Source organism: Melospiza georgiana, chromosome 3 (genome assembly GCF_028018845.1).
Source record: "Melospiza georgiana isolate bMelGeo1 chromosome 3, bMelGeo1.pri, whole genome shotgun sequence".
In the NCBI taxonomy this organism is placed as follows: Eukaryota; Metazoa; Chordata; class Aves; order Passeriformes; family Passerellidae; genus Melospiza; species Melospiza georgiana.
The window spans coordinates 55,351,013-55,421,630 of NC_080432.1; the positions used below are offsets into that span (position 1 = coordinate 55,351,013).

At 42.9% G+C, this 70,618-nt stretch overlaps 3 protein-coding genes across 5 annotated transcripts in view; 2 read left to right on the forward strand and 1 right to left on the reverse strand.

Moving 5' to 3' along the window:
- Window positions 1–6,472: 6,472 nt before the first annotated feature.
- On the reverse strand, window positions 6,473–22,953 carry URB2 (URB2 ribosome biogenesis homolog). The gene is made up of 10 exons (XM_058021497.1): window positions 22,873–22,953; window positions 22,512–22,677; window positions 21,113–21,289; window positions 16,463–19,838; window positions 14,893–15,053; window positions 13,695–13,805; window positions 12,550–12,792; window positions 12,092–12,182; window positions 10,350–10,489; window positions 6,473–6,775 (listed from the first exon to the last, which is right to left on the reverse strand). The coding sequence occupies exons 2-10, from the start codon at window positions 22,635–22,637 to the stop codon at window positions 6,578–6,580; spliced, it is 4,623 nt and encodes a 1,540-aa protein (XP_057877480.1). The 5' UTR covers window positions 22,638–22,677; window positions 22,873–22,953; the 3' UTR covers window positions 6,473–6,577.
- A 247-nt stretch (window positions 22,954–23,200) lies between these two features.
- TAF5L (TATA-box binding protein associated factor 5 like) lies at window positions 23,201–42,524 on the forward strand. 3 transcript variants are annotated; one of them, XM_058020685.1, is made up of 5 exons: window positions 23,201–23,277; window positions 27,297–27,441; window positions 32,007–32,111; window positions 34,855–35,579; window positions 40,584–42,524. In XM_058020685.1, exons 2-5 carry the CDS (start codon window positions 27,300–27,302, stop codon window positions 41,379–41,381), a joined length of 1,770 nt encoding a protein of 589 aa, XP_057876668.1. In that variant the 5' UTR covers window positions 23,201–23,277; window positions 27,297–27,299; the 3' UTR covers window positions 41,382–42,524. The 3 variants fall into 3 exon arrangements, with proteins under 3 accessions (XP_057876668.1, XP_057876667.1, XP_057876666.1); XM_058020684.1 differs by lacking the exon at window positions 23,201–23,277 and adding an exon at window positions 23,870–24,016; XM_058020683.1 differs by lacking the exon at window positions 23,201–23,277 and having other exon boundaries at window positions 23,870–27,441.
- Window positions 42,525–51,405: 8,881 nt separating this feature from the next.
- ABCB10 (ATP binding cassette subfamily B member 10) overlaps window positions 51,406–70,618 on the forward strand; it is a 23,029-nt gene continuing 3,816 nt past the window's right edge. Inside the window, exons 1-9 of the mRNA XM_058020277.1 lie at window positions 51,406–51,751; window positions 59,108–59,308; window positions 59,655–59,857; window positions 61,472–61,606; window positions 62,995–63,141; window positions 63,885–64,020; window positions 66,368–66,463; window positions 68,913–69,122; window positions 69,386–69,465. Coding sequence (XP_057876260.1) covers window positions 51,406–51,751; window positions 59,108–59,308; window positions 59,655–59,857; window positions 61,472–61,606; window positions 62,995–63,141; window positions 63,885–64,020; window positions 66,368–66,463; window positions 68,913–69,122; window positions 69,386–69,465 — 1,554 coding nt within the window. The remainder of the gene's footprint in view (window positions 51,752–59,107; window positions 59,309–59,654; window positions 59,858–61,471; window positions 61,607–62,994; window positions 63,142–63,884; window positions 64,021–66,367; window positions 66,464–68,912; window positions 69,123–69,385; window positions 69,466–70,618) is intronic.

The window sequence follows — 70,618 nt, forward strand, 5'->3', positions numbered from 1 at the left end:
AATACAGTACAGGCTGACATCTGAAGAACAGATTTGCCTCTTGCTGCCGTAAGAAATCTTCCTTTACAGCAAGGGAAAATAAGTTGCTTAGAAAGCCCCTTAGATGTCACTGCACAAACAAAATACAAGCTGCTAATAACAGGTTTCTTAGTCACACTTCCTTTGCATGCAGTACCAGGAGGCACATACTCCAGGCTCTCAGTATTATGGGCTTAGGTTATGGAAACTTTCATGAGCATATTTTAAATTTCAGTCCGAAGGAATCAGGTACTAGCAGCTGACATTTGCATAGCTGTCTCCTGAAAACAGTGAATAATCTCAACAAAGCCTAGAAAAGAGAGTAAAATGCACACTAAAACAAAAATTCACTTACATCTTGTGAGAAGACAAAAGGGGCAGAAATTATGCAGTCAGTCAACGTATTTTCTGGTCATCACTGTGGATCAGCTAAATAATGCTGTATCACTCATCTCTGTAGCAGTGTAAAAAAACATCTCAGCTCCCTTAGATACCCACAGAGCATTAAAAATTCTTCAAACTTCACAAATCTCTTATGGGGAAGACTCCTGTTTGTGTCAAAGGCCAAAGAAGGCAAGGCTCAGCAAGCAAAGCACACAGGTGACTGCAGCAGGTGCCACACCAAAGCCACCACAAAGCCCAGAGCTTTACTCCAGCCACAGGTGCCCAAAATCAGGTGCACTCCTGAGCCTCAGGAGCAGGAACAAGCAGCAGCCGTTTTCATTTGGGCAGACCAGCTGTGCTCAAGGGGCAGTGGTTTTTTGCCAGGCTAAAATCACATCTGTTTGTTCTGGTGTCTCTCCTCAAGTGATAAACACGGATGGCTGCTTTCCCTTCAGGGGATTATGGGCTGACAATTACTGGATGAAGAGTGATAAATCAGCCTTCCCTCCATGAGTTAATACACTCTCTGATAAAGCTGAGGCTTTGTTTGCAAAGACCACATAATTTACCGATGGCACTATTGGTCAAATTGTCGTTTATGGATTTATCTCTTATGCCCCAAGTTTTTTTTTTTTTTTGTTGTTTTTTTTGTTTTTTTTTTTGGGTAACACAGTCCTTTACTCTTCCTTTCTTTTCCTGGAATATTAACAATCCCCAAACCCAAGAATACTCTTCACTGGGGTTACTGGAGGGAACTCCCACGTGCTGCTCTAAAACTGGCATAAAAAACTAAACACAAATCAATCACTTCTTCCTACAATGTTGTTTCTTCTCCCACCCACTGTCTCTCACACCTGGCAGTGTGTTGGGACAGTGAGTGCCCGCTCACAGTTCACACTACTGCACACGTGGTGGCCTGCTGCCCAGAAATGTTTCTAGGTGCTTGGAGCAGACCAAATAAAGCAATAGATGTTTAAGATGTACTGAAAATCAGGAGCAGCCTGGTTTTCAAAGCTGCTCTGCTTTCAGCTACCAGAAACCTTTTTCTGCCTTGTAAGCTGCTGATTCCTAATCAAGTCATCTCAGCAGAGTCTTGATAATGGACTGGATGCATCCTAGACCTCCATTCTTGATCTTTTCCTTCTCTCCCTTCCTACAGCAGAAGCAGCCCATGGTTGTCATGCAATGTGTCAGCTTTGTGCGCATTCCTGAGCAGCCCCAGCACGGCTCTGTGAAAGCCTGGAGAACCAGTCCCTCAAGCAGGGGCTGTAAAGACAAAAGACAAAAGCAGGGACACCTGAACCTAACTGAAAACTTGAACGGATGAATTAACAGGGGACCTGTCCCCAGTTTTGTCTCCTTTTATTCTTTGCTTAATTTCCAAATCCTCTCTGCCAGCTACCAGCAAAAACACCCTGTCCTCTCGTTTTAGGGAAGAATTTGAAAAGGCATTAGAGGGACCTCCCAGCTGCAAAGAGGGCAGCCTCCACAAGAAGACATCTAATTCAGAGCAGAGCATCTATGGAACTTTTTCCAAGAAGCAATTCTGAATCCAACTTCTACAAAATTTAAATAATGACAACTGTTTTGGGGCAGAAACTGTTCTCCACCAGTCTTAAAAGAGAGGCCATAGAAGCACATGTCAGAATGAAGCTGCCCTGAAATAAACAAGTCTACGCCTAGAAAGGACCAAGCAGTCACCACTTGAAAGCTATGGCAGGCCTGTACCTCTTGCCACTCTACCCTTGCATCAGAAGATTCCTACAAAAGACAAAACTGCTTTGGTCATTTTTGTTTGCTACCATCTTCAGATATAGGTACAAAATGTGAGTATCCTTCTTTAGAAGTAAAGGGATGGCAACACAGCTGAGACACTTGGAGGGCATTTATTTATTCTTCCCAAATTCTGTTGAAGAACTGCCAACGGGTTTGCTGGAGGGCTCTCCTAGACTAAAATTTCTGAAAAGGTCACAGGGACACATTTTCTTTCCCAATTTTTCCACATTTTAAAGTCAATTTACAAAAAAATCTAAAAACTTTCATATTTTTAAAAAAAGATACGTGAATACAAATCAGTACTGCTCCATAGCAAGTCAGGTTTCACTTCCCCTTGTCTGTAACATAAATATTACTGGGTAGGTACAATAGGAGGAGCCTTCCTTTCTGGAAATTTTGACTACTTGCAGAATACATCACTGATCATTCAGCAGCAAATGTCAGTACTGCCTACAATGGCACTTTTGCATGTTTCTCATTGAAAAAAAATCAAGCATTCATTTAGCTGGAAAAAAAAATTGTTCTAAGTTGAGGAATCCACCATTTCCCCAGGGAGATTATTCCAATGGCCAATTGTTCTCTCTGAAAAATTTTCCTCTTGCATCGAATTGGAATGTCCCCAGTTTTACCATTACCCTTTGTGTTCTCCATGTGATTCCTTGCAAAAAGAGAGTTTTCATCTCCTTTGTAGACACCCTTTAAATACAGGAGCACAGAGATAAGGTCTCCCTCTAAACCTTATCTTCTCAAGGCTAAACAAACCCAGTTGTCTCAACCTTTCCTCCCATGGAAAGCTTCCCTGTCCTTTGATCGTTATTGTAGCCCTTCCCTGGACCTTCTCCAGCCTGTCTCCATCTCTTTTGCATAGTGGGGAATGAAATTGATCTCATTATTCCCGATGTGGCCTGACAAGCACTGAATAGAGTGGGATAACCACTTCTTTCCTCTGCTGGTGATGCCCTTGTTGATGGGATTGCTGACTTCTTCCCTCTGCTTCTCCCCACAAGGGCAGATCCCTTGTGGGGAGTCCAGCCTGGGCTGGACTCTTGGATTATGTTTTCCCAAGTGCAAGACCCTATGTGTGTCTTTGTTGAACTTCACAAGGTTTTGTTAGCCCAGCCTTCCAGCCAATCCAGGTCTTCTTGCAACTTGGCTCTCCTGTCCCAAGTGTTCACTTCCCCACTCAGTTCAGTATCATCAGCAAACTGTGTCACTGGAAACATTTAATGGTTCGGTAATAATGGTGTAGAAATCTCTCAAAGTACTCCTTTATTCATATTATTATGCTTTAACCCACAAAGGTGGCTTTGGAAGGAGCCTTCTGTTATCCAGAAGCTCTGGAACTGCATCAAGTAAACAAATAGGAAGCTACTGATTCATTTCAAGCTTAAAGGAAAGTACTCAGTACATAGTCTCTTCCAAAAAGATATGATCAGGAAAAACAATTTTTGAACAAGTAACACAACTTCTAACATCTTAAACCATCATCTTTTTTGACATTTCTATCCACAATTTCAAGGTAAATCAAGTATTAAGCCCCACCGCCAGGCAAGTAGAAAAATCAGCTGATTTTCACAGCAGCTACACAAAAATAAGGGGTAAATAAACCCAGCATGATTTTTGTTGGTTGTGACTGTTCTTGCCTTTCCTGTTTCTTGCTATTTGAGCCAGTTTTGGCACAGCAGACTTGGGCGCTGCCCATGCACCAGGAAAAACACAGAGTCACAGGCTGAGCCAGCGGCACAGCCAGCAGGACCCTGAGATCCCAGCCTCCGAGTTCTGCCTACAGGAGGAATTTCTGTCCATGCTGCAGCAAGAAAAGAAGAGATGTGCTACATCAACAATTGGAAACCTGGCCAAGAATATGTGTTGCAGAAGCCTGTAAGGCCTGGAGATTCACGTGCACAAAGCAAATTGTGATTCCTGGCTTTTACCCGAGACGGTGTTTCTTCCACACCCTTTACCTTCCCGATGCTCAGAGCCCGCAAACTAACCCAGCCTGGGAGGAAGGGCTCCAAAAGTGATTTCAGGCGGTGCTTTGTACCCTTGCAGGATGGCCCCATCGTGTGACAACAGAGGAAACTGCACCCACGTGGGAATGCGCTCGGGAGCACAAAGCCTGCTTTCTCAGCAGGTGGTCCTCTGCCAGTGATTTAATTTATTCTAGCTAAAAAAAAAATCCGGAGCAGTTCTTGGACAAAGACCTGGGCTTAGCAAGTGAAAGACAGCCTTCCTTTTAACCCCTTTGCCACTTCTACACAGAAACGCTGCTTTGTGCTTCAGAACTCCACTGCTTGGCATGGAGAAGGAGGGGGGCTGTGGGGTAAGTGGCAGTTGCACGGGGTGTGTGAAATAAAGGTTTAATTGTGGCAGGATTTCAGATTTTCATTCATCCAAGCACTGTGCCCTTTTGACAGTGGGGGTTTGTTAATTCCATCACCCCTGTACATCTAAGTCAGTTACATACTTTCGCTTCCAAACCAAGAGGTTAAAATTGGGAATAATTTAAAAGTTAGTATTAATGAAACATGACTGATCCCAACTCAACTAGTTTACCCCCTCTGGCTAGTGTTATTTACTGTGGTCTGCACTCAGAAGCGTTTGAGCTGTGTGTGTGGCTCGCACCATATGGCTGCACCAGGGGAGCCCTGACACTCAGATGTTACCTCACTTCCTTCCTCCCTCCCTTCCTTCCTCCCCCACTCCAAACCCAGCTCTCTTCTTTTCTGCTGTTCTTACCACATCCTCTCCCAGTGCTCAAAACCTTCCTTCGATTTCCAGTGTATTAAGGTCTCCACCCCAGAGACCTCCCCTCTTTGGTGCCTCTTTGGATGCCCCCAGCTCCTAGATGATTCCCTTCTGTCACCTATGCCCCACTTGCTGGTGGGGCAGAAGTAATTCCCATTCCCATTGCTGGCCCACACAAAATAAAATACAGAAGTGGCCCAGTGGTGCACAGGATCCAGCTTGGACAGAGTTAACTTGCTGCATGGCAGCTTATATGCCACTGTGGTTTGCATTGGGGACTGAAAAAGTGTTAATAACATAGCCCTATTACTTCTGAACATCGCTTCCACAGTACCAAAGCCCTCCAAGATGCTTTTCCAGGATGAGAGGAGGGTCATCCCCAATCCAAAGGATGAAGTTTAGCAAGCCCTGGTCACCTCCCTCATCTGAGCCACACGGAGTCTTTTGACCCAGACAAACTTCATCCTTTGGACCTTGCTATGAGGCAGATGGACCCAGAAAAGTGCTAAGCCACATTCCAGTCTCCCTCTGTCCACACCCTATTTATAGATTAAATAATCGTATGAGTATTGAGTTCTTTCTACTACCTACATGTACATGTGAAGACTGTTTTACTGTGCACATGAAAATTAGATCTTAGTATCATTAAAAATCATATCATTAAAAAAAAAAATTAACTTCTGTGATTTAGCCAATGAAAGAGAGTTATTTGATAAAACTTGATAAAGATTCCTGTCAGAAGCTGAGCTGACATGCAAGAAGTCGAGGGCTTACTCTCAACCTATAGTGAATAGAAAGCAACAAGGCTCAGCTTAGACCAAGAAGAGTCTCAGATAGTAACAGTGGTAATTAACATCTGTCACAAGCTAAGCAGAGAGTGACCACAGCTCAGATGACTAAGTGTAACTGCTTAATGACAGTAAATTGAACAGAGCTCCAGGTAGTCAGCCTTTTTGATTATCACGAGATCACAGGATAATACAGTTGGGAAGGAAATTCAATAGGTCAGACCAGGCTGCCCAGGGATGGCTGGACAACAAAACCAATCAAGCAAAGAGATATAATTTTCCAAATTTTTTACTTTTACTTCTGCAGATTTGCACAGTAACCTACTGTACAGCTGTGTGACACTGACAAAGTTCTTCAGTTACAAAATGTAAAATAACAGGGTACAAAATTAAGCACTTTAACTGCTTTAATTGTGCTTACCATGTAAGCAAAAGCAGGGGTTTTAGCCCTCACTGGCTTTTAGACCAGACTATTGCTTCCACAGGAAAGCACCATGACGTGCCAAAGCCTGACATCTGCTGCCAAATTGCAGTGAGCTCCCCAAGGCTCCCACAGCATTCACCAGGGGCCAGCAGAGGCACAGCAGTTCTGCCATTTGTGGCACAATGCAGGACCACAGTTCTGCCATTTGTGGCACAATGCAGGACCAGAACCAACAGCACAGCACATCCATCCTCCCTCCCTCCCCAGTTCCCTTTTTCCCCATTATGAAGGCTGGCTGTATAGGGATAAATGCAATCCATGTTTAGGACCCTCCTCAAGTTCAATCTTAGTCTTTATCCCAAGCCAAACAGCAATCCAGCATCGTCTGAGCACTGCAAGAACAATTCATAACTGATCACGCAGCGCCAGGCAGGATCCATCACGCAGTGTACTTTTCCTCCCCCTGCTTTTTTGCTTTGTGGTAGTGGTTGTAATCATTATACAGATCCTTGAAGACCTGCCTCACACCTGCTGGGAGAGATGCATTTAAGAACTTGATGTCCCGTTCAATGCAAAGGTCAAGGATGTGATATATTCCCTCTGTGAGATGTGTCTTCACAGCTGGATGCAAAGTCACCTGCAAGAAGAACAAAATTGCCTTAAACTTGAAGACAGAAAGGCAAGACAACACCAGTTCCACAGTCAGTATACATTAAATGCTGACAACATTATCCTTTGCATGAGACCATCTGGAACAGCCCATTAGATAAAATCCAAGATTTTGACTTGTGCAGTATTTTCCTGAATTTTGCAAACATGTTCTGCAAAACAAGCACTCTTGCAGTAAAATCCACAGGAGTACTATACACATTGCTGAGGTGGCAAAGACACTAATCATCCTGGAATCACATGGACACTCCTCAGCACAACAACTCTAATTAAAAAACCCTAAAATACTTGCCTTGGATTACACATTTCAGTAGATTCTGTATGTCTTGTATAGCTGTATGCTATTATGTCCGTTTCAAATGAGCACTTCATTTACATTGTGTAGAAACAATTTTGACTTATCACTTAACAATTTCATATTTATCTAACAATATTTTTCTAAGTACTTCAATGTGCACACCTTTATAGAAGAAGCCTTCAAAAATCTCAGAAATGTACATTTCCTTAATCTGTTTTAACACCAAGAATCAGGTACCTTGCCTGAAGTCATGCAGAAAGTTGGAGGAATACAAGAAATGAGTCAGAACTCAGCACCCTGCTCCTGACATTACCTCTGCTCAACCCCACAACCAGCAGAACTGCCACTAACAACCAGAAACATCAGCACTGACTCCGGAGCCCTCTGCTGCTCTAGGCTAATTGAAATTTGCCCTGTGCCCACAAATCACTTGCTAAATACTTCACTGCCCAAGACAGTAGTGGCCTCTGGCATCATTGCGTTATTTTTGCTGCAGCACCATGTCTTATCTTTGCTGAATCCCAAAATTAGCTTTATGCCTCCAGATGTGAGCCTCTGCACTCCAGGCATAATGAAAATCACATAAAAAGCTGTCATTAAAATTCAGGCCTCTTTCCTCCTTAGGCAACTAATAAACTTTCTGCTAATGAAGTGCACTCCTCATCACTGTGACAGGCTCCCGCTCTCTTTCTGCCCTAAATGTGGAACAGATAATATGTTTTGTTAGATCCACTAACATAGCAGGGAAAAACATATAGCAGGCATTAAGGCACATAAAATTTCTTTTAGATCTGTGACCCTAAAGAGTTGACATGTGCAAGAGGTTGTAATTTTTCCCTTCCCTGTCAGTTGATCAATTGGTTTGTTTACAACAGATGCTATTTCTCCCTACACTGCACAATACAGTTGGAGAACAGCTGAGCATCACAGCTCCCAGTGAATGCACTGGTCTGGGTTCTCCCTTCCTAGAGTAGAGGAATGACTGCAGAGAACAAGGACAGGAAAACCCACAGCTATTGACAATATGGACCAGATGGCCCACTTGGGATAAGCAGCTATCTCAGAGCTGCAGTTAATGGAACTGCATCCCTCACTTCACAAACTCATCTGGACCCAAGCCTTACTTGGGCCATTCTTGCTTTGCAGTTTCCTATAAACACCAGTAACACCATGGGAAGCAGAGCCAAAGATTTAAACAGCTGCCACTACTGGCTGGCAGTTAATTATACTTGTAAGTGGTTTACGGTCTATACAGTTAGCACAACCAATTTGTCAAGCATTACAGAGTTCTTGATGTGAGACATTAAATGTGTGAAGAGGTATTCCACTATTGCTGAATTAAGCAACAGCTCACAGGCAACAAGCAGAGAGGACTGCCAACAGTATGAAAGAGATGCCACCCACTCCAGTAAGGAATCTTTCTAGATTAATACAAAATAATTCATGGTATAAAGAGGGAGGACTGAGGGAGCTGTTACACAACCAGTTTAGGGGTAAGTGACTGCTTAGGCCAGTAGCTTTCATCAGCTCTAGTTCACAGACCCTTAAAAGGGTTCCAGTAAGTGTGCAGATGCTTACAGAAAGACTTATATCTACTAACATGTTTTTCTCAGTTATCTTTGATGGACCCACGGGGTCTTCATATCACAGGGAGAAAGCCACTGATCCTGACTCGGAAGAGATGAATGGTTAAAAGAGCTTTTCTCTCCCTCTGCAGAGCAACAGGAAAGATGTGTACATGCCCCATTTAAGACAGGCATCTGAGGGCCCTCTTTCCTCTGATATCCATCAATTCTCAGCAGTCTAATGAGCAAATAAATCATCACCTACATGTGATCTATCTATTCTGTCAGACAGAAAACACTCCTTTGCCACAGTGTCTAGAGGCTCACTACACCAATTTCCCCTTCCACACCCAAAGGTTCCATGCATACATTACTGATCTGTGGTTTCAGCTATCATCCATCACTTTCCATTTCCCAGTGAACATCTTGCACAAAACTTTCCTAGCTGTCTCATGAGACTGTGTACTCCTGCTAATACTGAGACAAGTGTCCTTTCAACTTAAAAAGGTCGTTTGACAATTCAAGTCAGGCTTTTATTCAGTGATGACCAGATTACAGATTCACAGATGGCTAAAGGGAACAGAAGCAGTCTTAACAGCAATTTTCTCTTTGCTGAACTACTACATTCACTATGTAAACAATGACCAACTAACCTCTGTAATAATCTTCACAGTTAGTTACACTGGTTACACCACAATCCTTCAGAAACACAGCACCAGTTAGGATTTCCTTTTTGTGAGAGAAAAGGCTACATTTCCTTTCTGTATTTCAGCCCATTCCCCGGGCCAGAACCACAAATAATCAGTTTGCAAGTACTTGTACCACAAGCAGCATTCAAACGCTGGTGAAATCTGCATCTATTAGGCTCAAGAAACTGACAAGCTAAAGTTACCTCTGTGTGAGAGAACATACTGATCTGGCTCTGGCATCCATAAGAGTAGAAGTGGTTGCTTTCACTAAGGATCACAATGATATCTTTGGTACAGAAGGAGAATTATTGAAAAGCCAGCAATTCTTGCCTGGGCAACATTTTTTTAATTCATTTAATCATTTACACCATATTAAAATATTCTTTCCAGGAGAATCTTCCACCATTACTTTGCCAGATTTAACTGCTATCAGTCCTGGAGACTATTTGGTAGATAAACTTAACTACCAGATGTATAAGGAAGACATTTTTAACAGTGATAGTGCCAAAACTCTGGAACATGTTGTCCAGAGAGGTGGTGGATATCTCACCCCAGGAAACATTCAAGGCCAAGTTGGATGCAGCTATGATCTATTTCAAGATGTCCCTGCTCATTGCAGAGAAGCTCGACTAGATGACCTTTCAAGGTTATCTTTCAACCTTTTAACCCAAACCATTCTATGATTCTATGAAGAAATTCCACACCCAACACGGCACTAAAGCAAAACAGCTTTGTACCTGGACACTGTATGGTTTTACCTTAAAAGAAAAAAACCACAGCCCATACCTTCAGAAAATTTTCCAGGAGTTTGGTAAGAAAGATTCTCAAGAACTCTTGCATAATACAAAAGCCTGGATCAAGCCTGCATCTCTGTGAGGTATAACAACTGTAACTTCACAAATTTTACAGAATTTAACAGAGTTGCCTTTGGAACGGAAACTCCAGAGCTAGCACAATACCATGGCACTTTCAAGATGGATGAGAACATACCTTCTGCAATTCAGTCACATAGTGAGCCACAATGAAGGCAGAAAACACAGTGAAGTCCTCCATTTCTGCAGCAATATAAGTATACATCCGTTCCACCAAGTGTGCACATTTCAGTATCATTTCAAACTCATCCATGTTGCCTAAAACACAAATTGAGATGCACCTTGGCATTTGAGGCTTAAAAATATTAGGGAAAAAAACCCAAAGAATCATTCCATTTTCCATGATCCTTGAACAATATGAGCTAAGGACAGCTTGCCTATTTTATCATCTTTTCTTATCAAACCACAGCTAGAGGCCCCCCACAACACACAAAATACATCTCCTAGAGTGGCTACTTTGTAAGAACATACTGATTCCAATTTCATGTGCACTGCAAGACAAAAATTACTTGTTATAGATGCTGAAGTGCTCACAACAGCAGTTGCAGTCCCTTCCACAATTCAGTCCCAACCAGCACTGTGGAGGAGAGAATGAGGAGACAAGAAAATTGTATTCCCTGCCTAGAGAAAATCAGAAGATGTTTCTTAGAAACAGCATAGTAAGAAAGCTCTTTGATGAGTTCTATTATGTGGAATACAGCAGCAAAAGCTGCATCACTGGAGGTATCTAAAGTGAGACTGCTGAGATCAGCTGAGAATTAACTCAGTAGGCAGAGAATGAAGAGAGCTAGTACAAACAAGGGAGAAGGGAAATCCAGAAATTACTTCCATGTTATCTGTTACAAAACCAGAACAATTCTGCAAAGATAAACAGCATCATTTTCAACATGAGGATGCCATGTACCTGTAAGCTTCATGGGATGATTGCCTTATGCAAATACATTGCAAAAGCAAGAAAATCCTCCAAATCTGGAACCAGTTTAACATACCTTTTCCTCTATCACTGAGCCTCAGCTAATATATTCCTCTACAATGAATACATACACTTATATTTGCCCACAGTTGTGGGCAACACATCAGCTGAGATAAATCTGAACATGGCACAGGTTGTAGGACATCAGCAAAAAGCTGGGATACAATCAGTTTCAGGCCATGAAGTCAACTTGTCTCAAAACTCCACTATTAATGACAGAGTATCTGTGTCCTGACCATCTTAATCATTGTGGACATTTCTGACTTGTCTACTTTGACTATGTAAACTCTTTAATAACTTCCAGTAATAAGTCTGTTTTTCCCCCTTCCTTTTAGGGTATTTAATTACCCTTATTTCAAATCCTTGGCCATACAGATATATAATCTAATCCAAATTAATGCTTCAGATACACATAGAGTTCTTATACTTAGCATACAATGGTGACAACTCAGCTCTGTAGTACACATAGTTCCGATCTCAAAAAATTTCATTTAGTAGCATCCATTTGGGATTATAACTGACACATATTAGCATGAATCACTGGAGCTCACAGCCACCATGCTTGCAGACACAGGGGTTGATAGGAAAAGCAGAAATTGAGCACAGTAAGCCTTACTGCTTCCTGTCTACTTGCCAGCCAGTCAGTGAAGAATAACTTATTCACCAAAAGCAATGCTGTCTGCATGCAGCACTCCAGGAGCCCCAGTTATCTTCCTAAACCCACAACCACAAAGATCATTTTTCCATAAAACCCCAGTTTTTCATAAAGGACAGGTAGAAATGACAGTTTCAATGCCACAGCTAGGTTTTGAGGACTTTGTCCTGCTCAGCATCTCCCCTTCTAAAGTGTATATATATATAAAGCAAAGGTGGAGAAGATATGGTACCTCTGTCTCCTTTCTGACGCCCCTCATGCATGACAGAAACAACCAGACGATGGAAACTGCTCAGAAAGGATGGTGCTGCTTTCAACAGCACCTGAAAAACACATGAAACAAAAACATGTGAGAATACATAGTAGAGGGAGTGGAGAGGGTAGAAACTACCTTTTCATTCTGCACCCTGAGCCATTTGTCCTTCTAGAATCAATCACAGAAAAAGGAAACGTTTTCTCCTAAATCATAAGCAATCCACTGCCAAAGAACAACAGTGCAGGCACAAGCAAAGCAGGAGAGCAACTGAAATTATGTGATTTTGAGATCCCCAGCCTTTTAAATGACAAGCAGTACAACGCACTTTCCTACTGTCAAGACAAAATATTTCAAAATAATATTAAAAGAAGTCTATCACTAATACGTTTTCTCTTTCAAATCTTTCCCCTTCTCCCACCCAATCACAGATATACCTTTGGATGACACTGCACAATAGAGAAGAGCACTTCATGGACCCCCAGGAAGACACCATGATAGTCTTCTGTCTTCAGATGATCCAGAGGAACTGTTAGAAGAATGCTGAATGCCAATGAAACGTGATGTGGATTCACAAGAATCCCTTCTCCCTGCCTTAGCAGAGCTGCTACAGTCTCTAGAATAGGTATAGCTATGATGGAAATCAGTGCCTGGTCCTGACAGGCCTCTTTGGTTTGCAGCTACAAGACAGGAAACAGACAATGAGAAATGCATTAGCCACTTATCATTAGTTGGAACACCAGAGAACCCTAACCCTGACTGGAGTCAGTGGAACTAGACCTGTGCTAGCTGGACTGGCAGGGAGACTCCTGCACCTGAGCCATTTTCATGCACTTGTGCCCTGGGTGAGGATGCATATGATGCATTTCAAACAAACACTGCTGTGAGCATAACTGGAATGACAACTATTCCCCAGCCTCCTGAAAGCCAGCACCTCTTTGCACCTTTCGCACGAATCCAATGATGCAGCTCACTCCTTCACACGCATGCAGACCTATCAGAAGGGGCAGAAACTGCAAGCTTATGATTCCCAGGCACTGCAGAACCAGCTACTGATAAATTCTTGCCTAGAGATATCATCCCAAGAGAAGAAAAACCTACATCACTAGCTTTATATGCTGTACAAACGAGGGGCAGGTTTGATTTGGCTTGATTAGTTTCATTTAAGTTTCCTTTTCATAATTCAGTGAATTTATATAATTACTTTTTTCTATAAGCATTTCTTTTGTTTTGCTGCTGTTGGCTTCAGCTGCAACACATGGCTGATGGTTATCTTTTCCTTTGGACAGCAGGAAGGACAGGAGACAGACTCTACTCTGCAGTCTGACAAGTTTCTCCCAAGCACCATATTACAGTGGAGTTCCATAAAATTACTGTGCATAAGAAATGGATGACCTGCACACTGCACTCACAGGAGATTTACTTGAGGAAGGAGGAGAAAAAGGGTCTACACAAAAACGTTCAGATGAATCTGGCATGGATGTGTTTAGTTTTTGTTCCTGTGTGCACTTTAGCTGTATCCACTAGAGAGTCTAAGAGATAGGAGGGGTAGGTAATGAAGTTACAATAAAGAGATACTTACAGCTAAAGCTGTGATTATCTGTGGGCTGGCAAACCAAAAAGCTTTCCCTTTGTCTCCACTTAATGGGCAGCTGAGCAACAATTTGGTTAGCGTAACAGCTGACAATACTTCCTGCAGAAAGCAGAGGGATCATCAGTCAGGGGTACAAGGCACACTGGCTCCTTTCAAGTACAGAAAAGCTCTTTCAAGGTCAGTGGCACTTCTGAGCATTACCAGAGCCCTGACACATGAAAGGCCTCCCACCAATACCTCTCTTTGGAAATTGTGAAGAAAGCAGCAGCTCAACAGAATTGAATGCACTCAGCAGCGCTGACCCAAATGTACTTTATGCCACATTTGCTTCACAATCAACTTACTGTACAAAAAAGCTTACATGACTTTTGAGAAAGGAAAGCCCCCTCATACAATTGCCACTAGGTAACAGAGGGAAGCAGAGGCAATACAAGGATATCGGTACACTATAAATTAAGAATGCTGCTTTTGGCAGCAGGGTTTTTTTAATTGCTAGTTGTTTATACAGACTGACACAAGAAGCATTCAGGTGGCAGGAATTCTCTGTGCAGTTCAGGCCATTCTCCAATCAGTGGGTTTTCTATGAAGCATACAGCAGACTTTTTTTGCCAAGTGTTCCACACATCAGCACTGGTGCTTAAGCTGCTCTGAAGAAGGGCACATAATTTAAAGATACCGAGTGCTACCTGGGTATTGCTGAGTAGTCTTTAGAGTAACAAGTACCAAAAGCACAGGTGCAGTTTTGGTTTTACTTAAAAATGCCAGCACTTCTAAAAGTGCCTTTAACCTTGTACAAAAGAGCCACAGACAAACACTGACTGCTGGTATCTGTTGTGCAGGAGCTCTGAGCAGCAAGTAGGAAAGAGCTTTCAGCATGGCCTGTAAGACCACAGCTGTGTGATTTCTATTGACAACACATGGACTCGAGACTGCTGAGTCCTTACGACAGACAAAAAGTTTTTTGAGTAGGTTTCCATGATCTTACCACCTCTCAATTTATATACAGAACATAACACAGTCAGAAAGCCCTTATCCATGTAAATTAATTTGACCTGATTACTGAACATAAAGCAGGAAGAACAAAAAACATATTTACAAATCTCATTCAGCCAACAACCTTTTTTTCAAGATACAGCAGATTGCAGAAGGAAGTTGACAACACATTAAACTGTTAAGAAGGCCTTACTTTAGCCTTCTGCTGCCAAATATTCCTCACTTCCAGTCCCTGCAGCACCAGCCTCATTATAGCGTAGAACTCCTCGTCAGAGCAGTTTCCCAGCACCTGGACCAGCACCTCTGTCAGCTCCATCTCCATACTTCGGATCACCTGGGTTGTAATTGCAGGACCTGCATATTCAAGAGACAAAAGCAATCAATTCCCAAGAGAAGGACTTCCACAGGTAAGAATAGGGCAAACTGAAAATAAAACAGTTCTGGGGGTACCTTTTTAACACTCAAATACATAGAGGGCTTGATACTTTACCTTTCTCCCCACTAGTGCAATAAGTTGATGATCTCAAGTATATCCTACCCTCAGGTTCAGAGCAGTCATCATACCAAGAGAAACTCTTCAGTAATACAGAAAGACTACACCAAAGCAGCTGCACAAGCCAAGGGAGCAGGCTAAACAAGCCACGGGTCTTTTCTACAAATGGTGGCCACAGATCCATCACAAGTTATAAAAGCATAAAGCTTTTTCTATGACCAATTAATGGCAATACAAACACTGAGATCACAACTGGACTTCACTTGAACAGTAGTCTCCAAAGCAGGGTGTGCACACCCCAGGGTGTGCACATGACAATTTACTGGGGTATGGGAATTATAAGTAAAATATCTTTAATACAAAAAGATATTTTAAATAGATTTTACTTCACCTTTATCTCATGCTTTTGAAACATTTTCTGTATGTGTGCTTTACAGTATACATACCAGAGTAGTACATGTATAATTTATAAGTAACTTATATTCAGGCTGTGAGTTCAATTTCTCAGGTTTTTTAAATGATGGGTGTGTGCAATCAGAAATGTTTGGAGATCACTGCACCAGAGCATGCCAGCAATAAGTCTGACAAATTCCAGCAGTTTGAGGAAGTCAAAGAGAACAGTTATTCCAGCTCTGTGTTCATCTCTCTGAATGAGACAATGTAAAGGAGCCATTAGGTCACACAGCTGCCAGCAGAGGGTTTTCATGTAATTTCCAGCCTTGGCTTTTTATTTGGTGAGGATAAAGGAACCAACCTGCCAATATCCCACAGAATTTATCAGAATTACCACATGGTGTTCATCATCCATAACAGTTAGGTAACTTCCACTGCTCTATAAATTCACCTACCAGATACAAAAGCACATGAGTATTTTACTCTAAGATCTGGCCTGGTGCAGATCAGCTGCTTCAGTGGTGCCTACTACAACAATTACACAAGCAGGACACTGCACTTCAGCCCTACCTCCAGTAGTATTACCATGTTCCAGGTACTTTCAAAATGTTCTACCAAGGATGAGTAACTCAGGACCTCAACTTTATTTAAAGATGTTAACATCTATCAGAAGTTCATTGCCACACTAGATAGTGGCTGTGGTCCAGGTACTACAATATTGCCCCCTAGAAAATTTTCCTGTTATGCATTTAAAAAAGGATAGCCTGCTGTTTTAACACAAGTAAACAAATGCAGACTTTTAAAGAAACTGTATGCTTTGCTAAATGGCTTTTAACTCACAAAATTAGCAAAGGATGTGGAGAAAGAGTTTTCATACCAGACAGAAGCTTTTTTATAGCAAAAACAACCATGAGTGCAGTTTCTTTTTCAGGAGGACACAGCTCTGGCACAGAGCAGAAGACAGTCAGGAACTGCAATGCAAGCTGAAGGAACTGCAGATTGCTCCCTGCACAGGGCAGCTCTTTCAGTATCTGAGAGTAAAACTCTTGGTACAGTTTAACACGGGGCCGCTTCAAAAATCCACTGGGCTCCTTCTGCCAGTCCTTCTTGACAGGATGGCTCAGATCTGCTTTGAGGAGAGTAGTGACAGATGGTATGAATGCCACAGGCAAAGGCTGGTTTGGGGTGCTACTCTGAAGCCCGTGTTCAACAGTTCTGACCATCTGCAGAACCACTGGTTCCAACAGAGCACAAAACACATCCACAGAATGCAGCTTCTTTTCTGGCAGCTGCTGGAGGTGCAGTGTGACAACATGACAGAGTGTGGTGAATGCTGTGAGCAGCAACTGCTCAGCTGCGGGATTCCAGTTTTTCCAGTCTATGCTTTTGGCTGCACCTGTGTCTGGCCTGCAGCTCACCAGGAAAGACATGAACTTTTCCAAGTTGAGCTTCACACTTTGTCTTCTTTCAATAATCATCTGAAGAAAGTTTTCCAAAAACTCTTGGACTTCCTGGACATATTGTGCCCAATCAGGACCAGTCAAGACATCAGTGAAGAATTTGCAAGCTGTAAGCTGAGAGGTCATGACAGCCTCAAGAACATCACTGGCATGTAACACCTTAAGAACAGAGTTGGAGTTCCTGCCAGCTTGCAGGCACCTCAGAAGGTGGAGGCAAGTACTTAAAACCTTCAGCAATAACAATTTGCTGCAAGAGACACTAGCCCTGGTATTAACTAGCAGGGACAGCAGCACCAGAAAACATCGAGTACAGTCAGAGGGAAGAAAACTGTCTAATTTCAGGAGAGAAACAATTTCTAGTAAATCCAGGCATCTTTGTAGCTGACGTTCTTTCAGGATGACAGGGCAGCCATTTTTTGCTAACAATACTATACATTGGGCAACTTTCTCTAGTGTTTTCCAAGACAAGCTCAGCTCATCCTTCTGCACTTTGTTTTCTGATGGTACTTCCAATGGGTCAACAGTTTTGCAAGAAGCCATAATTTCTTCATGCCAAGGAATATTAGTCACAGACAGCTGCTGCAGTGGCAGATCTACTGAATCCCTGGTAGCAGTGGGCAGCACCACAGCAAACTGATAAATAAGATGGGTCAGAAAAGCACAGTGCAGGACCCTCATTTCTGGTAGAAGAGAGCTGTGGATGAAACCAAGCGATATCTTTGCAATGCTGATGGAAGGCTCCTGATCCGTGGCAGCTTCCTGAGCTTCAGCCAACATCAACGTTTCTAGAAGCACCTTTGCAATGTACTCAACATCTTTTAAGGAAATATATGGCAACAGGATGGTCAGGTTGGACATGACAAGGTGCCAGTGTGCTGTGGGGTAGCTAAGCTCAGTTATTGCACTGATATCTCCATCCCACGGTACAGATTCTCCTCTGCTCATGGTAGATCTCCCAGACTCCAGGATGAAAGCTGCAGCATGCTGCAAGGCCTGTAGGTCAGCTTCAGTCTGCATTAACATCATCTTCACTTTCTGAAGTGTGAGGAGTTCTAAGCAGTATTTACTAGTGGAGGCAAAACTACTTGCAAGTTCCATAACTCTCCTCCAACTCTGATCCTTCACACCAGGCAGAAAAGCTGAAACGCCCCAGTGCCTTGCAGCAGGTTCAGTAACAGCAGTTTCAGCTGCTGGAGACACGTATTTACTGCAGCTAACACCAAACAGAGCATCTACCTCAACCCAAGTGTAAACAAGGAGGAGAGCAGCATCACTGGCCTTTCTTAGCCAAAGCTCTGACTTTTCTCCCTCTCTCCTAGGAGCCTGCAGCAGCTCCATCAGTGGCAGAATTATTCCCTTCTGTATGTTTGCCATCAAACGCTGAGTGCGAAGCACCACAGGGGATGGAGTGACATCATCCAGGCTCCTCATGTTGAACAGAAAGGCATGCAGCACCGAGCACACTGACATCAGCTTCAAGGCCATGTCAACTGACCCTTCAACAGCTGGAATGATAAGGGTCTGGCATTTCTCCACGAAGAGACACAGAATGTCCAGAATCTGGTTGGGTGGCAGTTCAAGAAGGCACTCACGAAGCTTTGCTGTCAGGCCAGCAGAGAAGACAGGCGGCCTCAGTTCATCAACAGCTGGCCGGCAAATGACTGTTAGCACCTCTTCAAAGAGCCGTGGGAACTGCCTCAGCTTGGAGTAGATGTGGAATATGGTGCTGATGAGAACCTCCTGAGGCTTCTTTGTACGTGGCTCAGAGGCCTCTGCATCAATCCAAGCTGACGACACCAAGTCATCCAGGTCTGGCTCTACTATAAGGTGGTTTAATGACATCAGGAGTTTGAGACACCTGAACCAAGCAGGGATGGAAGCTTGGGAGTGTGTCAGCAGCAGCTGTGCTAGCTTCCTGTAAAACCCAAACTGCACCTCCTTGTGCCGGATACGGTCACTGGCGACATTATAGATGTCATTGCTGAGCACCAAGCTCAGAAGCTGCTCCAAAGCAAACAGTTCCACGCTCCAGTCCACAGGGCAAAGCAAATCACTCTTCCCCTCCTCTTGCAGGTCAGAGAGCCTGAGACAGCCAAAAAGCCTGCTGAGCATGTGGAAACACACAAGGTAGTTTTCTGCCTTACAGTACGAGTCCAGAAAGAGCTTATACAGCAGGGACACCGAACCAGCCACAACTGCTCCATGGAGGGCAGGTTCACACAAGTCACTGCCCAGCTTGGTCTGCACTGTGTTAACTGGTAGCAAAAGAGTTTTCCAAGCTCCTTTCTTCTTCTCCTGGGATTCCTGCTCTGACAGCAGCTCTTCTTTGTAGGATGAGAAAAGCTCAGGCTGAAATAACCCAGCCTGCAGCAAAGTCTCTATTTGGCTTCGTATTTCTCTGCTCAGGTGCTGACACACATGTTTATCATCTGCTTGTGTCCAGCTCCTCACAGTCAGCAAGTGCCTCAAGAGCAAGCATGGCTGGAGCAAGTGACTCGTCAGTCGCCCAAACACACGGTTTGGGTTGGCTTGCTGCCTCTGGATCAGCAGGTACTGAGCAAAGGTAAGATGGAGGACGTTGAACAACTGCGAGCCCACAGCATCATCAGAAGCCAGCTGTTGACATGCCAGCTTGGACAGCTTGCTGAGGAGATCAACCAGAAGTTCACACTTTGCTGTGTAAATGATGGACAGTGAAGGAGTAGAAAGAATGCCACTGGAGCAGCTCAGCACAGTGCCAATGTTCTGCTGTGTCTTCTCAGAATAGGCCTCTGATAATCTTTTGTTTATGATCTGAAAAAAGAAACAAAAACAAACCCCAAAACCAGTCAATTTAGCATACAAAGATAAAGCCCATCATAATGAACCAACAACACCTTGTGTGAGCTGCGGCTGCAAGCAAGGGGGCTGTGCCAACAGCTGCTGCTGAGCCTCTCACATCACAGGTTTCAAACTAGAAGCTCCACTGTCCTCGCATTTGTTTGCAGCACCAGACGAGTAAGGAAGCCCTCACGCACACTACTAGCAACAGCATAAGACTATCCACACTTGATCCTAACAGTTCATCCTGCAGAAATGGAGTAGGGGAAAATTTCTTCCCTTCTTGAACAGTCCCCAAAATTACACTCCCAACAACAACAAACCTATACACACAACACATCCCTGCTCTGATACAGAGAGTTTATTTAATAAGAATGTCCATGACTAAATATCATCTTTGTATTTGAAAATGAGACAGTTTCTAGTCCTGGTATCTGGAATGTGAAGCACTATTCTCTTTTCTCTTTGAGGGATACACATTTCTAGAGAAATTATGTTGCATTTCTCTTCCTTTTCTCAAACTTTATGTGTATTTCCCTGCTGTTCTCTTCTTCAATCCACTTTTCACTCGCTCCCTTTTCTCAACTTCAGATAATGTCTGCAAACAAACTCAGTAACAATTTTAAAATCTACATCTATGTTGTTAAAAACCTTACCTGTCTCCTTACACCTTATTGGGGATGGTTCATCTCCTCAGCTGCAACAGTGATGGACTAAAACAGACCCTTAAATTCTTCCCACTGGACCCTCTATACCTCTGTCCTTGGTGTTCAGGGTACCCTGTATCTCTGACCTGATCTTCATCCAGACAGGTTTTCACACACAGACCACCTTTAAATTTGGCACACTTTCTGCATAACATCTCTGAAGCCCAGATTTCATCCAACCAATTCTTCATACTTCACAGTTCAATTTCTACATGTAAAGACAATCTTTTCTTGCTTCCTTTCAATCTGATCAAAACTAAAAGGATCATTTCCCCAGTCATTTTCACCGCCTTTGCAGCCACTCACTAATTCTGCCATTTTTAACCTTAGCACTGCACAAATACAAAATGTACTGCAGGACAGAAATAGAGAAACTTTCAGTACAGGTCCTGCAAACTATCAGATTAAGACATATTTCATGCAATCTATCAGATTAAGACATATTTCATGCAACATCTGACATTGTGAGGGAGAGTCAAGTACTGTAAGAGATACATATTGCTATCCAGAATTTTTCCAGATATCCACAGTCATAGTTACCTCTGCAACCGAAAAACTGAGACCAACTGTCTTCCCACTCTTTAAGAGATCCTGTAGTCTTTTACTATGGATAACATTGTCAAGATATGCCCAGAGTTTTTCAACAACTTCATCCTCCAGTTCATGTTTCTTGTTGTAGTTGGAAACCAACGCTTGGGTTACCCAATCGAGTAAAACCTGTTAACAGAAGGGAAAACAAGAAATCTTTAACAACTCCCAAGCAAAAACAGGACAAAAGCAGTACCTCCTCGTAGTTATAGCATTTGTACCTTGAGAACTGTGCTACATCCAAGCAGAACAGCCTCAGAGTGAGCAGAGAAGTCTGCTCCCAAAGGTTTCAATTCCTAAGAGCTTACGCTCTATACCAAATGTTGGACCTGTGCTTGCATGTACCATCCAAAAACAACTTTCAGGAGTGAACATCTTTACTCTCACAACATTCTAATTCTAACAGTTGATACTGGTTGCAAATGCAGTCTTTTAAATCAGTGCTTAGAGAATCAGCTGGTTTTAACTTTCTGACAGTTGCTATTCCAATCACATCCTTCTCTTCATATGTTTAAATTCACTACCTAGAAATTCGGGCCCAGGAATTTACATGTGTGCAAACTGGAAAAGATTGAAATATACTAATTACTGTTTTAAAACTGAAGCTGTGGTGTATGGCTAAGTTTAATATTTTAAGTAACTTGTTATTTCAAAACTTCTTGTTTGAAATCACAAGAACCTGAAACACAGACCTCAGATGTGCAAACCCTAGGCCCGAAAGTACGACCAGGGCTGGAGGAATAGGACAAGACACCCCTAACCCAGGGAAACACTGCACAGACCTTCAGCAAACAGGATCAAAACAAAAGACTGAGGAGACAGTGTGGGTTCCATGAAAAGAAAACCAAATCACCCTCCAAGCAGCAGTCCATGAATGCACTGTGCGCTCTCTGCTCATGCACAGCAAGTTCTGAGCACCAGAGAACACACACACAGCCTCAGTCAGTCCTCCCATCCTCAAGTTCTTGCTTTTAACTATGCCCAAAAGCATCTGACTTCGGAGCATCCTGTACTGGACGTAAAACCAATGGCAATGACTGTTTGAAGGATGATTTCTCATCTCTCTGGGAGACAGAACACAGGCACTACCCTCTCTTAAAGAAAGATTCTTTCATCCTGCACGAATGCAGGGCTTTGTGCTGAGGCTACCTGCAATATGTTGTTATAAAAATATTTCCTGTAACGACAAAGAAATCAAAAGCTGATCACAATCCTAAACCAGTGCTATATTTACAGTGCTAACCGCTAGCTAGAAGCTAGATCTGGATTTTAACAACTGATTCATTCACAGCAGTAATCCACCATCGGTATTTTCTTCTTTCATCACTGTTCGCCAGTGAAAAGTACTCACTTGCTCCTTATTAGGCAGGACGCACTGGTGAGAAATCCACGCGAACCGGGCTAGTTTGAGTTTGTCCTCCCAAGAAGTCTTGGCGCTTTTGAGCTTCAGGTAAATCCCGGAGTAGATGGCTGCCATGGGGGCGGCACGTGGGCACAGCGAGGCGGCAGACCCACGTCTGGAAGAAACGCCGAGTAAGGGGAAGGCGGACGGACGGACGGACGGACGGACGGGCAGCGGCTCCGCACCGGGCACTCGCCCGGCACTCCCGCACGTGGCACCGCTCGGGGCCCGAGCGCCTCCGCCCGCCAGCCGCCCACGGCCCCGCTCCCCAGCGCCCACCTCTCCCCCGCCAGCCCCCGGTCCCACTCACCTTCCCCTGCGCTCGCAGGGCCGTCACTGCCCGCTCCCCGCTCCCGGTACGGCCGGGCCCTGCCCGCCGGCCTCCGTCCCCGCCAAGCCGCGCCAGCCGAGCGCCGAGCCCGGGAGGCGGCGCGCTGGGGCGAGCCCGCGCCCATTGGCGGCCAGAGGGCGCTTGCGCGGCCCCGGCCCCGCTCCCGCCCGCCCCGGCGTGTGTCAGCCGGGCCATGGAGCGGCCGCCGCCGCCCGCCGGGCCCCGGGCAGCACCGGCCGCGCCACCGGCACCGGCCCGCAGGGGAGGCGGCAGCGGCGGCGCGCCCGCCGGCAGCGCCCGGCTCCGCTGTGTGCAGTGACAGCGCCCCCCGGCCGCGCCGGCCCCCGCCTGCCTCCCGCCGCCTCCCGCCGCCTGCGATGCTCAGTGAGTGAGGACCGGCCCGGGGCCGCGGCCCGGGGCCCGCACGGGGGGGCGCGGGGGCGGGGCCGGCGGCGGGAGCAGGGCCCGGGCGTCCCGTGGGCCGCCTCGTGGCGGAGGCCCGCAGGCCCGGCGCGGCCGGCGGCTCCGGCGGCTCCCGGCAGGCCGGCGGGGGCACCTCGGGCACGGGCGCGGCCCTGGGGCAGCCCCGGCTGCAGACGGGCCGGGCGCGTGCCCTGCGCCCGGAGGTCGTGGGGGGGCCTCTGGTCGTGATATCCTTCTTTCCCTTGGAAAGTGCGTGGGTTTAATAAGCCTCTTCTTATCGCGCCATCTCTCTTCCCTTTTCTTTTTTTTTTTTTTCCTTTTTTTTTTTTTTTTTTTTTAATATTGACAGGAGAAGGCTTTAAGTTTGGCGTCCCTTCAGCGAGCGCCCTTCGGCCCGCGGAGCAGCCGCAGGACGGGCGCGGGCCCCGCAGGGCTCCCGGCCCCGGTGACCCCGGCAGGGCCCACAGGCCGGCAGTGCCCACAGGCCAGCAGTGCCGGGTGGGTCCCGCGGCTCCGCTCGGCCCAGGAAGGGCCCGGCGCTGGCGGAGCCCGAGCCGAGGTGGTGTCAGGGGGCTTGGAGGAAAGCGTGTCCCGCAGGTCCCGCCGAGGACATCGGTGAAGCGCTGCTTGGCACCGACTTGGGGCCGCGGGGGGGTCGGGGGGAAACAATGTGGAATTGGCAAAGCGTCATTCGTGGATGGTGAGCCAGATCTCGGTCCAAATGCAAATGGATTCATGCTCTTTTAAAATCACAGCTGTTCCCTCTCTGCCTCTTCACATGAATGCCACTGCTCAGGCGAAAGCCTTCTCCGTAGTTCCTGCTGCCCTGTTTTCCTATTTTGCACCACTACCGTGCTCTCCAAGTCAACTTGTCATGTTTACTTGCCTGTTTTTGTGAATTGCAGCTGCTGCATGTGCGACATCCCTTGGCTTTTAGGTCATGGTTATCTCCATATCAGTTTATCCTTATGTCACAAAATTAAAAATTGAGACCTATTATTGTTGGTAGGCCCCACATTTCACCTGCGGTGATAAAGGATAAAAGATTATTTTTTGCTGTCCAAAACTGAGGCCTGAGACAGAGTTCTTATTAGAGAATATTCAAAAGATGCTTTAGTTTTATGCTTTTATTAGTTTGGGGGTTGGGTGTTTTTTAATCTAGCTCTCTGATGCTCACAGGTCTTTCCTCAGTCTGTTGGACGAAAGAGACTGCTGTCCCAGTGTTGGGACAGGAATCCAGAGTCTTTAAAAGCAGTGTTTCCAGTGCTAGTTTTTAAGTTCTTTTCAGTGTGTCTGTACTGGGATTATTTCAAGGCCGTGGAATCTGCCTAAACCTGTACTTGAAATGTAGCATAGGCGGGAAAATAATTTCCTTGGCCCAATGCTTAGTTCACAACTAACTTCCAGCTTTTCCACAAAGGAGGAATTTGCAATGTGTTTTGTGTTATTAGCCTCTGCTCTGTTCTTTTTTTTTAGTAGTTCTGGTTCCTCAAAAAAAATTACCTTAACCTTTTTTTAGTGCTCCAGTTTGGAACACTGCAGAAAATGCTGTATTGTAGCTCTGCATTCTCACAATGTGATCTTTCTTCTCTCTTATTTATTTTGCTTATCAGTAAAATTAGTTAGCAGCATTAGTATTTATTATTCTCTTTGGCTGTTCAAGGAGAATGAGACAACTGGGACTTCTGAACAATTGTTTCAAGCTTAATCCATTTTGTGAACAGGGAACTCTATATGCTTTCAGTTTATTACATATTTTGGAGATTATCCTCAGTTATGAGAGCTAGAATCTTAAAATTGATTGGAAGTTAAAAATTGGAGGCTTGTCCTTTAATGCCTTTAAATTCTGCATCATTGACATGTTGTGAATTGGTGTAGCTTGGACCTTGAACCAGGCTGACAGTATTTTGGGAGGCCATTCTTATGTTTGTTTTATGATACACTCTAATTTTGATAAAAGGCTCAGTAAAGAATATTTGTAGGAGAGTTGCTTTTGCACTTGCACTTTTCCTGAATGCTTTTCCTGCCTTGGTGGCATTGTTCTTTGTAATGCTGAGTGTGAAGTATAAAGGCAAAGTGAAGGAAGAAGCAAAGAGCTGAAATTAGAGTATGGGTGACTGCTGTTTCTGATGCTAATGGGTATTTCTTAATGAAGACACGCAGTTCCCGTTGTGTCACCTGGGAGGAGGGGAAAAAATCTCCTTGAGATGCTGCTAACATCCCCTACTGTGATTGCAGAGGGGAGTACACAGAGGAGCAAGGAACTGTACAGATTGCATAAGTGCCTCGGTGTGGGCCTGGGCAAATCGCCTGCACATGAGTCCGTGCAGCTGGCTGAAATGCAGAATGGTAACAGTACCTTGTGAGGCTTAGTTAAAGGGTGTTTTTTAGGAGGGTGCTACATTGCTGGTCCATCCTTGGGTCCACTCTGCGTGGTGGTCTTGGTAAGAGTTCTGTCTTTCCTACAGTTTTGTGCAGCAGAAGTGTTACACTTGAGACAGTGTCTCAGATACAAGTTCTTTGATTGCAGATGAAAAGGAAGTTTGCTTTTGGAGTGAAAGAAGGTGTTGAAAACTTTTTATTTTAATGGGTCTATCTGAAAATGCTTTGAAAACTCCCACCTGTTGATGCCCCTTCCCCACACTCAACAGTTACTTAACCTGTGGGAACAAATGGGAATCTTTTTACGGTTTTCACCCAAGCATGTGGATTTGCAATTCCACATATCTGTTGAAAGTGAACTATTGCTGAAACCTTGCATCCTCATCCACTTGTACCTAACTTCACAGAAGGGTTATTTTTCTAACAAGTGGAATAAGCACTAAAATGTGCATGGGTATTAGAAAAAAAACTCATTTGTATTTTTAAAGCTGCCCTTTTGGTAGAAATAATGGTTCTTACAAAAGGAGGAAGGGCATCCTTGTCTCTCTCAGAGAAGTTGAGTTTCATCAGATTTAGCTGCTCAAACCAGGAAGCCTGAGCGCTCAGGAAACATTCATGTCGTTGGTAGTGGGGCTGTAAGGTGTTAAACTGTTTCCAGGCAGGCTTTACCTGGTGTTGTGATAGGAAGAAACCCCTGTGGCTTAGTTGTGCTTTTCAGGTTATCTAAACTTGTGTGTAAAGTCAATGGCTGTTGTGAAGGATTGGTGCAGTCAGCGATTACCCGAATAGCAAGGGAGCTGTAGCATTCATCTTACTGAGGTTCCTTTATTACAAGCCAGGGACTAAAAGGTAACCTCAGGCTTATTTTGATTTTGAGGTACTTCCAAGTGGTGTTTGTGAGGATGGGTTCCTAAATGTATATTTAAAAAAAAACCTTCAAAAGATTATTTCTGTTTCAAACTTCTGTAAGAGGGAAGCCTGCATAGGTCAAGGCAGATGATAAAGAAGGCTCTGCTTTTAATTTCCCTCTTTTTTTTCCTGGGGACCGTCTGAGTGAAGTGCCAGAAATCTAGCTCTAACCTTTAAGTTCAGCCAATAAGCTTTTGCTTCTTGGCCTCTCCAAATAGGTTTGCTATATAAAGCATTATGTTTCCAAAATTTCCATCTTTGTATGTTAATTTCTCATTCCACTGAATCTTCTGGAGGTTTTTTTTTTGTTGGTTGGTCAAGCAGAGAAACCAGAAAGTGAAGATTACTCAAACTGCTGCTGTCAAAACTCAAGGAGGAGAGATATTCCCTTTTTATGAGCTGTTTTTAACAGAAATGCTTCAGTTCACCATTGTGGTTTTAGTTCAGAATCCTCAAAACTGTTTTTGATTCCTCTGTGAAATCAGTAAAATTAGGCAGCAAAATATCTTCAGGAATCTACAAAATGTCTGGGCCATAGTACTGAGAGGCAAATCTCTGAAGGTTCTGTTTCATACCTCAGCAACAAAACTACAGAGATGTTTGTTTTCTATCAGTATCGATGCAGCTGCAGGCTAAGTGGATCTCAGGCTGCCCTGCAAGAGTCTCATCACCTCTTTCCTTCTTTCGAGGTCATGAAACGCGTACGCACAGAGCAGATTCAGATGGCAGTGTCCTGCTACCTCAAGCGCCGTCAGTATGTGGACTCGGAAGGTCCCCTGAAACAAGGGCTGAGGCTGTGTCAGACTGCTGAAGAGATGGCAGCTAATCTCACAGGTAATCCTATCTTGGCAGAGTTGTGAGCACGTGTGCTGGCAGCTGTATGAATTTGTCTGCACATTGGACATTTCTCCTTTGAAATTAAGAAATTTCTCACTGTTAAGTTGACATGAATTGTGAACTTTGGAAGAATGAAAATGTGGGTGGAAGTGTAACAAGGTGACGTTCTTAGTCAGTGAAACATCAGGCTTGAATGCCATGTGAGGGTAATGGAAAATACACGTTTTATCCCAAATAACATGAAGTCTTGATGAGTAGTGGTGCTTTGGAATGGAAGGGAGAAGAACCTAGATGAAAAAGGAAGTAGAAGCAGGAAATTCTGCTGTACCTTTGTACTCCAGCAAGAGTTATATAATGTGAAATTAAAGTGATAAGGCTGGGTCTTTTTCTGGCATAGTCAGCTTTGTAGTTGTGAGAAGTCTGCTCTTGTCATTTGGGGAAAAAACCCAAAACCTTCAGTGAATGAGAAAAGGCATGGAGGGAGATAAACTTCCTTCTCTTTCTTAAAGACTTCAGAATCCTGCCAACGCTGCTTGCTTTCCAAATTGTGTCTATGACAATTGTCATTGTAATTGTTATTTTTGTTTCAACAAACTCTGCTGCTGCTTGAGCACATAGAAGTATTGAAAGGATGAAAGCTATGTGGATGTTATAGAGATTAAATTTACTTGTAAAAGTAATAGAAAATACTGGGCTGACATTTTGGGTAAAAAAGCAAGGAGAAACTTTTTTCTCTCAATGAAACTGCCTAGATTATGACAGTATCTCAGACAAAGGGGAGTGGTGGAGTTACTTGTAATATGACTTAATTTGACAAAATATTAGTAGCTATTTAACTGTGTTTGTGGTTAGATAAGGTTGGATGCAGGAACAGATAAAATACTGTGGTAAAATAAAGGTATTCCTTACCTTTACATCTTAGTATTTTTCCTTACCTTGATGTCTTAGTACTTTTCATTTCCTTGCTTTTTTCGGCCTAACTATCAGAAGTTTATTGCAGTCTCTGAAAAAGTACTGGGAAAGATGGGGAAAGAATGAAACCAAAGTAAACTGCTGAATTGTTTTTCAGTGGGAGATTTTTTTGTGAGAAGTGGGTAGAAAGGTCGGTGTCAAAACATGCTCAGAATGTGATACCAGCCATATGAGGAGGACACAGAAGTGTCTGAAGTAGTGGAGATGAACTGAATTACAAGCCCCTTGGAAGAAAAAATCAATAAAGACTGTGAATGAGTGTGTGTTTACATTTTGTCTTTTTTACTGAAAAAATAAAAATTCCACAAAATATTATTACTAAATTTCATGGTAGTCTGTATCCTCTTGCCAGTGCGTGTTTTTTGTAGATGGGCATTGAGAATTTAGTCATCAGTTTTCGTTAGAACTGAAAATGGGCTGCTCTCATGTGTTCAGCTGCTTACTACTTCTAGTCAGATGTGCTTGCAGTGAGCTGTCAGTGAGCATTCTGCAGTTCCAGCAGTGACTGTTAGAAAAATGTCTGTAAAAGTAAACCCAAGCCTGTTACTTAATCTGACAACAGATGCTGAAAATACTTTCTGCTGCAGTCATCTTAGTTTTGCAAACTGAGTAAAAACTGAGCAGATTGCAAAGCCTGCAGTGCTTTATTTTGGGGAAAGTGATCAAATGTGTTTTTCTGAAGATGTTTTTGCTTGTTCCTTAGCAAAGCTCACCTTCTGTTTTATGTTCAGCTCTACTGTTTGACTTTTAAATTTAACTAGCTTGTGTGAATGGGAGACTTGGAGGGGACCTCAGAAGGTGATCTGGTGCAACCTTTTCTGTGGAGACGGAGCCCAGATGAGATTATCTAGAATTCTGTCTGATGATATCTGCAGTAAAATATAGCACAGAGCTTCCTTGTGATTATGCCATATTTCTCTAGAAAACAAGAACAATGTCTGAGGACAGAGTGAGTGACCAAGGAACACTGCCCATAGCACTGTGTATGAATATCTGTATATTGTATGTATGTACATAATAATGTACAAAAATATGTACATAAATAATGTACAATTATACATCATCATACTCACCTAAAATAGGAATCAGTTGCTGTTACACAACATTTACAGTAGTCCCACATTTGTTAGCTGGAAGCAATTCTGCTGATAGCCAACACACAAGACCAGGAGGGTACTGTCCATATCCCTGAGTTAGGAGTGAGCTCCTTTGAATTTCCTATCAGGTTGCATAGCTGGCTGCACTTACTGGATGTGGAGGAGCAGATATTTCCAATAGATGTTCTTATGACCACTGGGGAAGGTAGAAAAGAAACTGTGGTAGGTTTATTAACATATGAGAAAGATACAGCCAGTGTTTTATTTCTACCAGGTGGAAAATGTGCATGAAATTTTACTCTTGTTTTGGAATCAGTTGACTTCTTGATCCTTTTTGCAGTTCTCATTGGTTTAAAGTTTTGGGAAGGCAAAGAATTAGAATTTATTAGAGCTGTCTGCTATGTAGGGTTCATTTAGCATTTGCTGGATGGGAATAAGCTCTAGCATCATTTACTGGAAGAATAGGCCATAATGGTTACCCAGTCAGAGTGTTTCAAGACAGGTAGACAAAGATGATACTCCACTTTCTGAAGCATGAAGTACACCTTAATTTTGGAATTAAGTTGCTTATGCAGAGAAAGTTGTGCCCTGGAGAAAATACTTTATAAAGTCTAGGCCAATGAGTTGTGCTTGCACAGCATGAACAAGGTGGCGGGCCGTTGCCATTCCTGCAGAAATGAGGCCACCAGATCTCTGTGAAGAGTTGATTGTTGCATGTCATCCTGTGATAGACAGCATAAGAGACAGGCCCTCATATTTCTGTATTTCTTGGCTTTTACAAAGAGTTGTATGGGTGACATTGGAAACTGTCAGTGAGTATTCTAGAGTTACTATGTGTGCATACGTGCAGTTTACTTTCTTGTGCTGAATATTGATTATATGCAATTTTACATACAAATAGCAGAGCTTTTTACTTTAGGTATTGAGTCGTACCAGTTTGTGAACGTGGAGTTCTTACCATCTTTGAGTTTCTGAAGCAGCCAGGCTGTAGAAAGCTCAGTGTAGCTGTGCCTTTCAGCAAGTTATATTCGTTTATATCTGAACTGATTTAAGAGATGGTATCATATTGGTGCTGGAATCTGGTTTTGTTTTGATTTTTTTTTTCCCAAGAGAGAATGATGAGCTCAGCCCATTTCTCTGTTTCAAGAGCTGAATTCAGCTTGCCAAACATACCTCCTGTATTTACATGAACTGAAGGAAGGTAAACCTGTGTCTCAGCAGAGAGAAAGAGAGAGAGGAGTGAGGGAAGAATAGCAGCAGGCTGCCTGTGTACCATGTGCTGATCTCTTTCTAATTAGAGGCATTGAGATGAGCTGGAGGCTGGCCTATCTCTCTGTAGCGTGTGAACATTTGATAATGTTGTTTATAGACTTCCAGGGCTGTCAGACTTGTGCCTCTGTGCATGAGCCAAATGCTGGAACAAAAAGGCCCCCAGTCAATCAAGAGTAGAAAGGCAGAGGATGGAAAGTGGTGCAGGGCAAGGAAGACCAAAATAAGTTGAAGTGAAAGTAATAAAAATAGGGGGTTTGGAGGGGACAAGAGTTATGATTTGAAGAAAAAAAAACTGAAAGAGAAATAGTGAAACTCCTTGCCCTTTTGTGCTCTATTTAGAACAGCAAAACTTGGGTTTCTAGTCACTGGCATTTGCATGTGCCTGGGGTTCCTTGATGCATGTCTGTAAACTTGCATGAAGTCTCCTGTGGATTCCAGGCCATTAGCAGAACAGCAGAACAGCCAGAGAAGGAGAAGCCAATTCCCTTCCTAAACAGTTCAGAACCGCTTTTTCCAGAATCTGGTTCTGAAAAAGAGTTTAACATGGTCTGAGGAGACCATAACAACTGGGCTTGTGGGCAGTTGTCAGCTCCCCCTTAACCTAAAATCCTCAGGGAGGAGGGAAGATTTTGGTTAAAAATTACAAAGTGTTTGCTTAGACATTCAGTGTTTTCTTCACCACCTCTGTAAGACTTAATAAATGATAATAATTTGTTGTAAATTATAATGACCGGGACAAGAAATTTGAGAATCTGAAGTAGTGTCACTTTAGACCTTTTCATGATGGTTGGTGCGACTCGCTGAAAAAGAAACTTTAATTTGGAGAAAGTTGTATGTTGCTTTCTTCATCTTTTCTGAGTGTAAAGTTGTAAAACCACAGTTGTAAAACTTCTAAGGGGTCTCTGATGGTTGTTACACTGAACTTCTTGGGAATTTAAGGTTGTATTTGAAAACTTGAAAATGTGTTCTGGGTGGAGGAGGTGAGTTGCTGAGATTTTTAGGGTGGGTTTTAGCTTTCAGTGAGCTTTCTCCTTCATGATCTGTCTAGGTGGTTAATGCCATGTTTAGATGCTTTGGACTATGTCATACCTGAATGGTTTTAAAGATGAAATGTCATCTGAGTGGCTGCATACCTTGGATTTTATGAGAAGCTTTGTTTTCAGACACATATGTAAAAAACCTTAAACCCTTATATAAGTTTTGCTTTTTTTTATTTCACAGTCCAATCTGAGTCTGGTTGTGCCAACGTTGTGTCTGCAGCTCCCTGCCTGGCAGAGCCCCAGCAATATGAAGTACAGTTTGGACGATTACGCAATTTTCTCACAGGTAAATCAAAAAACACAGACTGATTTCTTTTGTCATTGAAATGAGTAAAGGGTAATATAGTAAAATTTGAAATCATGTCTCTAACAATGTTTTGATTTCTAGTTTTGAGATTTCAGTTAAAATAGAAATATTTCATTTTTCTGTTTTTGGTTGTTTTCTATGTGCTGAATAGCTTTGCGTTTTATAGGTGGCTGGCTCTTTGCTCTTTCTTGTTCAAGCATTTGCACTTTGTAGGTCTTCTAGACAGCACCATTTTTACATAGGACAGGAAGGAAAATCAGTGTTTTATGTGAAAGGCAAGTAACTGAGAAAAGACTGTAGTGCTCTGTTGTATTCTAGTTTAAGATTTTTAACTTTATCCATAATTGGCTTGTTTTTATGATGGTCTGGATTTCTAAGGGAGGATTTGTTCCTGTAAATTTAGCTGTACTAGCCTTGAGAGTGGAGCAATACAGCAAAGTAAAAAATATCTTACTCTATAATGATGCAGAAGTCAAATAATTATTTAATTTTTTTTATAATTATTCTATATTTTTTTAACAAGTACTCTTGGGAATGTCCTTATTTCTTCTATAAGTCTCCAGCATGGGAAGAAGAAAGCAGACAGAATTTTTAAAGAATAGTACCAAGGAAAGTGATGCTGTCGCACACAACATTTGTCCAGTGTAAGGATTTGATCCCACTGTGCATAACATTGGGATTATTATTTCTGGTAGTTTTGGAAGGGAAGGGAGCAGGAAGGCAAAGGCAGAAAATAGTGAATTCTTGGAGCCTTGTCATCTACAGCAGTTCAATACCTTTGCACTTTAGTATTTGAAGTAAATCCTTATGGTTTAATAGATTTTTAGAAGTATGATAGCTCTGTTCAGTGCTTGGTGAAGTGCTGGCTTAATGTTTGATGAAGTGCTAGGTTTTGGTATTCAGGTGGACTGCTTTCATCTTTTTTGTCCCTGTTGCTCTAGTTTGATATCTTACACAGATGAACTACCTCTGTTTGTTCGAGGGAGTAGCTTGCCAACCAGCCACAAGGCACAGCAGGGCACTTCCCATTTCTGTGATGCCTGCCCCACTGAGGAGTGGGCAGGGGATTAGGGACACGGAGTAACTTAACTAAGCAGTCTCTAGTTCAACCACCTGTTCAAAGCAGGGCAAGATGGGTGTTTGATCAGGTTGCTCAGAGCCTTTTCCAGTCAGATTTAGAAAATCAAACACTCTGGAGATTGCTGTGCATCTCTGGGGCCCTGCTGCAATTCAGTGAGAATTTCCCTTGCAGCAGCTTGCCTGTTGTCCTTCCATTGAGCACCTCTGAGAAGAGCTGGCTCCTTTGCCTCTATAATGCCCCACTGGATACTGAAGGCAAGCAGTTGAATACCCCCCTTATTCTTCAGGGTAGGCAGACCCAGCTCCTGTAACCTCTTCATATGTTCCTAGGGAACATTTTCTTTGTTCCTGTTTCTGCTAACTTCCCATCTCTTCCCTTTTTCCCCTACTGCAAAGTGAGGTCCTTCCTCTTGTTTCATTTTTGGGCTAGTGCCCCTGGAGAAAAAAAGAGACCTGCTGACTGCTTAGAATTTTTCCTACATGCAGACCACTGTTTTCACTGGCTTTGGCCCAGTTTCAGTGGGACAGGAAGAAGAGTGATGCTCAAGTATGCAAATATGTATGCATACACTGCACTCCATGCATAATCTGTAGTTACTCCTGTAGAAATGAGACAGAGACACAGTATGGACTAGAGAAAGTCTGGCAGAGTGCTCAACACGAAGGAAAAATAACCTAATGGAAAGGGAGAAAAGAGATCATGCGTTGGTGAGTGGCAGGAGGGAAGAGCATGTTGAAAAACAGCAATGCTTTCTGCGTTTTGAGGATCAGCAAATGTTTGAGGATCAGCAGTGCCTATTTGTTTTCCAGTAATTGGGACCATTTGGTCCTGTGGTAGTAACTCGTTGTGGCCCTGTTTGTTGCTATGGTGTTGGGCAGGCTCTGCTCCTCACAGCTCCCTGCAGCTGGCAAACAGCCCCAGAGAAGCTGGGGAAGGAGGGGTGGAGCTGTTGCACAGAGCAGCCTCTGCAAGGTACTGCACAGCCTAATCGGGGTTTGTTACACTGTGTACTAGGAATTACTGCTGGGATTTGCCTTGGCAGAGAGAGAAAAGCATGTACATGGGCAGGCACAGAACTAAAACAGGAGCACAGCATATTGCAGTACATTTTGGAAACTGTAGCTTCCTTTCCCCTGAAGACAAATCAGTTCCATCCAAAGCACCACACTCATGTTTTACTGAAGCTGAGAGGAAAAAAAGCTCAGGCCAGATAAGCTAGATAAATAATTTTGGCTTAAACACTTAAAATACTCTTTTAAATATAATTAATACATTTTAAAGTTCATTTATCACAATAAACAAAGGATACAAAGAGCATGCTTTTTCTTTTGAAATAAATGGGGAAAATTCAACTGTCATGTCATTTTATGAGGTGGTATATTATTAGTTGTCCCACACCTGAAAAGACTTTTTGAAATATCTGTATTTTGTTCTGACAAGGTACTTCACTGATGTGGCAATCTCTATTGTACCTCTTTTAGATGACAGAAGTTTGCTTAGATGTGACAGCAAATGTCTCTTTTTTGCTTGCTTTCCAATGTCACTGTCAGGGCTTTCTCAGTAGTCATCCTTGCTCTCTTTTATTCCCAATAGGAAGTGGTTTGAGAAGTCATTCAAAGTTTTTTGTTTTTTTTAATATAGATTCAGATTCTCAGCACAGCCATGAAGTGATGCCTCTTCTATATCCCCTCTTCGTCTACCTCCATCTGAACATGGTCCAGAATGGCCTAAAAAGCACAGTGGACAGTTTTTACAGCCGCTTCCATGGCATGTTCCTGCAGAATGCCAGCCAGAAGGATATCATTGAACAGTTGCAGACTACCATGACTATTCAAGATATCCTGTCCAACTTGAAGCTCCGGGCTTTTCTGGACAACAAGTACGTCATCCGCCTTCAAGAGGACAGCTACAACTACCTTCTTCGCTACCTCCAAAGTGACAACAACAACGCCCTGTGCAAAGTCCTGACCTTGCACATTCACCTGGATGTGCAGCCTGCCAAGAGGACTGACTACCAGCTCTATGCCGGTGGGAGCTCCTCACGCAACGAGAGCAACGGCCTGGAGCCCAGCGACGTGCCAGCTTCCATTCTGCAGAATGAGGCAGCGCTGGATTTACTGCAGGACAGCATTAAACGCGTCAAGGACGGGCCCCCTTCCTTAACCACCATCTGTTTCTATGCCTTCTATAACACAGAGCAGTTGCTGAACACTGCAGAGATTTCACCAAATAGCAAGCTGCTCGCTGCTGGGTTCGATAATTCATGTGTGAAGCTGTGGAGCCTGCGCTCCAGGAAGTTGAAATCTGAGCCCCACCTTGTTGATGTGTCCCGCATCCGTTTGGCTTGTGACATCCTGGATGAGGAGGTTTGGATACCCTTTTTCCCCCTTCTTCCCCTTCTACTGGCCTGCTTTGAACATGGAGTGTTGAGTATGTAGTCATGTGCTAGGGAACTCTGAGGCTGTTGCACAACTTGCCTGCCTTGATGCACAGATTTGATAACCTACTATCATCCTTGTTCTTCCCTGCAGTGGTTGTAAGTGGTAAACTGAGGTGCAATCAGTCTGTGCTTAGGTCATAGATTGTTAGTCCTGGGTGCTGATCCCCTTCCTCCAGCTGTCCTGGAAGAGATGACAGTAGACAGTCAACCCAGAAAGGACAGATGACTAGAGTAGGCTCTCTTCTCTGAGGAGCATCGAGCCTTCTTTGGGATGAGAAGTAGCTCAGAACAGCCAGGCAGAAGGGTGGAGAGAAGGGCAGACACACAGGAAGAGGAAAATATAGACACGGTAAGGAAAAGAGCTAAAGAAGTCTGATCAGATGCCTGTGTGCAAAACTGTATTTCAGGTGTCACCTTAATTTACCAGAGGTCAAGAGTTATGGAAAAATTATGCAAAATGTCTCTGTTAAGGAATCTGAAGTAGAAACTTCTGAGGTTTCCTACTCCAGAATGCTGGAGAGAAGAACGGGGATGTGTGTACCATTACTTCACATGCAGTGCTAAGTGGCACCTTTTACTTGACTTTTTTTTTTTTTCTAGTCACAGCTTTTCTTCCCTCTCCACACAACTGCCCAAGCAGCAACTTCTATCTGGTTAGAGATCAAAATTTTGACTCTTCTGTTATTTAATCACTCTTCTCCTTAAAAAAAAAAAAACAAACTAACTCATTTGTTCTTGTGTTGAGTGTTTAGCAGGAGAGACCCCCTTTTTTCTACTGTTTTTTCTTCTAAAAAATATTTAATGGCAAGGTTCTATTTATTTTGGAAGAGTGCCAAGAGCTTGGTGATTTAGGGATCTGTGATTAGGGATTGCTTTGTTAAACAGCTTGAGAAAAGAGGCAAACATCAAGGTGAGACAGCACAGCAGCATGTTCACTGTTTCCCAGGTTAGCCTTTTTGCAGAGTGAGCAGGTAAGTGGGTCAGACTAGCCCAAAATAGAGTTATGGAATCATTTTCATTGTAAACTGCAAGAGTTCATAGGGCACGTGCTTGTGTATTGCCCATCATAGAAGCCAAATATCAGCACCTGCAATAGAGAAAAGTTTGGTAAATCAGCAGGTCACCTTCTTTGGCTCTGGACTGTGGAAAAGTGAGATATTGCCAGGTTATCAGGAGTGTGTGTATTAACCTTTTTTGGCATGTAGTCATAGACTTGCTTATTATACATGTATTAGGAGACAGCCATGGAATCCTGGAAATCATGGAATCCTGAATAGCTTTTGGTGGCTATTGGATGTTTTGTGTACAGGTCTGAAGCAAAAAACTGGTCAAAACCCAGCACAGATCAAAGTAATCATTGCCCTGAATAATTTCCACCACTGACAAAACAAATAGTCACCTGAGCAGGAGTTCAGAATTGAGGGAGGATACCAATACCAGCCTCGACACAAATTTGGTTACCAAGTGCAAATGAAAGCTCCTTGACTACAAGGAAATAAAATCAGTTATCTGGGAGCCCTAAGTGGAAATACACAGGCACCTACAGCATTGCAGGTGGGAGCAGGCCAGCAATTGCATCGATTCCATGGGAGAGGAAGCCATAGATACCAAGACCAACCAGGCTACCTTGACTGGGCTGCAGCTCTAGTGTGAGCAGGGGCTGTATTTCAGATTGTCACGGCAGTCTGATCAGCAGCGATTCAAAGGGATAAAGCTGATTCACACTTTGACAAAGAACAAAAATTCTGAATGCACTTTGACATTACTTCTGTGAGTTCTATGGAATAACTTATGAGGATGTTAAAATTTGGTTTGGTTGATTTCTGTATTGTATAATTAGCTTTGGATAATGTATTTAAATAGTAATGAATTAAATAAGTAATCTTCAGCATGGTTTTTTATTTTCTGCAAGGAAACAGATCCTTCCTTTTGTGCAGTCACAAAGGTCTAAAATCATGCTAGTTTCAGTGGATGTTGTTCAAGGTGGCACTAAAGCTACTCTGTTGGGTTTATTAATTCTTCTTATGAAGGAGAGTGTGTGTGTGTATATATATATGTAAACCAAGGTGAGACTTAGCAAATGTGTTAGAATAAGATTTTTCCTAGTCCATGTGAAGCCTTTTGGTCACTAAGGTCAAAATCATCTTCTAGGTGTAGTTTTACTAAATTTTGCTCAGTGTCATGCTGCAGTGTACTTCACTAATGTAGTCTTGCTTCTTGCAAATAAGAGAGGCTTATTATTTTGGAATACAGTAATTCTGTTTTCTTTATAGTAGCATCTCACAAATGCCACTTTACAGTCTCTCTTACTTTGGGTCCAGTATAAAAATGGAGTTTTGTAGCTGTACAAATGAAAGTGTTGTTTGTCTCTGCAATTTTACCATGCTCATTGCTGGTACTCCATAAATCAACATCGGAAAATAATGCTCTGTTCCAAGCGACAACAGTGCCAGCCTTTAAATCCTGTGAAGACTAAGACTTGACCCCATTTAGCTCTGCTTCTAAGGTTCTGCTTTTAAGTGGCAGTGGTCCTTCAAGTGATAATGAGTGGGGATGATGCTTGCTTGATGGCAGATAGGAGGGAATTCTGGAAGTAGCAGTAAAAAATGTCCTGCAAAGTGTGCCATCCTTCTTCTTCATTCCCTGCTAGGGCATCTCTGCTACAGGCAGATATGAGGTCTTCCTTTTGGCATCTTTAGAGCACTGCAGGATGAGAGAGATTATGACACCCAGGAAAGCCTGTTACTGGTTAGAAAAAAAAAAAGGGGAGGAATGTGAGCTTATGGTTTGTTTCTCCTTGAGGCTATCATTGTTGCTTTTTGAGGCTTGGTGGCTGCACTTGCAGCTGCCTTGCTAATCTGGTCAGCAGAGTAACTTGGATAGGGAGGAAACTGAAAAATGTGGTGATTCAGAAGCATTATAGATGTGCTGTTTTCAGTGAGCTGTGACAGGAGTGTGCAGTTGTGCTAAGTGAGTGTCAAACAGAAAGATAAGATTTGCTACCTGTGACCATATAGGAGTAGGAGTTTCAGTGCTGCAGAAGGTGGTGTCAAGTCTCCTGGTACAGTAATACAAGGAGGGAAGAGGAGGTGCTTGCAGACAGCCCATGTAGCCTTGTATTTGAATGCACAAAATTAAGTACCTGGACTTGCAAAATTTGCAGAAACTGTAGTACAATACAGGCAGCTTGAATGGGCAGTGGTAACTTGTCAGAAATGTTATGGTCATAATTAAATAGTACAAAATGCTGCAGGTATCAGCCATTCTCCTTTAATGTGGCAACACAGCCTAGAGATGCTGTAGATTCCAGTAAGCCATGCTCTATCTGAGGTAGAAAAGCAATTTGAATAAGAACGGTGCCTTGCATGCCAGAGCCTGCAGTTTGTCTCTGCCTCACCTCCATAGCAGAGAGGAAGTTGGCTCCCAGCCCCACCATAGCTCCCATGGGCACTGAGGAAAAGCAGCATTGTTACAGATGGCTTGCTGCCTACTACATTCTGTGCTGTTGAGATGGAGAAAGGCAAGGAGATGGCCAAGTCAGAGTTTGCTCACCTCCAGCATGAAATTTGAAACCACTGGAGGAGAAGCACTTTCTGGGCTATTGCTAAGTCCGAAGCCAAACCGTCTGTGGGTCCTGAGGTCTGGGGTGGGGGTGTGGGAGATAGAGGGCTGCTTACAACACACTGACTTCTGCTGGTTGTCAACAGTCCAGCAGCCCTGGGGAATTGGGTTTCCTCTCAGGGCAGGAAGTGCTCCTTCTGCAGGAAGTGGGCCAGTTCAAGATGATAAATGATAAAGGGGCTGCTCACAAACAAAAGGATGTTGTGTTGAATTTGATATGCAGAGATTGTCTGTGAATGAGTGTTACTGATTCAGTACTAAGGAAAAGTGTCCTCCTGACAGCCCTGAGGAGGGCTGGTATCAGGCTACTACGCAGTTGTACCCCAAGCAAGGGTCATCTTGTACTGTCAGTGAGACCCCTGCTTGTCAGGCAAGGACACTTCTGAGATCTCTTGAAACCTGGGTAGTCTGTAGCCTTAGAGTGTCAGGAGGTGCTACCTGAGTAGGCTTTTAGAGACTCTTACCATCCATCAGGAGATTCCTTTAGCTCAGCTCCCTGAATAGTCTTTAAACACAAAAGTCTTCACCTGTTGACTGTCTGCCCTGGTACTTGAATTGGAGAATAACAGGATAGAAAGGTTTCCAGTGCCATCATTTTTGTGATTGTTCATCTTCTCCTATGCCAAAATAGATACATTGGCCTAAATAAGCTGCATACATTTGCTATTCTCGAAGGTGGTTCTTGGAGGGTGAGGATGTGAAAGCATCCTGATGGAGCTTGGAGGTAGAAATAGGTGTTAGAGCCTTGCTGCATTTCTGTTCACTTGCGGGATTGAGAAAGAAGGTTAAGCAGACAGCTTGTCAAATATGCTATGTCTTTCCATCTCCTGCCTTTTGTTTAAGATGTTCTGTGATTGTTTCCCTCCTCTGGGAGATTCACTTCCAACAATGACCACACAAAAAGAGTAGATGCCAAGAACTGCTTTCAACATCTTAGCCAAGTGTTTCTGTAGTAGAGTGGATAGAGACTATGCATATGTTTTGCTAAAAACATATTTTAGCAAAAGGAAAAATGTCATTAAATATTTTTCCCCTCTGTGCCTGCAGTCTCAGGTTAGGATGCCTTCTGGACCGAGCATAAGGCTACCAAAATTAAAGTCTTATCTCACCATCTCTTTCAGTATTCATTTGTAGCAAATGTACCAGCAATGTTGGTGTCTCAGAGTTGCACAAACTGTGCCACATCTAAAGTAAATAATCTAACTCATTCTGTACTAGCACCCTCCTGGTTTCCTCGTGGAGATTTTTATATTTGTTGAACAGATAAACATGCTTTCCTTCCTTGTTTCTTTTTCTTCTTCATGACCAGGAGGAAGAGGATGACAACGCAGGCACAGAAATGAAGATCCTGAGAGGACACTGTGGACCTGTGTATAGCACAAGGTTCCTTTCAGACAGTTCAGGACTCTTATCTTGTTCTGAGGACATGTCCATCAGGTACTGGGACCTCGGAAGCTTTACAAACACTGTGTTGTACCAAGGACATGCCTATCCTGTCTGGGATTTGGATATTAGCCCCTGCAGCCTGTACTTTGCCAGCGGTTCCCACGATCGCACCGCGAGGCTCTGGTCGTTCGATCGGACGTACCCGCTGCGAATATACGCGGGCCATTTGGCCGACGTGGACTGCATCAAGTTCCACCCCAATTCCAACTACTTAGCCACGGGCTCCACGGACAAAACCGTGCGCCTGTGGAGCACCCAGCAGGGCAACTCGGTGCGGCTTTTCACCGGGCACCGGGGCCCCGTGCTGGCGCTCGCCTTCTCCCCCAACGGTAAGTACCTGGCATCGGCAGGTGAAGACCAGCGGCTGAAGCTGTGGGACTTGGCATCAGGAACTCTTTACAAAGAACTGAGGGGGCACACAGACAACATAACTAGCCTTACTTTTAGCCCTGACAGTAGTTTAATTGCTTCGGCGTCGATGGACAATTCGGTTCGGGTCTGGGACATTCGGAACACGTACTGCAACGCCCCTGCGGATGGGTCTTCCAGTGAACTGGTTGGTGTATATACCGGACAGATGAATAATGTACTGAGCGTACAGTTCATGGCCTGTAACCTTCTTCTAGTGACTGGAATTGCACAAGAAAATCAGGAACATTAATTTTGCTTTTTGTCTTAGGGAAGTGGGTGAGTGTCTTGTATGCCAGAGTCCATTGCAAACTGAGATTACTGACTGTGAAACACTTCTCTTCCTCTGCCCCCATGAAAGGCATGTTCAGAGTGATGCAAATGCTTTAAGATGTCACAAAAACGCCTGTGCTGTTGAACAGAATAAGGAAAAAAAGGAGGATTGATAAAAATACATACACATTTTAATTTTGTACTTTTAGGAATGGGAAAAAGGGGAGTAAATCCAGTAACTTGAGGAAACTGAAAGCCTGGCCCAGACAAGTGAAACTGCCAACCAGATAAGCTGGTGACCTGCACTTAAATATCCTTCATTGATTGATGGGCACATCTTATCTACTGTTAATTTGGCTTGAGTGTGTGGAGAACTACTGGCCCAGTGGTTTTTGTTTTGTTTTGCTTTTGCTTTCCTGGTATTGCAGAGGACCAGCATTTTTAAGGCCCTTCTATTAAAAGAACATTATGTATTTTCTACAGTGATAGTAGTCCTAACTATTTCAGCTCCCTATAGCACTTCCGGAATATTTTGGACTAAATAAGTAGAAAATACCCTTGTTCTTTTTCAGTAAGGGCAAGGAAATCTGACCTCAGTTGGGGCCCATCTCTGCATTGTTGTTTGGGTTTGGTTCCTGGTACTAGCTGTGATTATGTGTATTTATGTTCCATTAATTAGGAAATTTTCTGACTCTGGTTGCACTGTGTTTTGAGGATGGGAGGACAGTGGGGACAGAGTGGTGGCTTTAAGAATAACGAACAACTTGCCTTGTCTGGAGGGAGGGCACCATAGAATGGAAACAGCCACGTTTGGACTCCTAATGGAAACAGGGCATGGCAACCCACCACTGCACCTCACAGAAAGATTTCCATAAATGGAAGTTGGCAGTCTAGGGAGAGGGGGATGAGGAGAAACACACAAAGTGACATGGGAAAAATAGTATTACTAAATTATTGTGTGTACACAGAGGCAGCTCTGCCAGTGTTGGATTTTTCTCAAATGTTGCAATACCGGTTTCATGAACATTTTGTGAGATAAATCATCAGCATTTACAAGGATCTGCAGAAAAAGCACGTTCTAGTTTGTCATTTGGAGAGATTAAATATTTCTGCTTTCTGGAAAGAGTTATTTTGTATTTTGTTTTCTATTAAAAGCATTTAGTTTAAAAAGAAAAATAAAAATTGTTTGGTCCCTTTCTGGGAAGTTCACTCTGACTTGTATGAGAAGAAGAGGGCAGCAGCTTCCCCTACACTGCATGAGACAGATGCCCTTTGAGGCTGAATCTGGTGGTCTCGCTCACTTGGTGCTGTTTTGATATCACCCTGCTTGCTTTCCACAGAGCTGATGGGACACATCATGGAATGGGATATTGATCCAGCTTTGTAGGCCAGCTGATATGTATGGGAAGGATCTAGGTACCCCCTGAGGTTAGCACTGCACCTGAAGGCCTCAGTCTGTAGTACTACATGACTTTTACTTTGTGGTTTGATGTGTCAAAATGCCTCTTTCAAGCAGATGTCTTCTAGACAGACTGTGGGTATTAAATGATAATTCCCATCAGCTTCCCTCAGCCCTGCTGGATTTTCATGAGAAAATTGTCTTGAATGTCTAAACAATCTAAGAGTTTAGACAACAACTCACAGTTGCCATTTTATTTTATTGTCTATTTACAAAACAGTAAACTACAAAAATTTTTTACCAGACAAGTGTTTGACCGTTCTGGCATTAACTGCAGCATGTGCTGCAGCTCAGTGCTGGGAGTACCGAAACCCCTCCGTACCCCTTGGAGTTAAATGGCACTGCTGATCTGATGGCTGCATATCAGAGGTGTGAAGCCAGACAAGAATTGGGCATGTTGAGGAAAAATGTATGGAAGACAGTAGTGTTGCTGATGCTTTGTGCTATGCAGGTCTTTAGAGAGACCTCCTTCAGCTCTGTTGAGTCAATACTGACCAACACATGGTATTTTTCAACCTGCAGTAATCCCTTTGTTTTGAGTGGTTTTGCTGGATTCTGTAGATTCTAGCCCAAAGATTTTATTGTGAAATGACTGTTTTGGCTGAATGCCTATGTGAATACCCAGGAAGGATATGGCCCACCAGTGCTCACTGGAACTCATTTTGCTGTTGGTTGCCATATGTCCTGAGCAGTGTCTAGATTTAGAGCAGCTGGAGTTTTGGTCCTGAAGGAGAGCAAACAACCAAAAGGGGAGGGGAGGAAGGGAAGGGGAGGAGGAAGGGGGAAAGAGTAGGGGGCAGAAGTAAGAGTGAGATGGGCTGAGAACAAAGTTTCCCTTTAACATCTTACTTCTACAGCAGAATTGGGCTTATTACTACTTGGGTTGCTCTGAAGTATTGCATGTAGAAGTGACAAGGGTAGCGAGACTTCAGAAGCAGATCCTGTTATATGCACATAGGCTAAAAGATGTAAAAGTGATTCCTGAATTGTTGGAAAAACAATCATTACTTACATGCTTCAAACATATAAGCAGCAGTGTATTGTGTGGAGAGTTTTTGGTGCTCTTTGAAGGAAGCTAGGAAATAATCTAAACTATGAAAAATGTCTGCAGTTGATGGACAGGCTGAATTTTAAGGCAGAATTGGGTGAAAAGTATGAGTGGAAGGAAGGAATACCATAAAGTCTAGCAAAATTTGGACTGTAGTCTCTATTAGCTGTCTAGTTCAGAAGTAAGTGTACTTGCATGGACCACTTCCTATTCTAAATATATACCAAAAACCACAAAAGCACTTAAGTTGACATAGTTAAGCACTCAAATGTTAAGAAACATCATAGCAGGATCTTGCAGTTTGTGTGTCCATGTGCAACATAGTTCTCAGCTGGGTAACTGGGTTCTCCTTCCCTTGCAAAACTTTTACTTCATGTGCCTCCTGGATGATGCACAGGGCACAGGGTGCTGCATGGTCCCAGCCAGTGGCTGTCAGGAGATACTCAGAGGACAAACAGACAGTGGTCCTTTCCTGGTTTACAGAATCCTGTCTTCTCACAGTTAAGTGTGCTGGGGTTTGGGGTTTGTTACTGTAGACCCCTGGCACTGCATGCTATGTAGCTGCTGATGCACTTAGTTTCATCTAAAATAGACTCATCTCTTTTATTAATCATCTATATACTTGTAGCTTCTTCCACAGTTTGCTGCAGCAAGAAGTTCTACACCTTGATTTTATGAGGGGGTAAAAATATTTCCTTGATTTTGACATTTGCTATCTGATAATTTTGTTCTGTTCCCTAACCTCTTGAATTGAAAAAGACAATGAAGAGCAAAACCCCTTTCCAGGGTGTAAGGTAGTCCAGGCCACAGCAGGTATAGACAAAGCTATGGTAAAAGTCCATGCTTAGTCACTGAATACTGAGGAAAGGAAAGGGTATGTGCTCTAATAAATTGTTACACCTATTCACAGGTCTAGACTAAAGTTTCCCTTCTCACTTTCAACATAGGCATCTCCCAAGCAGTGTGCTGCCACCCTGTTCAGTCTAAATGTCTTAATTCCTAAAATGGTAAAGTTCATCCTATTCCTCCCCATTCTTGTCACTTTGTGAAAAGATTGTCTCTTTAAAAGTGTTTTTAGGTCTAAAAACATTTTACAGAAATGGTATTTCCATTAACAGGTCCCTTGGGTTTGCCAAGAAAAATAAAAAGGACATCAGGCCATGTTGCTAATCTTGTTTCAACACTTGCTGCCTTTTGTTAGACCTCTGGGCTCTGTGGGTTCTTCAAAAAAGTCCTGAAATGGCCTTTCTTCTGAGTGGTGTCTAGTTGCTCATGGTGAGCCAGGGTCTAAAACTGTACCCCTTCAAGAGACCGATGTGACAGTAAAATTAAGTGCCTGGATGTCCCTTGCCAAAGACTATCCTGGCATGTTGCACATCAGCTGTGGATTTGGTTTTTTTTAAAGTACTGGATAGGAGCCCAAACTGAAATAACAACGTTCACCCTGCTCAGTGTACTTCAAGTACAAAATACTTGAAGTAATAAAACCTTTCCTCTGGACTCGTAATTTTTTGCAACAATTTTAAACCTCTGGCTTTCTGTTTCATGGACACTGCTATACAACAGCACTGAGCAGCAGGTGAACAGAGAAGGTGCTACATTCCAAGTGCATGGTTTAAGGCAAAGTGTTATCTACTGTGTGTTATCCTGAAGAAGCAGTCTCTCGGGACAAGTAGCTGTAGAAGTTATTTCTATAACTTGCTATTACAAGCGTTACTCTTGCATTAAGCTGAGGGTTAGGGGAGGAAAGAGACAATTTCAGAAGCCTACTTTATCAGTAGCCCTGACTTCCTGCCTAGTCCAGTTCCTTTTTGGATAAAATTGTCTTCTCTGCACGCACTTGTGATCTTCATTGAAGTTGTGGTCTTCTGTTTATGACAAGCCTGATAACAATATTTTAGCATATACAGATGGGAGATCAGCTAACAGCAGGGCTTTATAGTGTTTAGTGCTGTACAAGCACATGGGCAGTGCTCCTCTGACACTTTGCCTGAGAACAGGAGGAAGTAACTCCATCCTAATCCCTCTACCGGGCTGCCAAAGGGAGGAGGTCTGCTGGAATCGCTATCCCAGCTCTGGAGAATGGCAAGGGAGGCAGCTCAGGAGCCATGAGTGTTAGGGCACAAGACAAGGATCGTGATGGTATCCAGTTCTATTTCTTTGCTATCACTCCTTTCCCCAACAGAGTAGCGATGCTCCTGTTCACTGCCACACATCATGCATCAGCACTTACTCCAGCAGCCCTAGTAGGGCAGCAGTGGGGCTGGTCTGGTCAGGCAGCTAATTGAAATTATCACCCTGCATTCCTTGTAAATGGCCTGTAAATATCAGGCCTGGGATTTGGGTTGGGGTGTTTCTTGTTTGTTCGATTTTTATTTACTTTTTTATTGTTTTGTTTGGTTTTCCTGTGGCTTAAAATTATTTAACAGAGGTAGGCTGTAGCAGACTGAATTGCCTGTTTCTATCTGAAAGAAACCTTTGATCTTGGGATATTCTTTGGGATCTTGGGATATTCAGGGCTATCTTGAACCCCCTACGCATAATTTGGCAGCTGCCAGATCAGACTCCATTTTTACACTTAGGCAAGTGGGCTACCTAGACAGCAGTGAGTGTCGTAGCTCTATTCGTAGATACAGCAATACCCCACTGAAATATCCAAAGGCTGGATTGCACATGAATCTTGGGAAGTTCCTGGAAGGAACTGAGGTAGGTGGACACTAAGGGGAGAAAGGCTGCTAGATAACAAACCACTCCTGCCAGAAGGTGTTCCTTGTTCTCTGGACAGCAGTGACACTACCTGTGCCTGGCTTTGCAACAGCCACTGGTGCTTTGTAGTTCATGGAGAGGGACGGGGCAAATAAGGGCAGAAGCTGCTGTGTGCCGCTGCAGTGATAAACTGGGGTCATGCTGTAAGACAAATCCAGACAAACTAGTGCCAACTGCATGTGGAGAATGGCCATTTGTCTGGCATCCAGAAAAGCACAACAAAACTCATGTACTGACAAGCTGCCCTTTAGAACTAGCACAGATCCTTCCGGAGCTGCATGTACTTCAACAGCAGGAATCTGCCAAGCCCTAAACACTCGCTCCCAGGGACTGGAGTCGTGAGTGCACGTGTCACTTTGGAGTATTTTAGGGTAACACGTCACAACTTCAGCCCATTACTGCAGTTGAAACAAGGCATGTTTGCGCAGCTTTTTTTTTTTTTTTTAATTGGTGACTAGCTTAGCTGGAGACATGTGCAGGACTGCTGCTGCTTTTTACCATTTTTGCTTAAGGCAATAGCAGAGCAATCTGCATGCGGTTAACAGACTGGAAAAGAATAGCCAGAATTTTAGGCACTCTCTTCCCCCCTGGCGACTCCACTCCACTAGTGCAAATATTTCATGACCATTTAGGATGACTGTGGAACCATCTGTGAGTTTGGAGGTGATTGTGTGTTTATATATTATTTTTTAACTCAGAAATAAAGCCTAAACCAAACAGGAGTATAAAGCTGTGCTGCACCTAAACTTTCTGGTGCCTTTGCTAGGCAGATCTCCTTGACGTGCAGGAGGTAGGAAGTGCTTGGCTTTCTCTTTTCTTTTTAAAATTATTTAACCATAAGTCTCACTTCCCCAAAGTCTCTCAAGAGAAAACATCCTGGGTTTTCCGACAGCCCTCATCCTGCAACCAGCATAGGATAAACGTGCTGAGAACCTGCCTTTCTGAAGCACTGTTTGTGTCTCCATGGATAGTTTTACTGCACAGAGAGATCACACACAATTTTAGTGACATCTACATGCAGAGATGCCAGAGCCCCACCTTGCACACCTCACTGCTCAGGTACACTGGGAACTGCATGCTTCATTCAGGTTTAATTTCACAATGGAAATGTTTCATTTTCCTTTAAACGGCTCTTTGAAACAACATGTATTATGGGATTTCAATGCTCTGTTGCTTTTGTATTGCTTGCTTCACTCAATGCAAAAACTTTTGTCCCGAAGTGCCTGTTTTTCTCTCCCTGAAGATGCAGAGGCTACAAAACTATTTCAGTAACATGCAATAACTAAATAGAAATGTCATGTTTGCAGTTTAATCTACAACATCTAACCCCATCAGCTTTAGTACACCCAGTCAGATAACCTGGGGACAGTACAGGTTTAACAGCACCTGAAGCTTCACTGCAAGACACAAACAAGAAGGGTGTGCCCATCTTGTGGTGCTTTCACCTGTATCCTCCCCTGCATTCACTGGGTTTCCCCTCTGCACCTTCCAGCACGCCATATGGGCCAGTGCTGCGGCAGGTATGGCAAGGCCCTGGCCCTTGGCATCACACCCAGGTTTGAAGTTTGCTCTCTCCTGTGTCCCAGACCCCATTTAATCCCCAGCCCCCCGAGATGGGGGCAGCCACCCTGGGGCAGGTGTGAGGGACGCAGTGCTGGGGGACATCATGGCACACAGCCTGCAGTGGCGTGAGGCTCCTCAGGCCACAGCAGGGTCAGTTCACCAACCCTCTCACTAAAATGCACTGAGTGTTTCTCCCTTTAACAGCCTTGTGTAGTGTTGCCCTAAAACTACACCAGTAGTTTTCCAAAACTAGGTTGTTTAGCCTACGGGAGGCTCAGGGGTGACCTTATTGCCCTCTACAACCACCTGCAAGGAAGGTGTAGCCAGGTGGGAGATGGCTTCTTCTCCCAGGAAGTCAGCGACGGGACAAGAGGACACAGTCTTCAGCTGTGCCACGGGAGGTTTAAAGTTGGACACTAGGAGGAATTTCTTCACAGAAAGGATGATTAGACACTGGAATGGGCTGCCCAGGGAGGCGGTGGAGTCACTGTCCCTGGAGGTGTTTAAGGAACGACTGGATGTGGCACATGGTCTAATTGACAGGGTGATGTTTGGTCGTAGGTTGGACCTGATGATCGCAGAGGTCAAACCGATTGATTCCTCCCCTCTGTTTGGGAAACGCGGGTTCGGACGGGACAATCCCGCCAAAAGACGCCGCCCGGGCCCTCTCCTGGCCCGCGGGAAGCGGCCACGCGCTGCACTGCCTTTTCCAACGGGAGAGAATTACTAAAAAAAAAAAAACAAATCGCCCTAAACCTGGGCATGGGGAGAGCGCAGCCCAGGCTGCACACAACCGCCACCGCCCCTCACAGGGAGGGCGGCCCACCCGGCCCCCGGGAGCTCGGCGCGGGAAGCGGCGCCCACAGGCGCCCCGCGCAGGCCGGGCCCTGCCCCCTGGCGGCCTCCGTGCCCGGCGCGCCGCGGTAACACCGGCCGGGCGGCCGTGAGGGCCCTCGAGCGCCGGGAAATGGCTACGGGATTGCGGCTCAAAACACCACTGAGAGGGGGCCGCATTCATGTGTGTAAATAGCTAAAGGGGGTGTGAAGAGGATTTAGCCAGGCTCTTCTCGGTGGTGCCAAGCGTGAGGCAGTGGGCAGATAGTGATACACGGGAACAGATTGTCCAGAGAGGTTGTGGGGTCTCCCTCTCTGGAGATGCTAAAGAATCATCTGGACACAACCCTGTGCCAGGTGCTCTAGAATGATCCTACTTGAGCAGGGAGACTGGACCAGATGACCGTCCATGGTCCTTTTCAGCATGACCCATTCTGTGATTTAATACACAGTACATACACCATTCCCTCCTAGCAGGGCCTGAGAGCAGCATTATGGAGGGCAGGAAGGCTGGGTGTGGGAAAGGAGGAAACCCAGGTACAGGGGTGAGGCTGTGGAGCTACTGCCCTTGCACTGCACGCCTCCTGCGAGGAAGGTTTATGGGAATTCACTCAAGTATCAAGGGAGGTCTATGCTAATTCACTCAAATATCACGGGAAACTGCTAAGGTGCTTTTCCCAGGAGGAGGCTTCATTCTTCAGCACTGTTGCTGGGTGTGCTAACCCCTTGATTTCCCTAAATACTGGGAATTTGGCTATATCATTTGCAGTAGTAAAAGCCTGTTTATGTTTTCCTGTTATCTTTTAATACAATTTTACTCATTTGTAGACTTGAAAGTGTGATTGTTCAAACCACTGTGGCAAACCTAGTCTCACAAAATGATGTTAACTAATTTATACATAAGTTTGACCCAAAATTTTAAAGTACAGGTATCCCTGTACTGGGCACTCTGGTGGGGAAAACAGGACAGTCGGTTCCCTGCTCTGGCTGCAGGTACTGTGTGGCCTCAGGAAAGTTATGACTTGGTTTCTTTTTCTTAAATCAGGTTTGGGGCAGGAGATTGTTTGGTAAATTGTTCGCACCTTGAGCAGTGATATTAAAAAAAAAATAGTAACGTTAAAGGGGTAGGAAGGGACCTTAAAGACCATCTAGTCCCACCCCCCCTGCAACAGGCAGAGACACCTCCCACTGGATCAGAGCTGCATCCCAACTAGCCTTTAACGTTAATTTCCAGGGATGGGGCATCCAGAACTTCTCTGAGTAACCTGTTGCAGTATCTCACCACCCTCACAGTAAACAATTTCTTCCTAATATCTATACTAAATTTCCTCTCTTTCCATTTGATCCCTTTACTCCTTCTAATACTGTGGGCTCTAGCCCAAGCATGGGCTCATAACGCCAGTTTATATCCATTCCTTAGACACCAGCCTGAGCATGGGATCAGGCACATAGTGTCCCCAAAAGGCAGCTCTCCTCTGGATGCACAATTTCCCTTGTTTGGACCAAGACCAAACCCATGGACACAGGCTGGCAAGGTTCAGCAGCCAGCCTGAGATGCCTGGAGACATTGTGACCCATGCAGGCCTGGAAGGGGGGAACAAGGAACAAGGAAGGGGGCCAAGTCCCTGCTTTCTTCTCCTGGGATCAACTGCCTCAGCTCCCCTTCCCTTCCAGGTGGGTCTCTGCCATCACTGGGCAGGGCAGGGCAGGCTCAAACAATCATAGACTTGTTAGGGTTGGAAGGGACCGCTGGAGATTTTCAAGTCCAACCCCATGGCAAGGCAGTCACCTCGAGCAGGTGACACAAGAACACATCCAGGTGGGTTTTGAATGTCTCCAGACAGCTAAAATCCACGACCTCCTCAGTCAGCCTGTTCCATTGCTCTGCCACCTTCAACGTACAGTTCTTCCTCACATTGAGATGGAACTTCTTATGCTTTCAGTTACAGACACTGCTCCTCGCTGTCTCACAGGGCACCACTGAAAAAAGTCTGGCACCATCCTCTTGGCACCTGCCTTTAAGATATTTGCACGCATTAGCGAGGTCCCCTCTGTCTTCTCGGGCGCCATTTCGGCAGGCCCGGGCCCGCTCCCGTCGCTTCCCGGGCCGGGCGGCGGCAGAGGGCGCTGGCCGGGGCGGCGGGAGGAGGCCGCCAGCCGCAGCCTTATCAGCGCGCCGCAGGCCGGGCCGGGCCCGCGCGGTCGCGGGTTCCCTGCCGCCGGCCCATGGGCGGCGGCGGCGGCTCGGAGGCGCCTCCTCCTCCTCCTCCCGCCGCAGACCCGCGCGGCGGGGACCTGCGACCGCAGCAGCACCTCGGGTGCCGCGCCGGCCGCATGGCGGGCTACGCGCCGCGCCTGCCCTGGCTGCTGCCGCTGCTGCGCCGGGCGGCGCCGCCCCCCTGGGCTCGGGCGGCCGCCGGGCTCCGCGCCCCGCCGCTCCCGCCCGGCAGGTGCGGAGCGCACCCCGCGCCGCCGCCGCCGCCGCTGCTGCTGCCGCCGCTGCCGCCGAGATCCCCGTCCTACCGCCGCCGCCTCCTCCCCGCCGCGGCGGGCGGCGCCCCGCGTTCCCTGAGCAGCGCGGCGGGCACGGAGCCGCCGCGGGGGGCTGCGGGTGCTCCGCCGCGCTTCGAGGCTCGCAGGCTGCTCGCCCTGGCGCACCCCGAGCGCCGGAGACTGACAGGTACCGGGGCCGCCCCGGGGCTTTGCCCGAGCGGGAGGGGGCGGCGGGCGCCCCGCCCGGAGGGGCTGCCGGGGCCGGGCTGCGCGGCCGGGCTGCGCCCCCGGAGCGGACGCCGCCGGGGCGAAGGAGAAGGTCGTGCTTCCCTGGAGAACCGGCCCTGCTGGCAGCATCCCAGCACAGCGCGGAGTCTTGGAGCGAGCCTTCAATACATGTGAAAAGCTAAAAGCATACATTCTGTCCCCTCTTGTCACTTTGCCATCTCTTAATCTGTTCGTTTTTGAAGGGAAGGCAAAAGTTTTGGAAGTTAAAAGAACTCGGTTCCGTTTGTTTAATGCCTCTGTGCATGTTCAGCGCTGGCCTCACAATCTCCCTGAGATAAAATTGGGCACAAGACTACATGAAATTAAGTAAAAAGGGGAACCTGATGAGTTTAATTTTTAAAAATAAATTGGAATTCTCGCCCTCAAGAAATTTTTACTTAAAACTTTTGTAAGGTGTTTTGATGTTTTAGTAAGATATCTAGTGCCTGTGCGGTGAAACCAAAACACTGTGGCTGTATAAATAAATTAACACTGATATTTTCAGCATAGTATAAATGAACTTTTCCTGACATTTCTTCTCATGGGTTAAAATGATAATAGCTGTTGGTAAGAAAACAATGTCAAATTATTATATGTTTTGGGTTTTTTAAGGTATCTCTGTTGGCAGACAGTATGTGCACTGTCTCATGAGTGAGAGGCCTGTAGTCCTCTGTAAAAATATAGGTAGTTCCTATGGACTGAGTAAATGGTGTTTGAGAGGTGAGGTAGTTAGACATATAAAGAGGTGGTTTGTGGAATGAAAAATACTTTGCACAAAATTTTATTCACACTGGATATTTACAGAGTTTCATTACATGTTGGTACTATGTAGCCAACATAATTTGGCTCCAAATGAATGTTTATAGATTTTGGGCTACCTGCTGGTTTTACAATGAAGTTTTAAAAGCCTGTGGTTTTCCCATTTAAATTTAATCAAGTAAATAAATCAGTTATTTTAAGGCTGGCTTTTAGGACCCTAGGCTTCTGTAGAACTGAAAATTTAATTTAGTTCACTTTCCTGGGCACTCGCTGCCAGCTTGTTTATCAGAGGCAGGGTTACGTTATGCTTGTTTGTAATTATGTTTTGAAATAGAGAAAAGTATCCTTAGTCTGTGCCCTCTGCTGATGGTTTTATCTAAGTAATCAGCTATCACAGTTGCTAAAAACATGCTAAAAACAAAATGGCTTGAATTAAAGTTTAAAAAATCCCTAACACAACAAGTTGATCATATCAAGTCATGATGATGGAAAAAATATGGAAATGTAATGACTGCTTTTCAGTGTTTAGTTGGTCTTCATTCTGGGAGAGGAGTGAATTTATGTAGCATTCTTCTTTACTGACACCCTGCTTAAGGGAAAATTTTTATTTAAGTTGTAATTAGGTGGGGAGATGGAAAAGCTAACAGGGAAAATGCTTTTGGTCATTATAGAGTGCAGGGATAACAAATATGGGTAAAGTGCATTATAGGTGGTTGTAGGGCAATTGCAGGTACCCATTGTATCTAAAATACGTTAAAATAGTTGCATTTTGTTCCTGTTGCAGCTTTGTACAGAGAAGCTAGTCCTCAAAAACCTAGTATGTCTAGGTTTGCTCCATTCAAAAAAAGGAAGGTTAACGGTTTCACTATATGAAGCAATGAACCAAGGGTAAACCTTTAATTTCCTCTTCGAGTCCATATAGCTGTTAAGCAAATGCTGTGAGATCTCTTCAGAGGTGTTGAGATCTCTTGAGGTGCTGTTCAGTGCTGCAGGAAGGCCGAGTTCTTCCAGGTTTTCTGTATTGTATAGAAGAGGCAGCTGGTAACCTAGGGCTGTAGCAGTACCAGTGTGGAGGGCTGTGTGCCTTTGCTGGCACCCCGCATGGCAGGAGTCAGGACGCTCTGCCTGCTCCTTGTGGCTGTGAGTTGAAATTCACAGTCTCAGAAGGTGAGGTGATGCTGTGAGGACTGTGGAAGAGACTGGGAGCCGAGGAGGATTTATGAGGAAGTTGAGCAAGCCTATCTTCACCCGTCTTGGTGCGCTGGGGAAGTGGTGTCAGCTGACGAGGTGCGGGTCCAGAGGTGAAGGTGACCTGCTCCCCTTGTGACTGGCAGCAGAGGAGAAGGTGCCATCTTGCTCTGTGCAGGACCTCTTCACTGTCCAATGGCTCAGGAAGAAGCGGTGTGCTCTGGCCCAGACTTCCCATGCACTGGCACTCAGCACCTCTTGCAGCAGGAGCTTCTGACCCTCTGGAAGCTCCTAGGAATGAAAATGAATGTATCAAATGTCATCATGTCCAAAAAAAAAAGTATCAGCGTAATATGTTCCGTGTCCAGTTACTTCTACAGTGGGGTAGAGCTATGAATGTATTTTAAATGGGACATGTGTGTTAAATTTTGTTGTTTGCAATTAAAGTGGTAAAAAAAAAAAAGGCCCAAATACTATGGTGGGAATTCACTCTGTTAGTGATCATAGTTTTGTGTAGTGATTAGGAGTTTGTAAATCCTGTAATACCTCCCAGGTTTAATAAAGGAGAGAAGTAGTTGTAGGAATTCCTTGGCCGATCTGGTGTAGTCAGGTAAGGTAAACCTGCATCTTCAGTTAAATTCAGTTCCTGGGGAAGAGGACAGAGCCATTGTTGGAATTATTAAATCCTGCTCTGTGTGTGTGAGACCACAAAAATGCTTTTTCAAAATGATCCATTTTATATCTTCCTGCCTCCTTGTTTCTCCCCGTGAGAATCTGTCTGTTGCACTTTATCCAAACCGCACTCGAAGGAAACAATAGTTGTATTGAATTGTAAAGTAAGCACAAGGAACTCTGAGATTTTTAATCCCATAGCAAAGTGTGCGCCTTCTCTCTATAAAACTCTATGTGCACTGAGTAAGAAGTCTTGTTTTGTGCACACGTCTTCTTTAGAGGTATCCAAGAAATGCCTCTAAGGAAGGCATTATTATCTCAGATATTTTATTTGGTAATTTTTGGCAAGTTTGTAATAGCTGCTTTCCTACAGATTAAAATTTCAATTAAGTTAGGAGAGCACAGTTTTATTCATAATCGGATTTTATTTTACTTTAAAATTACACCAGGTGATGCACTTTGATTTTTTGGAAGGCAATTCTTGTGGTTTTAAAATCGTGATTCCTATATGTATATATATGTAGAGGTAACTTGCTGAGTGTTTTCTCATGTGCAGTCCACCAATAAAATATAGGCTAGGTGCTTTTTGTTGTTTCTCTCCCTAGTTTTTCTTCTGATTTTGTCAATGTTTGGTATGAAATTTACAAAAGGTCCAAGCAGCCTTGCAGCTTTATCACAGAAAGTTTGTTTTTCTGTGTAATTGGTTGTTTATTTTAAACTGGGGGTGAACTGTTAGCGAAGCTACTTAAGTAAGATATTGCAGAAACAGTAGCTGCTTATCACTGTGATCAGTTTGGTGCTTAGACCTTAATTTCCTTGGGAATGTTGTTGCTGCATTATTTGTGTGAACTGTGGATATAGAAGGACTAATAGCTAGGTTTGTCTGACATAAAGACTGTCTTCTATACAGGCTAAATGTGAACAAGTTAAATGCACGATAAAAAAAAAAGAAGCCATACTCTCTCCTCTAAACCTAGAGTTATTCTGTTACTTTCTAGCATTTTGCGAACTGTATTTTTTTTTTCTGAGCACAGTAACACCGTTGTTCTTAACAATGTAAGGAGTATGGTTCTAAAAAGTTCTTGCATAATAATAGATGCAGTGCAGATGTCATGTGTGAATTTACTTTAACAGAAAGAAAACCACACCACTCACACCTAACCTAGAGCTATACAGAACATCATTAAGTGCTCATAATGTACTCTGGAAGAAGATTTTCATCTTGTATTAAGTATTTGTAGAGCTGACTCTTTGCAGGGTTGATACCTTTGCAGGGTTGATACCCAAAAATGTTGTGGTTCAGGATCCACCAAAAGGAAATGAACTTTATTTGACCAACAAATATAAAATTTACCAGTGCATCTTTCTCCTGTAAAACAGCAATTGAAGAGCCAAATCATCCTGAATGCACATTATAATGTGGTAGGTTTTATTCAGCACTCCAAATGCCCTTTTGGAAGGCCAGTCAGTGTTCAGCTTAAAAATTCCCCACATATTAAGTAAAACTGCACAGATAACTGATAAAGGATAGACATTCATTGTTACTGGTAGAAAGATATTCCTCACAAATCCAAAGCTTGTTTCTGACCCACCAGCCCTCCATATTTAAATGAAACCAGGACAGTAGCTAAAAGATTTCAGGAAGTAATACTCATAGCTTATGGAATAGTAAAATCTATCTCCTGTGATCTGTTGCTGGGTTACTATGCCCTGCCAGATCTCATCAATACCTCATTGTTCTGTCTTTCATTCCTGAATGGCTTGGATGATCTTAATTCATCTTTGGTAAAATCCTTATGTATTTGTCTTCAAAACAGCCCCTCACCAAACAGGCTTGCAAGTGTTTTCTCTTCATACACTTCCAGATACTCTAGTGGGTGAGAAGGGTGCTCTGGTAAAAACCAGCAAAATTAGAAACATTCACTGTCTTGGTGTTGTTTTTGTGTGTAGAAAATTAATTTATGATTCTTTGGAGTCAGTCTATGTTCTGAAGAGAGGTTTCTGATAGCTTTGCCTAGTTATTGCTTATAAATATCGTGGGTTATCAGTTGACAACCTCATCCTCTTAGGAAGTTGCAGGTTTGCTTTCAAGAAGCAAGTCATGTTGGCCTTAACAGAGAGTATGTTCATCTTAATAGTGATAAAGGCATCACTTTGTGTAGCAATCTGGATTTCTGTGCAAGTAGACAAGCAAAATGTTTGCTTAATGTTTCCAAGAGGATTGCTCAGCTGCTGCTGCAGCCAGCTTTCTTTGTCATTGCTCCTGTTGCCACTTTGAGGTCCTGGTTTTATAAGTTCCACTGATCTGCCTCACATTTTGTTTACTGTCGTGTCAGAGCCTACCAAAAATTACTTTAAAAAATAAAAGGGTGTGTTGTGGGGTCTTTCTTTGATGTCATTTTCTGGGTAACAGAATAAGCCATGTGAAACTAACACTATAGAGTTTACTCTGGCCTTTTTTTCTATCAGCAACAACCTTCAGTGTCACTGGCGTGTCTTCATATCTGGTTGTTGAACACATTGAACTCCTCCCTTCAGCCAGTTATCACCATGACAGCTCCTTTGAAGGAGGCCATGCAATGAATGTGCGCTGGTTCCTATTTTTTCAACTAGTCAACATTTCAAAAGAAACAAAAAAGAGCAGCCACTTGGCAACTGTGCTATTTTCTACTTGGTCTGCTGGCATATTCAATGTGAGAGTTTTAGTTAGGGAACCCTATTGTACATGTGATTTGTGATTAAATTAATAAAGACATGTATGTTGCTTAGTTCAATAGTTTTCAGTTTGGTTTAGATAGTAGTATTTGCTTTTCATTCAACAGTTAAGGCTGTTGGAAGTAATTACAGTGAAACCTGTGCTAGTTTGAATGAAGAACTGAAGATAAATTCAAGCCACTAGACAGAAACATATGAGGGGTTTAGCTATACAGTCCTCTTCCTTCTGTGAATATTTATATCTGCAGTTCATATGTACTGTTCCATCCATAACTGAGAAATTGTCTGGACTCATGGAGACTGAGCTGGCGTGCAGTACTGTGCTTATAATCAATGCTTTTGTCCATCTCCAGCTGCCTTGGAGACCAACCAGCTTTTCCTGACAGGAAATAACCTGGGTTTTATTGGATTTTTCCCTGCTGCTTCACAGCTTGCATCACCAGTGCTGCCAGGCTGTTAATAAGGTCATTCATTTTTAGCTAATAAGTAATACCCTTATGAGATGTGCCTATGGCATAGATCAATAATTTTGCACCAGAAAGTTTTTCACTTTCTCCTCTGGTTTCTTATAGTTTCTATAGCTTCAAATTAAAGATCCAAATCCTGTATCTTTCACACACTTGCTGGCTGGACTGTAACAAAAGGGAAAGATTGCAAATAAATCTTGGCTAAGAGGGACAGGCTGCAGCTATGCATTTTTTGTACACTGAATTCTTCCTTATAAATACACAGCTCTATTTACAGCTCAAGAACAAACTGAAACAAAGCTTTCCATGTGTGTGAAGGTGGTAAGAGGCATCAAACCATTTGTGTCAGGTGTTAGAAATACTGCTTACAGCAGTGTGCAGCAGGAAGGCTGGCTGCTGTCTTCATCACAGAAGTGATACAAGAAGCTCGGTAGAATGGATCTAAACTTCAGGACTTTTTCAGCACAGTGTATTTTTTGTCTTCAGAGACGTTACTTGCTAGTAGTTTTGCAGCAATCCTATGAATGGTTTCTGTAAGTGTGCAGTTCTTGGAAAATGATGCTATATAAATGTCATTGTTTGTTGTGGTTTTCATATCAAGTTTGTCCAGTTTTCAATTAAGATGTGGTTTTTTCTAGCTCCTAGTCTTCCAAGCTTGGCTTGACTTTTTAAAATTAAACTTTGTTCTTGGCTCAAGAAATTTCTTTGCAGATTTAAGTTCAACAGGCTAAGTTGTGGTCCAGTGTAATTTTCATACTTTGTGATACACCTTCAAAAAGCTATATAGTCTGTTCCATGGCTGATCCTGAACCTGGGATTCAAGAGCTCTGCTCATCAGCAAATGTACTTCTAATCAAGACTTATGCTATTTTCCTTTTAGACCAATAGTAAAGAGTAAAACTAAATGAATGTTTATAAAATTTAAAATTAAAATAAATCCTCAAGTTTATCAGTTAAGAGGAAATCAAATTTGGGGGATATGTTGGTTTCTGTTTTGTTTGGGTTTTTTTCCCCAATAAAATTGCATAGTTCTGAGATCAGATCTTTACTTCAGACCATTGTTACCTCAAAAACAGACAACTGGAAGCTTCCATACAGTGACAAGCATGACTAATAAAACCCAAACCAAACAGGAGTTGAAGGATTGTAAGAATTAGGTAACTGTCAATGTTCTCTAAGGGTGACACCTGTGAAAAGTTAACCTTTTTGGATGATTCTGTTGAAGATTAGACAAGAGAAGCAATTCCAGGACTGTGATTGTATGCAGAGGCTTTTCAGAGTCTTAAAATACGCCTTGCCTAAGTTAATTTATACAGTGGTTTAAAATACCCCTTTCACTGAGTGTCAAAGACTGCTGATTATTTCAATTGGCACTTGCAAGCTTAATAGAAATTTCAAGTGAAAAATCATTTCATTTGTACTATTAACAATCTTGTAAGTTCAGAATAACTTTCCTTTTTCTTGTTGGTTTGCAGCTGCTGTTGGCTTTCTGGCAGTTTCCAGTGTCATTACCATGTCAGCTCCTTTCTTTATGGGGAAAGTTATTGACATTATTTATACAAATCCCAGTGAGGATTTCACGGACAGCCTGACCAGCCTGTGTGCCTTGCTGAGTGGAATCTTTTTATGTGGTGCTGCTGCTAATGCTACACGTGTCTACCTCATGCAGACTGCAGGTAAAAACAGAAGCAAAAGTGGTACTGAGAGTCATCTTGTTTCTTGCAGTCAGGGTATCTAATGATCTTAAACAAATTTTTGGCCATGGCCAAGAGATGATTTTGGAATCAGTGCCTTTTTTTAACCAGAGCAAAGGTAAACTAATAGTGCAAAGATAAGTATGCTGGAATGCTCATTTTTATTTGCTGTTAGGTGAGATCTTAAAGATCTCATCTAACACATCTTACCAGACTCTATTCCCTGTAATGTGCCTTGTTCAGTGCTGTGCAGTCCTGTGATTTTTATATTGTTGGTGTCTATGTAAAGTCTCTTATGTCATGCTTGACTGACTTATGCTTTTGACAGGACAAAGAATTGTGAAACGTTTGAGAGCAACCATGTTCTCCTCTATTGTGAAGCAAGAAACGGCTTTCTTTGACAAGACCAGAACAGGAGAGCTGATAAACCGCTTATCTTCAGATACAGCCCTTTTGGGCCGCTCAGTGACTGAAAACCTTTCCGATGGGCTCAGGGCAGGAGCACAAGCATCTGTGGGGGTTGGAATGATGGTATGGTGGTCTCTTACTTGCTTGACACTACTTGTAGTTTCGCATTTGTTTCAGTTCTATTAGGTGAGTGTGAGTCAGACCTGTAACAATTGTGTGCTCTTGGGTTTGAGTGTATTTCACTGGTTATTTACAACAGATGCAGAGATTATTGCAGTAGGTGATGTGCCTGTAGCCAGCCACTTGATGTTTACTCACAAGCAAAATTTGGAGGATGATGGATTGATATTAGCTACTGTTCCTACCTAAAGTTATCAAGCAAAATGTAGTAGGCAAATTGCTGAATTCCATTCTTACTGAAGATACTAAAATCAGTGATAACATTGGTTGAAGGTAAAATATGGTGTAATGGGCCTGATAGGAAATCATTTAAGTTGGTTGATTCTGGTTAAGCAAAGGCAGCACTGCATATCTAAATAATGCCAAGGATTTTTACAAGTATCAGTCTTCCTGCTTTATCTGTCAGTAAAGAATATGTTTATGTAGGAGCCTTGTTAATGGAGGCTTCCATTAACAAGGGCAGGGCATCAGTCAATATTCCTTGGAGGTCAGTTGGATTACATGAACATCTGACTTCTCTTGAGGGGTTTTTTTTTGGTGGCCTTAATTTTTTTATGCTTATGCATTGGTGTGGTAATTTCTGCTGTCTGCGTGGAGTTAAAAACAGACAGCAAATAGTCTCCTCATAAAAATAAGCATCCATATTGTCATTAGAAACTGTTGAGAGTTTCCACTATGAAACTTTAAAGCTTTAATATTTAGTCACTGATAAGAATGGCTTTCTGTGCTGTCTTACAAAGGGACTCCAAGGCTTTATCTTACCATAGATAAAATGAGATAACTTTATATAATGCATCCTGCTCCAAAATACTGCCATGACACAGTTGTAAGAGGAGTACTATATAAGTTTGCCAAGGAAAGGAAGAAGATATTATTATTAAATAATTATAAAGCCTATCCATTGTGTTGATTTTGAATCTTTCTGGAGATTTTTGTTTTCAATAGAGAAAGCAAGCTGAAATTAAAACACATTACATCTAAAGTCAGTAAATCTTATGAAGAGAACCTCTTTAGGTTCATTAGGAGCAGTGATCATTACAAGTGATAAGTTTTGCAGCAATAAATTAAATACCCTGTTCCACCCTTTCGTGGGTGCTAGGAGTAATGGTGACTCCGTCTGTTTGTTCCTCAGTTACCCAGAAGTACTGTATGGTATTTCTCTACTCAGAGCTTCTGTATTACACCATCTATGTAATAGTTGTGAAAGCACTTTAGAAACTGTGTAATAGCTTATGTCTTTCAGCAGCCCCAAGAGATTTCCTGGTAGGCCTGTTTAGTGGCAGGTTAAGGTGCTTGACTAAGACCACACAGAGAACCAGTGAGAAAGCTAGAAATTAAATCCAGATGGCTTTGTCTATAGTCCTTTGTTCTAACTTCCCAAATGCTGTGAAAGAATGGATATTTTGCCTGGAAAAAAATTAAAACATGATAAATGAAAGCATGGCAGCACTAAATCCCTACTAGTTTTAGAAATGTAGCAAGCGAAATTGCATTTCAGTACTACAGGGATTATTTTTAATCTGAATGCTAAGCTCTGACAATACCTTTTTCTTCTAGTTTTTTGTTTCCCCTAGCCTTGCTGCATTTGTTCTGAGTGTTGTGCCACCCTTGGCTGTCCTGGCTGTGATTTATGGCAGATACTTGCGAAAGCTTACTAAAGTTACTCAAGATTCTCTTGCAGAAGCAACACAGGTAACCTTTCCAGTTAACTTAAAGTTGCTCTAATGTATTGAAGTTAGTATCTCAAAAGTTACAGATCTTCTGAAGACAGTTGTACTGTTAGTTCTGACACCGTGGTTCAGCACCTGAGTAGTATGACAGGTAAATGTCCGTAACACTTATTCACAGATCTCAAAAACAATCATGCTTCCTTTGTCCGTAACAACATAACACAGAGATACTAGGCCTTGAGAATTTGGAAATGTAAGAAATTACAAGGAGCTTAGGCTTTAGCTTTGTGAGAGAAGAATAAAAACAAATCAGCCTATGAAGTCCTGTGGAAGTTGGTACCTGGATTTGGAAACCACTTGGATTATGGTTTTGAGCTTGAAGCTATCTGGAGCATACTAGATGAATGCTTCCTTTGCTAGCAATTCCATCTCTGAAGTGCATCCCTGGTGCTTGATCTTACTGTCAGCTCTTAAATGTTTATGGGGCCTGTTTCTTAAACATTTTCCTCAAAGGCTTAGCATGGGGAAACATTATTATAAAGCATGGAAATATAATTAGGAAAGCTGTAGTTAAAATAGTCACAGTTGCCAGCTGTTATAAACTTGGGATGTCCTTTGTAGAATTGCCTAAAAGGAACATTAGCCCTCTTCCGTTTGTCTTCTTCAGACTGTGTTGGTGGGAAGCTTGTGCCTTTGTAAACCAGGTGTGGGACTTCAAATGAGCAAGCAATTGTTGTGTTCCATTCAAATTTTCAGGTTGAATGGGAGATGAAAGAAGGAAAATTATTTTTTGTATTATACTTTTACTTACAAAAGGGGAACTTGTTTTTTCTAAGACCATCACAATGTCCATTAACAACTTAGTGTAAGTGGATACAATTGAGGTATTTTAGAATTAATACTTTGCTGTTTAGAAGTTAAAATACTAAGTTGAAATGAGACATTCCTAGTTGGGCTAAATTAATTCCCAGCATTGCTTTGATCAAGTGAGTGGAATTGTTTTAGGAAATAACTGCAGGCTTTTTTGCATGACTTAGTATGGAACAGATACTCTTTATTTTTTCCCTTCCCACATTGTTATTACATATTGTGAATAGTAACTTCCCTATGGGTGTTGTTCACACCAAATTTTTTAACCCTACTTTTATATTTTTCTGTCTCTGCTAGCACTTAAGACAATCTTGAGGATTGTTTTTAAAAGTGCCTAGGCATGCAGTTTGTTTTTAACTTAATAGAATTTAAAAAATGGGGTTTGGGGTGGGGAGAGGAAGGCATGAGAAATTTTCCAGTGCTATCCAAAGATATGTAGATCAGTGAAGTGATATTGGTTTAACTTTCAGATGATCTGTAATGTGAGCATTTCAAATTGTGTGTCTCTGTGGATCTGTTTTGTGCTTTGCTTCAATGCAGTTAGCTGAAGAGCGTATTGGAAACATCAGAACAGTTCGAGCTTTTGGGCAAGAAATGGCTGAAATGGAGAAGTATACAAATAAAGTTGATTATGTGCTACAGCTGGCTAGAAAAGAGGCTCTAGCTCGGGCAGGCTTCTTTGGAGCTGTAAGTATATTTAATGAAGTACGCCAACTATGTTATGCAAAGTGTCAATTATTTTAAAACTCCCTATGATATTTAAAAATCTGCAAGTAAATGATTGAGAATAAATTGGACATATAAAACTGTGGGAAGACTGGACTTAAATAAGCCTAAATTGCTGCGAAACTGCATCTCAAGATAAAACAGTATGATAAAGTCACTCTAAGCCTCAATTTCTGCACCACACCCCATAGCAGGGGACTACTTATCTGAGGCCACACCTTCTATTCAAGGAATGAAACAAGTGGAGACCTTCCCCTACCCTTAGCATTTAGAGGTTTGGTTTCCCAGTGAGAGGAGCATCAATCATAGGAAGGTGGGGAGTGCACAGGTAGGGGAGGAAGGCTTGGATTTTTCCATAACTGTTTGTGTAATTGAATTCTAAAACTGGAACATAATTCCAGACTATCAATTCTTCCTTGGTAATGATGGTTGAGAATAATGTTTAGTGTTCCTTTCCACCATGGAGGAAAAAAAAAGCCAAAAAAGAGCTGCTTGCTTTTTGACCACTTGTTGGATAGCACAGTGCCATGGATGTCTGTCTGGCTGTTGGCTGCTTTACATTAGAATTGTTGAATTTACCTCAGTCTTCCAAAAGTCTAGATACCTATAGTGTGAGAGTTCTTTTCATTACAAGGAAAGTTCTGAAACAGCATTTTAGAGGATGAAATGTATGTGACAAAATCTGCCTTTTCCTTTTTCCTTAGACTGGCCTTTCTGGAAACTTGATTGTCCTCTCAGTGTTATACAAAGGAGGATTACTAATGGGCAGTGCCTACATGACAGTTGGTGAACTCTCATCTTTCCTAATGTATGCTTTCTGGGTTGGCATAAGCATTGGAGGTATGGAATGGGAAATTAGATTTTCTTCATGTAAAGGCATTATAGTCATTATAGCGGTGGGAGGGAAGTAGCTCTTAAAAAGTCTTCCAAAGGAACTTCTCAAGAAATTATTCTTTTTTTCTGAAGAGTTAATGAAAGTAATAATCTGTAACTTAATATAAGCCTTCTTTTTCCCCAAAAGAAAGGTTGGGTTTTTTTTCAATATGTGCATGTGACAGTATATATTACTTTAATTTTCTTAAAGTCTAAATTAAGATACTTGCTGTATTGTGTAAAGCAATAAAATATTTGGGTCTATGTTAAGCATACTATGTTTAGAAAGGCATGTAACATTTAGCTGTAATTCAGTATAGAGTGTCCTCAACTGGAAGAGTAAAAAAAGTGCCAGCAGAATACTGCACTCAGTGCTAACCTTCTGGCTTTCCTTACTCACTGACTCCTGGAAGCCCACACTCTGTAATCTACTGGCCCAGCAACAAGCTGTTCATCTTTTTGTCAGAGCTGTCTTCATGGCTGCATACAGGCAAAAATGATGATAAGTTGCTCAGAAGCTCTACAATTTACTGGAAGCATTCTTCTTTAAAATGAGCCTGTTCATTCTGATAGACTAGGAGGGCAATGCAGCTTTTTCTTTTTTAAGACCAGGCCTGATATCACAGGGAGCACAAAGATGTGTTTGAGGGCAAAATTTAACAAACCTGCTTCCTTGTATATCAAATTCCAGTGGCACCCATTCCAACTACCAGCCCCCTTTCTTCTCTGCTTAAATCATTGAAGTTTGGTCAATGGAGAGATACCTGACACTTTGAAAACATGGGGCAAGCTAATATTAAATAAATGAAGACTAGAAGCACTGCTAAAAGTATCATTGAATTAACTTTCATTTGCTATAGAAACATATTTTTAAATTCTAGGTCAGATTATTGTAGAATGTAGTTCTGCACAGAGCTCATTCTCATGGGGACTCTGAAGCAGAGGTGCCTTGCCACAAGAGGCCTGCCTTCCTAGATGCCTACAAGGCATATAAATCTTCCAAGGGCTGAGTCTGCTCTGTATATGTCATCAATGCATATAGGAGTCAATGCAACAACTGTGAAGTTCACTTTGCTCCTCTTTGTTGTAAGTTTGCTGTGTTTTCTTCCAAACACAGAACATGGGTTATGAAAAATAAAAATGTTTTCTAATTTGTGTTTGCTGTCCATATTATATAATGTTTTGTTTATGAGTGGTTGTGGATTTGCAAACCTCAGTGTTTGAGTTCAAAGTTGCTCTGTGAAGCTTATGCCTTCCCCTGCCATGCCCTGCTCTAGGATGTGATTCTGTGGCTCTTTTTTCCAAGCAGACAGCTTCTCACCATGGCTCTAGTGTTGCAAACTTTCAGATAGTCCTCAGCAGCAGCATGATGAAACATCCTGCCTACACTTACAGACTTGTGACCTTAAGCTGAGCTTCTTGCTCTGCAAAAGTAAACCAGTAAATCCATTATATATATATTTAGATTTACATATTTTTATTTGCACCTTCATTTTTCTGCCCTCCTGAAATAATTCTTAAGCACTTTCCAGGACTTCAAAGGTCATGAAATCGGTGTCTTTCTTTTGAAAGGCACACAAAAATTTAAGAAATTGGACATCTTATATCTATGTACTACTCCATTTTTAGTTCTGTTTTTGTTTCTCTGTTTATGTCAGCTGGAAAGCCCTTCAACCAAGCCACTTTCAAGATAATTCATACATCTGCTAAGAAGTGGAACCCAGAACTATGTGCAGGCTTCGTTCTTAGCTTTTGCTTTCTCCAGTACTGTTTGAAGTATTCTGGCATGGGAGATACATTTCTTTCCATTGTCCACTCTCCACACACCTTCTCAAGCATCACTTCAGCCCTGGATTTTGTGCCCCCTCTCTGCTGCAGCTGACTCAGCCAGGCTACCCTGTATTAATGTAAACTTATCTGACAAAGAAGAGCATTCAGAATGCTCTGTTCTGCTGAATGATCTGGGAATATGGCTGGTAGAATGCAAAGCCATTTTCCTAAAGTTGGATGCTGTTCTTCCTGACAGGTGAATGGGAAAGGCTGTAGTGTATACACATAAGCTGGAGTGTATTAACATTTTCTTTTCTTCTGAGTGATTTGTTTTACAGATACAAAGAAGAATGGTGAATAAGGGTTATTGGCAGCTCTCAAATGAGACTAGATAGGATTTAACACTTTTAACAGTTTGTTGAAATAAAAATTCTCTACACATCTGATCCTTCAATGCTGCTGCTGAAAAGTATAATGCTATTTTTATCTCTTCTATGTCTTCCATTGCATATGGATACATAATACTGTTCTGCTTTCTGTTTAGGTCTAAGTTCCTTTTATTCTGAGCTTATGAAAGGACTAGGTGCTGGTGGACGTCTTTGGGAACTTATTGAAAGGAAGCCCCAACTTCCATTTAATGGTAGGTTCTTGGTTTGTTACTGTTTAAAGGTTGATTTTGTCTCATAGGTCAGCAATACTTTAGAAAGGTGTGTGTAACACTTAAAGGTAGTACTGACTTAGATAATTTTCAAAGAAACTAAATATAGTCATAATCATCCTTCTGATTTTACCTAAGTACGAAACAGATGCTGAAAAATTTCTTTAATAAAAAATTTTTGAGGCCAAAAGGTTAGCTTAATTAATTACTTTTGGTTTAATTATTTTTTATTTATTTAATTCAGAATATGATTTTGAATCATATTACTTTCTAATTTATGTGACTGAGGACACGGTCATTTCTAGCTTTTTGGAATTTGTTGATGTCATCACTACTTCCTCTTGATTCAGCTTTAGAGCGAAAAGAGTGGAAAGAAGAAAAAGGAGAGGAGGGAGGAGCTCTTTGAGATGGCTGTATCTCATATTTTCACTGAACAGTTTACCATGCTCGTCTCTAATGGCTCAGAAATGATCAGAGCTTTCAAAACCAGGTGGTTTTCATTAAGAGTATTGCAAGCTTAAACATTTCATACTGATCCAGTGAAAATCAGCCCATAGTAAGACATGTTGATGTGAGTCCTAACTTTCAAACACACAATTTGAGGCCTTTCAGCAGCACATACTAAACTGAATTTTTGATCTGCCATAGGAATCAGGGACTGAGGCATGACTGGGGAATAAAAGTAAAGGGTAGGGCTGATAGGGGGACTTCTGCTTCTTGGAATAGTATGGATGTGTAGCTACAGCAGGTGTTGCTTATGGAGTGATTTGCACATTTCTCCTTGCAGTAATACTACCCACATTTCTTCTTCATTTGAGGGGGCAAGATTTTATTTTTGTAGAACTCTGGTTGTTGTTGATGACAGCAGATATCTTGGGAACAAAGAATAATGTCTTTTTTCTTGTGTCTAGAATCCAAACAAGAGACAAGTACATAGCTTTTAGATATTATTACAGTGATGTATAGAGGAAGGACTTGTGGTAGCAGACTTCCTGTATTGCAGTACATTCAGTGTTTCAGGCCATGGATAGAGTGTGCAATAACTGCAACTGAGACTTAAGATAAGTGATTACTTGATGCTGTGGTAATAAGGATTATGCTGCTAAAACAGGATTTAGCAAACACATTTATTTTCTGAAAAGGAGGTTTACAGGCTACTGTGGAAACATTATGGTGTGTATGTCCATTGGTTAAAGTCAAGGAAGGAATCTGGAATTGCATGCTTTTGCCTTTTCCATTCCAATGATACTATCATTAAACTGCAAGCCTGGAGAAGAAATGGAAACCTGGAAAGAAAGAGCAGAACTAGTGAAATCTTGATTGCTACCGATGGGTGTCTTTGTTTCCTATCCACAGTTACTGTTTAACCAAACATTGGCATATGCTACCCCATGCTATGGCTGGTTGGGAGTTACTTGTGTGCTGCATCTGAAAAGAATTAAGGGTTTGAGCTGTGCTTCTCCAGTGCAAATAAACATGACTCGGGTATTGCTCTAGTACTGCCAGTTTTTACAAAGTTGGTGGGAACTTCATCTTTTGGGAATGCAGCCCCACTTGTCCAATTAATTTGCTTTGTATGGATGTGTGTCACTGGGTTTTAACAGGGCTTGAAGAAATTTTGTTTCTTTGTCTTAACTATTTATCAGCTTTTTCTAATAATGATATTAAGAAACTTGTTTAAGTCAAATGCTGTGTTCCAGAAAGAAGCTGGTTTTATTTAACTTTGGTAGTTGTTAATTCATGGTGGTTTCATTGATGGAAAATTTCACAAACTGAAATTTTCATTTTAGTGAGCTGTTGCCCAAGAGTTAGACCTCTGATTGGTATTTGAATTTATTAAGTATTCTTTCCACTGAAAGGAGAAAATAAAACTAAAAATTGTCTGTTAGTGCAACAAACGTAGCAGCAGCTTAATTCCAGTGACAGGAACTGCTCTTATTCAGAGGGGGCTGCTTCAGGTGACTTTTGTGGCTCGGTGAAAGGGCAATAAATGATTTGCAATGTTTATCTTTTTGTGTTCTGTGGCAACGGGACTTTGGCCTTCACCAATGCCTTTTTATTTCATTGCTCCTAATTGACAAAGCTTTAATTGTTTACAGTATGTTCACTAATTCAGATAATTCTATGAGAAGTGATTGGTGTTAGTGGTTAGGTATTAGCAAGATGCAAATTCTCCCTCTTGCTGGAGGTAGCCTACAGGTTCCATGCTGGCGAGCAACCTGAAATTGCATTCAGGAATGATTGGTATACCACACTGATTCACTCATAGCTGAAATATAACCACTGTGGTCCTGAATTGTGGCTTGCAGTTATCCATAGATTGAATGTGGAAATAGATGCTTCTATTGAGTGTCTGTAAAGCAAGTTCTAGAAGGGCTGAGCTAATTTTTGTTTCTGTTCACATTTCTGTATTTTATTCTTTGTTATATAGAGGGAATCACATTAGACAAAGATGTATTCAGAGGTGCTTTGGAATTCAAAGATGTTGAATTTGCATATCCAACACGTCCAGAAGTATCCATTTTCAAAGATTTCAGCCTTTCCATTCCAGCTGGCTCTGTTATGGCTCTCGTTGGCCCAAGTGGTACAGGGAAATCAACGATTGTATCCCTTCTGCTGCGGCTGTATGATCCTATCTCAGGTATGGTTTGTGTATAACTCTCATTTGGAACAGTTCATGCTTTGCATCTCAGATAAACCTTATAAACAGCTGGGGTTCCTGTGCTTGAGCTCCATGTCTCCTTCTGGGGTGTATGGTTACCTTGTGGTGGTGCCTGCATAGCTTTGCATTTCTGACCCACCAGTAGAGTGTGTGATTCCCCAGGGGTTGTCATTCTCAGCTGTTCCTTCAGACTCTTTCAGTATGTGTCAAACACGCTTGACTTCACTGTTTCCTAACTTAAGGTACTATCACCGTTGATGGCTTTGATATCCGTCAGTTAAATCCACTGTGGTTCAGGACAAAGATTGGAACAGTAAGTCAGGTAAGGAAGAAAAAGAAATCCAAGTGGATGAAATTTTGTGATCAACTACCTTTTCCTCACTTTCCTTCTTTTTTAAAAAGACATAATCTTGCTTCTCCATGAAATCCCTCCATCTCACCATAACTGCTGTTGCACATGTTTTGTTCTAAAAATAAGTATTTAGAGCCAGTTCCAGTATTCAATAGTCTGTTTTTACATAACCACAGAGATCCAAAATGTTAGTATAGAAGAAAAGTGTGCAGGTGGAGACTGGAAAGTAAATTGCTGTAAATTGTGTAGGTATGACCAACCTAATGCTTGCTATAATTTGTTGAAGAAAGTAACAAAAATCTTAACACTTAATTACCTTTTCTATTGATAAAAGTCACACAATCATATTTTACACAGCCATTTAAAAAATTGACCTTCTGTGCTCTGAATAGTTTCCAGGAAACCACAATCTCCATTAGGAAAGCATGAAAATACAGCACAGGTAGCACTTACTTACTTTTATAGTAAGTATCACCTTCCTAGCAACCTCCAGACTCTGGAAGTCAATGCTGTCTTAAAAATAAACTATTTCATCAATTAAAATGTTCATTCCCTCGTCTCCCCAGATACTTCACAGTGCAATTAACTGTTAGGTTGATGTTCTGGTTAAAAGCATAAGAGTAACTGAGTATTTGTTGCATTTCAAAACAATTTCCTTATGTAATAACGCCACCAAAAGCTTTTCTGCAAAAATTATTTTCTTGAAATAATCTATTCCATTTAAATAACCAGTAGGAGGTCAATACTGGTATTCAAAGAACATGACTTTACTTTTTAAACAGAGCTCACTTACCTTATTTTAGACATTTTCCCATTGTACATCACTTGTCCTATCACAGTTCTCTGTTGCAAGCTTGAATACAAATTAAATGCACATAATGCCATAGAATCTGTGTAGAGATTAAGAAAAGAATCATCATTGTTGCAAATCACAGAATAGTTTGGGTTGGAAGGGACCTTTAAATGTCGTCTAATCCAATCCCCCTGCATTGAGGAGGCACAACTAGATGTGGTTGGTCAGAGCCCCATGCTTGAGTGAGCCTGACTTGGAATGTTTCCAAGGATGGAGCATCCACTACCTCTCTGGGAAACCTCTTCCAGTGTTTCACCACCTGCATTGTAA

Coding starts and splice junctions, on each gene's coding strand:
- URB2 (XM_058021497.1), bottom strand. CDS start 22,637: ATGGCAGCCATCTACTCCGGGATTTACCTGAAGCTCAAAAGCGCCAAG. Junction 21,290..22,511: donor TCCTGCCTAATAAGGAGCAA/GTGAGTACTTTT, acceptor TTCTGTTAACAG/GTTTTACTCGATTGGGTAAC. Junction 6,776..10,349: donor ATGTGACTGAATTGCAGAAG/GTATGTTCTCAT, acceptor TTCTTCTTGCAG/GTGACTTTGCATCCAGCTGT.
- TAF5L (XM_058020683.1), top strand. CDS start 27,204: ATGTTTGTTTTCTATCAGTATCGATGCAGCTGCAGGCTAAGTGGATCT. Junction 32,112..34,854: donor ATTACGCAATTTTCTCACAG/GTAAATCAAAAA, acceptor TTTTTAATATAG/ATTCAGATTCTCAGCACAGC. Junction 35,580..40,583: donor GTGACATCCTGGATGAGGAG/GTTTGGATACCC, acceptor CTTCATGACCAG/GAGGAAGAGGATGACAACGC.